Here is a 72089-nt window from a genome sequence, read left to right on the forward strand (position 1 = left end):
AACCTTCTCCTTATCACTGGCATCAGCTGTGCACAGAGACAGAGACAAATTAAATGTAAAAATACTTTGCATAGCTCTGAAATGTTTTCTAAAACATTAGAGCCTGTAATCCAACTAAAATGTTAGCTATACTGAATAAATTTCTTCCAGGGTATGTATGTTATCAGCCTCAGATCTGAACAGATTTGGGGGAGGGGGACAGAGATTTAGCCGTTGACTATTGCTAAATGAGCAACATCTAAAACAAGAAGAGGAAACTGCCAGTCTTTGGCCAGCCCTGGCCTACTAAGCTTTTCAATCCAGCTCGTAGTCACCTCCTCTGCCCTGCCAAAGTTTCCACTTCTGCTGGGACAATAATCACCTCTGTGCTCCAGAAGGCTATTTCCCAGTGGCAGAAGAGAGTTCTTGTGCAGAAACCTTTTGTGCTGCTCACTTGCCTTAGCTACTTTCCCTCTTTTCCTCCCTCCCTCCCTTTCGGATGCTCATTGGAGCAGCGTGTTGTGCGATGGAGTCTAGTAATTTCTAGGTAATGTAGTTCTCCCAAAGACTGATGCAACTGCAGCAGCTTTGTGGAAAACTGCACTTTATAGGAGGTACCAGGTTCCATTGACAAGCACATTATGTATTAGCAAACCAGAGCATCAGAGAAGTGAGGAGAGAAGAAAGCCCTTCTCTCTTTCTCTCCACTGCTTCTCTTTCCTTCTGTTCATTTTTCTTTCTTTGCAATGCCAGTGATTATTCCCCTGCCCTCTTTCCACCTGATCTCTTTCTCCCCAGCCCCCCTGCCTCTTTCTTTCTCAGCTCGCCTTGGCATGAAAAGCAAAGTCCCTGTTTCACCCATAAACTCTCTGAAGGCCATTGTTGGTGGCTTCTTCGTCTGCTTCTCATGCTTCATAGCTGCACTGACAGTGATTTGGGGTGATCTCTAGGTGAGATTTTAATTTGGGAGAGAATAAATTAACTGAAGTCAGAGGATCTAGGTGAGTAATGATTTTGGGCAAAGACCAAATTTGATTTGAGGTGATCTCTCGACAAGATATTAATCTGAGGGACTAAATTGACTGAAGAGCACCTGGATGGTACAGAGAAAGTGAGTTGCAGAAAGAGGGAAGGAGGATCTGCAGCCCCCAACAGATTACCCATGAAGGAATGACAATTTCAAAAGAAAAAAAAAGGTTGTCCACCCCCATCTAAAAGAACAAAGAACTCTTCTAGCCAAGCATTTCTACACATTGATTTAGCCACTAAACATTGATTTAGCATACATAGTATAATCCCTACAGATCACCTTCATCACACAAAAGCTGTTTGATGCAGAAGAACAGTGTAGTGAGCTATGTTACGATGGCAAAATCTGAAGAAGACACCATGTAATGTCAATGTTCATATAATGTGATGGACTAGAAAGAAACATCCAAGTTTTGTAAATGACAGACAAAAAAAGGAGTGGAAGAAATAGTCAGCCTAACAAATAAGTATTGAGGGTGATGCAGAGGACAGCCAAGTGGCAACCGAGGTATAAGCAAGGTGAGAGGTGGTTTAGAAAAGCTATTATTTCAGAAATTGATCTTGTGGAGAAGGGATTTGGAGGAGAACTTATTAGTAATATGAGAAATAGAAAGTGAATGGTTCCTTGGGGCATGTACAGCATCATGAAAAAGGCATGTAAATAGAAGTGGCTGATCACTCTGCAGAATTTGCACTTTTACAGGTGCCATCTAATATTCACACTGCATTTCTGAGGAGTCGAGCCTCTGGTGTGGCAGCACCTATGTTTTTATGTTGGAGAATTATCTGCCTATTGACATTAGACAGGTGCCCTCACTATATTGTTTTAAATGCCTGCAGAAAACTTTTTTATTTCAACAAGTCTACCCAGATACATAATATTTAAAACATTTTCCTTTTTAAAAGTTTTGGTGATTTTATCTGTATTATATTGATAATCATTTGATCATGCGCTCTGTTTAGTGATTTTTCTAATTAAATGGTCTATAACTTTTTCTAAATTAATAAATAACAACAGAATACATTGTGTGAAGTAGAGAGATCAGGGCTCTATTTCATAACCTGTTTTAAATGTTAGGTCTTAGCTGTGGAACATGTGAAGCAAAAAAAAAATTCCTTCATGACAAAGTAGCCTCAGGCATCACACAAAGAATTAATTTTAAATGGCATACATTCTGTCTAGGCCAGGCTCCACACAGGGAATTAATCTACAAATACATGTGCTGAGGCAAATTCTAGACTCCTTCACACATGTGTGGAAGTTGCTTCACCATGGTGCTATGTTACAAGGTGTCACATGGTGCTGTGTTAGTTGTATTATTATTATAATATGTGTACACACACACATCATTAATGTGATGTAGTGGGTACAGTGTTGGACTAGCTCACTGAATCACCTTGGGCCAGTTGTTGTATCCCAGCCTAACCTACCTCTCAGCGTTATTGTGAGGATACAATGGAGAGGAGGGAAAGCCATGTACCCCATCTTGAGCTCCTTGGAGGTAAAGTGGGATGTAAATGCAAAAATATATAAAAAATTGTTGACCCTTAGGCAATACTACCACTGGTTATTTTCCATCAAGTCTGAAAGCCTGGAGCAAGGAAGAGTTTTGTTATGTCTTTGCAGGCCGTCAAGGTTGCTGGTTCCTAGGCAACGGGAGATAAGGGCTGCTGGAGCCAGAGCAGACAGTTTCTCTGTGTATGTTTTTCTGTGGGGGTTTTGGTTCTTGAAGAAGAAGCAGCTTTCTGTGTGTTCTCTTGCTGTATGGGAAAATGAAACTTAAGCTTACATGCCTTAATGTCCTGAGTAAATGGACTCTTAAACTATCTCTTGCCTCTGGAGTTTCTTGACCAACTTATACTCTAATGTAACAGCGCTTACAACGCAAATACCGCACACAGATCAACAAAATTATGTTTATATCCTGCTCTACTGCTCCTAGCACTCAGAGGCACTTACTTCAATGAAAATAATAACATAATAATCACAAAACTACACATTAAATAATAGAGCCTAAGAAGAAAGAACAACAGAAAAGAGCAAGCAATATAAAAACATCACTAGAAAATGCTGAGAGGAAAAGTAAAAGTGAATACATAACACAGAGCCAGTTCATATTAACCTGTTGGGGATTTGGGAAGTAGAGTACATGAAATATATATTGGAAGAGAGTACATATTTTAACCTTGCATGAGGATGTTTTGATCTCTGACAGGTGTTTCAGAGAATGGTATCTCATCCTATGTATAAGATATCAGAAATCCTGGTTGGTGACTGCCAGCTCATTAAATGTTAATAACTCAAAAGACGGGATTGTATTCAAGGCAGTGCTAAGCAGATAGTTCTGACAGCACAGGAATTTCTCGATGTGTAACACAATGATCTCCCCCTCTCCTCCTCCCATGTGGCTCCTAAATCTGTTCCAGGGTTCCTCCAAGCCTCCAGAGCAGATGTGAGGATGCCATGAAGGGAGGAAAGGGGGGAAATCCATTGCACTAGCACTAACCATGGTGCTGGCTCAATGGCTAGTTGAAGACTTCCTATAGCTTTCATACAGGATGAGCCCTATATAATCAATTAACCAATTAACCACTGAGAAAAAAGAGTGAGGGGGGGGAGGAAAGATGGAGAGAGAAGATATGCCAGATCTTGAGTTTTAAACCTCAGCTTGGAAACTTGGAATGTATAGAGTGTGTGAGACAGATTTAAGAGATGTCAGCAAAACATGGTATCTGTGCATACACCAGTCATTTATTTTTCTCCTATAGATAGGGATTTATATACAAATAGTAAAAATATTTCTGTCACACGATGAAAAAATTAGATTATATGATATTGCCATACGAGTCTATTGCTGCCTGGTGATATGAATCTAGTTTTATTGCCATTACGATGTTCTTATGCTGCAGACACTAACCTTGCAGTAATTTAGACTCTGATAACAAATAGTGCTATGGTCAGCATTACAGCTCTTCAGACAGATAGATGTATTGTATTACACATAGATATTGTATGAAAGGGAAAAATATCTTTCAGTAATGTCATTTGTTCTTGTATATCTTCATATAGGTTTTATTAGGGAATTTTATTATTATATGACTAGTCTGCTGTCATTGCATAGTTAATTTAGATGCTTCAAGCATCAAAAAGCTAAGAAAGTGATGCCTTCTCCAGATTGCGCAAGAGATTTATATATAGTTACAAACAGGTATATAGAGTTGTATGCAACTATGTCCTACTCACAGTTGACCCACTGAAATTAATATACCTAAGTCAGCCACATCCATTAATTTCAATGGGTCTGCTCTGAGTAGAACTCAGTTGGATACAACCCATGAGTGTCGGGTATCAATTTATGTGAAGTATAACATATGCTTACCCATATGTATAGTAATGTTGAATGATGGGATTTAGCATTAATTTGTGCTAGAAGCTCGAGCTTAATGGCATGGTTATAGATGGCGGCCTCATGTGCACTATACATTTAGAGCAGCATTATACACTTAAACAGTATAGATTTCCCCCAATCCTGAAAATCGTAGTTTGTTAATGGTATTGAGACTTCTTAGAAGACCCCTATTCCACTCACAGAGCTACAATTCCCAGAAAAGAGAGATTGATTGTTAAACCACCTTGAGATTGCCAAGGGTTGAGCATACTAGGCCTCCAAGTTAAAAAAAGTGTCAGGATAGAATGTCTCACTGTAGCTCTCCACTGTTGCTGGATATCCCCTAACTGTTCACTGCAGGTGTGTGTATGTGTGAGGATGCATCTATGTGTGTGTGTGTGTGTGTATGTGTGTGTGTAGAAAAGCATGAATAGCAAGCTAGTGAACTAACAGCCTAATCATTCTGTATCTTCATTTAACAAATATTTTTTATAATTATATCTTCTTAAAATTTCTAAACTGCAATAAGCTCTATTTCCCTCACAAATCATATTTTATCTCACCAAAATATGTTAAGTTTTGAACATATGTATTCACAGCATTTAATCTCATAAACTACAGCTAGAAACAACTCTTCTGTGATAACCTGCAATCAGTTTGTTGCATCATATGGGAATTATATCAACTTCTTCCATACAGGTCAGATGCATTGTAGTTTGTTAATAACCTGAGGAACATATGTAATTAACTTTTTAATGAAATGACAGTAGTATTAAATTAATGGCTTAATATACCTCATAATGAAAAACTGAGCACTATTGCCAATATAAAATCCAAAGGAAAAATATTATCTAATTATTATCTTCATTGCATACCAAAATATTAAGATGGCTGTAAATGGTTATAGCTTGTTAGCTATACAAAGTTCACATCTAACATGTTGTCCAAATAAAAGGGAAATTTTTCATAGTGTATTCTATTTGCATTTGTAGCAGGTAGTTTATTTATTTATCTATTTATTTATTTGTCGCTTGATTCCTGAATTTACACAATGTTAAAACAAAACAAATAAAACAGACTATAAAAACATAACAATAAACAACAACAAAACAATAGCAATACCACCCCCACATAGCCACAGGAAGGTTTGGCAGCATCTTAAAAACAAAACATCATCTCAACCTATCAAATTCCTTGGGAAAAAAGATGTGTCTTTACCTAACACCAAAAAGATGTCAATGACAGCACCAAGCAGACGTCACTGGGGAGCCTATTCCACAGATGGGGAACCACAACTGAAAAGGCCCTCTCCCTTGTCACCACCCTCCAAGCTTCTCTCAAAGGTGGGACTTGGAAAAGGTCCTCAAATGAAGATCTAAGGGTCCGGGTAGGTTTTAGCAGAAGTGTTCCAGAAGATATTGGTTTCCTGAGCAGTAAAGAGCTTTATAGGTCAAAAACAGCATTCTGAATTGGATTTGGACGTGTATCAGCAGCCAATGCAATTGGAACAGGATAAGTGTTATATGCTCTGTCCGTTTTGAATCCGCCAACAGTTGGACAGCTGCATTCTGCACTAATTGAAGCTTCTGAACCATTTTCAAAGGCAGCCCCACATAAAGCGCATTGCAATAATCCAACTTTTAGGTTACCAGAGCACAGATAACTGTAGCCAGGTTATCCCTATCCAGATAGGGTCTCAGTTGGGCCACCAGCCTAAGCTGATGAAAGGCACTCTGCACCACTGAGGCCACCTGTGCCTTAAGAGACAGCAGTGGATCCAGGAGAACTCCCAAACTACAAACCGGCTCCAGAGGGAGTGCGACCCCATCTAGAGCAGACTGCACACCACTCAGATTGTCAGAGGAACCACCCACCCAACGGCATCTCAGTCTTGTTTGGATTAAGCTTAAATGTATTGGCCCTCTTCCAGTCCATTATTCTTCCAGTCCTAACTGAGCTGACGGAAGTGGTCTCGGAGGTATTGTTGAGATCCCCCAGACTATTAGTATTGGGGGATGTCAACATTCATGCCGAGGCTACTTTGTCCGGGGCGGCTCAGGACTTCATGGACGCCATGACAACCATGGGGCTGTCTCAATATGTTAGGGGCCCAACACATACATCAGGGCATACTCTCGACCTTATCTTTGCTACTGGACATGGGGATAGTAATCTGGATGTGGGGAGTTTTACATCTCTCCCTTTGTCATGGACAGATCACTGCTTGCTGAAGTTTAGACTTTCAGTGGCCTTTCCCCTCTGCAAGGGTGGGGGACCTATTAAATTGGTCCGACCCCGGAGACTAATGAATCCTGAAGGTTTTCAAAGGGCTCTGGGGGATTTTCTGGCTGAGAGGACTTGCGCTCCTGTCGAAGCCCTGGCTAATTTGTGGAATACGGAGATGACCCGGGCTGTGGACACGATCGCTCCTGCGCGCCCTCTCCTCTGTAGAGCTCATTCAGCTCCTTGGTATACTCCAGAGCTGACAGCGATGAAACAAGACAGGAGGCGGCTTGAGCGGAGATGGAGACAAACTCCTGATGAATGCAACTATGTGCTGGTTTGTGCTTCCACTAAGCTGTATGTAGGAGCAGTGAGGGCAGCGAAAAAACAACATTTCGCTGCCACTATTAAGTCATCTCTCTCCCGCCCAGCGGAGCTTTTTAGAGTTGTCCGAGGGCTACTCCATCTAGGCCTACAGGACACGGTAGATACATCGGTGGCCCGCTGTAATGAGTTCGCTGAGCACTTCCAGCATAAGATCTTATGCATTCGCCGGGACCTAGACTCCCATTTTACAGCACTTAATCCTAGCGAGGTGTCTGGAGCACAGTCTTGTCATGTTTTGTTCGATGAGTTTCAGTTGGTTCAGTTCGAGGACGTGGACAAGGTGCTTGGACAGGTACGTGCAATCACTTCGGTACTAGATCCTTGCCCCTCTTGGCTAATAAAAACTAGCAAGGAGGGAACAGTTGGCTGGGCCAAGGAAGTGATAAATGCCTCCTTGCGAGAGGGAGTGGTCCCCGGCTGTCTGAAAGAGGCAGCTGTGAGACCACTTCTGAAAAAACCTTCCTTGGACCCAGAAGATTTCAGCAGCTACAGACCAGTAGCGAACGTTCCATTCCTGGGCAAGATCCTGGAACGAGTGGTTGCCGACCAGCTCCAGACGCTATTGGATGAAACCGATTATCTAGATCCATTTCAATCTGGCTTCAGGCCTGGTTTTGGCACTGAGACGGCCTTGGTCGCCCTGTTTGATGACCTATGTCAGGAGAGAGACAGAGGGAGTGTAACTCTGTTGATTCTCCTTGATCTCTCAGCGGCTTTTGATACCATCGACCATGGTATCCTTCTGGAGAGGCTTGCGGAGTTGGGAGTTGGAGGCACTGCTTGGCAGTGGTTCCGCTCCTACTTGGCAGGTCGTCTCCAGAAGATAGTGCTTGGGGAACATTGCTCGACACCGTGGGTTCTCCAATGTGGGGTCCCGCAGGGTTCGGTTTTGTCTCCCATGCTCTTTAACATCTATATGAAGCCGCTGGGTGCGGTCATCAGGAGTTTTGGAGTGCGTTGTCATCAGTATGCTGATGACACGCAGCTCTACTTCTCCTTTTCATCTTCTTCAGGTGAGGCGGTCGATGTGCTGAACCGTTGCCTGGCCGCGACAATGGACTGGATGAGAACTAACAAGCTGAGACTCAATCCTGATAAGACTGAGATGCTGTTGGTGCATGGTTTCGCCGATCAGATGGTGGATATATAACCTGTCCTGGACGGGGTTACACTCCCCCTAAAGGAACAGGTGCGTAGTCTGGGAGTCGTTCTAGACTCTTCCCTCTCACTTGAGGCTCATGTAGCCTCGGTGGCATGGAATGCGTTCTACCAACTTCGGTTGGTAGCCCAGCTACGTCCCTATCTGAGTAAGGAGGACCTTACATCAGTAGTACATGCTCTGGTAACCTCGCGTTTGGACTACTGCAATGCGCTTTACGTAGAGCTACCTTTGAAGACGGTTCGGAAGCTACAGCTAGTGCAAAATGCGGCGGCCAGACTGCTAACAAGAACTAAGCGGTTTGAGCATATAACGCCTGTGCTGGCTCGCCTGCACTGGCTTCCAATATGCTTCCGGGCCAGATTCAAAGTGTTGGTCTTAACCTATAAAGCCTTATACGGCGTGGGACCACGATATCTGTCAGAACGCCTCTCCCGATACGAACCGGCTCGTACACTACGGTCTACTACGAAGGCCCTCCTCCGGGTCCTGACGCATAGGGAGGCCCGGAGGGTGGTGACGAGATCTAGGGCCTTCTCAGTGGCAGCCCCCGAATTGTGGAACAGTCTCCCCGAGGAGGTGCGCTTGGCGCCGACACTATCATCTTTTCGGCGCCAAGTTAAAACCTTTCTCTTCTCTGAGGCATTTTAATTTCTGTTATATGTTTGTAATTTGATTTTAGATTGTGTAGTTTTTTATATGCTTGTTGTATTAGATTCTGTAATTTTATTGTATTTTATGTTAACCGCCCAGAGAGCTATTGCTAGTCGGGCGGGATATAAGTTTAATAAATAATAAATAATAATTATTGCAATCAAGCACTAATTCAGCACTTGCACTGCCTCACATGCACACAATGAAAAGGAGAAACAGAGCTGTGTGTCATCAGCATATTGATGACAACACACTCTAAAACTCTGTATGACCCCATTCAGTGGTTCCATGTAAATGTTAACAACATGGGGGACAGAACCAACCTCTGTGGGAACCCATACTGGAGAGCCCATGGAACTGAGCAATGCTCCCCAAGAATCATCTTCAGGAGCGGTCCATCCAAGTAAGAAAGGAGCCACCGCAATGTGGTGCTTCCAATACCTAACTCAGACAGTTGCCCTAGAAGGATACCATAATCAATAGTATCAAAAGCTGCTGAAACATCAAGGAGAATCAACAGAGTCACACTCCCATCTCTCTCCCAACACACGTTGTTGTACAGGGCGACCAAGGCAGTTTCCATACCAAACCCTGGCCTGAATCCCAATTGAAATGGATCTAGAAAATCTGTCTCCTCCAAGAGTACCCTCTTGAGAATATTGCCCAGAACAGGGAAATTTGCTACTGGTCTATAATGATTAGGATCTTCTGGGTCCAGGGAAGGCTTCTTCAGGAGTGGTCATCTAGTACACAACTTATATATTAAAGTTCTGTAATAGGGAAGATTCAGGAAACTGAGGTGCAGACAAAATTATTTAAAATGTTTTAGTGGAGGAGACAAGCACTGGCTTCTGTCTTTTCATCTCTCCTTCCTTTGTTTTTCTTTTTTTGGCATGGAGGAGTTGGAAATGCAGCAGCATTCCCCCACCCACCCATCCACACCTGGAATGACACTGTGAAGTGTCACAACATCTTTTTAGGAACATTCAAGAGTGGCTAAATGGCAGCCTCCAGCTGGTGGCTGCCCAAAATAGCTCCCTTCCTCCATGTGCCACAACTGTCACCAACCCCAGGGCAAAAAAAGTGAAACAGACGCCATTGTTTGTACTTGCAACTACAGTGAGCATGCCCCCACCACCAAATTATTTCAGATAATTCCCCCCCTTTCCAGAAATCAGCCACATGGTTTCAACACCTGCCAATGAGGTGGAAAAGGTAAGAGAGCAATTTCTGTTCAGCTGTAATATATATATATCCTTAACATGTATATATCCTGAGGCTATGCAGTATTAAAACATTGTCACGCTGGGATTGTACAGGCTTTGTTCAATGCTTAAATGAACTTACACACTAAGACCATGTGTAGAAAATTAAATGTTGGATTAAACTTCACTTCCTTAGTTTTCAAACGTTGCCCCACAAAGACAAATGACTACTATAGCTGGCTCCAGTTTACAGTAATAAGCAAAAGAAACTTCTGAGAACATCCAGGCAAAACAAATGTTCAGAGAGTTCCAAGGGAAGGAAGAAAACCTCAAAACAACTGTTGTATGACAGTGTCTAGACAATCTATTACTAAGCACCCAAACCTATGACACATGCCAAGCAGTAGCCAAGCACAGCAGTAGTTAATGAGGAGCACAAACACACTTTGCCCCAGCTCCTCAAAAAGCGGTTGATCTGTAGTCATATGATCACTGGGACACACCACCCCCTTTAAAATGTTAAATCTGCTCCCTCAGATAGTTTTTTTAGGGGCACAGAGAGGAGACTTGCTTAGAAATCTAGGAAGCTACCTGGTACTATGGAGGCTGGAGAATTGAAGACCACATAGCAGAGGAGCAGGGGCTGAACATCACAAACTGGTTTGAATTAACTAGCCATATCTTTGGCTGATGGCCTCTAATCTATCTGGGTTTTATACTCCATTTGTAAATCTACAATGAATTAAAGTAATAGTGGAGCCATTTAAATACATAATTTAGCACTATGGGTGGGGGACCACAAGAATAATGTAAGCCTCTCTAATTTTGGGGGTGGTAAATCTTTCCATTCTGAAAATGACATCTTGACAAGATGATTCTACCAATCATTTGCCACTCTGAGAGCCTTTGTACAGATGAATGCTTCAATAATAACAATACATGTATTAGGTAGAACAACTATTGTATTTTGTAAAGCAATAACAGTTTTCCACTCATACCTATATTCAAGCCTGCACAGTTTTACCTTGTATTTCAATTCCTTCTTGGTAAAATTGGGCACCATTATGAGCTTCTGTGTAATTTCTCTAACTCGGCACTCTATCTCAATACGATCCAGTGCCAAAGGTTTTGTTGCAATCCCCTTCAGGACAAAGACATGATCTGTGCCATCTGCTTCATTTTGTAAAATAAGCTTCCCCTATGATAACAAAAGAAGTGACGATTAATTGGTGGGATGCAAACTTTTTCACAGAACTTAAGAGCCCACTTGGAAGTGCTAAATGTGCTACTGAGAAGAGGAGTTCATGCTCTCACTTATGCATTCTAACTTCCTCTCCTTACTGATATGCTCACTGCCACCTATATTATTAGCATTACTTAACCACTGAAAGAGGATCTAGTACTGTGTCTTAGGGTACCCTGGCTCAAATTAAGGAGAAAAGTAATGAGCAATGTGAAGAAAACGTGCCCAGGTCTTATAGTAGTAAACATGGAATTTTTTTTGCAAACACCCCTTTGCCACCCGTTTTCACCTTCACTCCTTTTTCTTCTTTCCTTCTCTCTTCTTTTCTCAACTTCCCCTTGCACACAGATCCCCCCTATTTCCATGCCTCCTTCTCCCTCCTATTCCTCACCTCCCTTTTGTACACATACCTCCCTTTGGAGTGGTCAGGCTTGGCCTCAGTTATTATTGCACTAGTTACTTCCAGAATACTGTTAAGCACTTTACATGGTGTGGCCTTTGAAGTCTATTCAGAAATTTCAACCAACCCAGAATGCAGTTCCCCTGACGTTTGGTAAAGGGCAGAAAATCAGAACATGTAATACCACTGTTGCACTGGCTACAAGTGCCATTCCAGTGCTGGTGTTGATAAAGACCTTAACAGCTTGGGACCAAATTATCTAAAGGGCCAACTTTACCTATATGACCCAGCCTGATCATTAAGATCAACTTTGGATGTCCTGCTCATGTGCCCACTAGTAAAATAAAACCAGTTAGTATGGTGAGCACAGGGCCTTCTTGGTGATGACCCCACCCTTATGAAACTCCTGCATGAATGATGCTTAGCTCCTTCAGTGTAGGCCTTCAAGCAGGCTGTAAATGTCTCTCTCTTCCAGGCTGTCTTTCCTTAATCTGTCTTTCCTCAATGGGCTTTCAGCTATATGATCCTAAGTAATTTTGCTAAAAAAAAAACACATTTGAAATATTGAGGTTACACAATACCTACAAATCTAATGTGTCTAACTTCCTATGTAACATATCTATCAAGTACTTCCTTTTGTGCGGGCATGACCCTGCATGAACAGCCTATAAATTGGTTAAACAAACAAATGAACACATGATGTACACCACCTTGAGTGAGTTTGGGAAAGAACAGCATTAAGATTTAATAAGTAAATATAAAACAAACAAACAGAAGTAGTAGGGCATCTGAGCAAAATGTACTCTCTTCATTATTTATACGGCCATTTCATAATTACTAACACTGCATAGAACAAACCATACACTATCATCTAATGCAATAACCTGATTGCTTATTCTAAATATATCAGCCACACAGAACCCAAACTATTTTTTTTAAAACAAAGCACTTCATTAGTCTGGCATAAATTATAACAGTTACAAATAGCCTGGCTGTGACTGACTAGAGATATAAGTGAGATGCATTATGTATGTTAAGTTGCAGCAACAATTAAAATCACTAGAGGGCATTACTTAGAGCTTTTAATTTTCATTTTATTCCACCTTATTACTTTTTTTAGTTTATTTTTGCTTATGGGCAGATTCCCACATTACTTTGGGATGTTTTGAAGTCACCATGGTTACAATGCCAGTTCTACATGGTATTATGTTTACAGATACTCTTGAATTATAAGAGCTTATAAATGCCAAAGCAACCACCAGTTCTGATTAGATATGTAGCAAAGTGAATCAGACAAGAAAAGTATGCTTTGTTCTCCTACCGTAGTTACACATTCGGCGGTTGGCTTGAACATGAGTGTGTAGGGAGTTGTTTCCCCTGGAGCTACATAAATAAGTGGAGGACCATAAAAACAGCATCCCTTTAGATGAGCTTTCAGTTTCCAATCTTGCTGACTCATGTTAGTCTGAAAGAAAAGGGCATTCAAATGACCCATCTAAAGGTACAACAAATCTAAGCAATACTAAAGGCCTGTTCAGTGTAACGGAGAGAATGTCATATTTATGTTATGCAACACTGAAGTATTTGTGCTTGTGAGGGAGATGGAGCAGCTGCAGAGATGGGTATGCAGGAAGGGGCCGAGGGTTAGGCTAGGAGGACATTTTGACGCAAACAGCCAGTATAAAAGGGGAGAAAGGCAGCTGGATGGGTGTGAACAGCTTCTGACTCTGCATGGCACCTGGTGTGGATGAGCAACCTAGCAGTCAAAGGGAGAGAGGGGAAACTGCAGAGATAAGACTGCTACAATAAAGGTAAGGAATCTGGGAGGTGAAGCTTGGGTCAAAGTCTCTGCGAGAAAGGGGTTAAAAGCTTAGTGGAGTTGTATCTGGAGAAAAGTGCCAGAGGGATAATGAAGAAAGTAATGGAAGCACCATAAGTTTCACCAGCAAAAATAAATTCCTGGTGTGAAGGAACTTACAGCCCAAATTCAACAAACAAATGGAGGGAGAGATGAGTGTATCAAGGCATGTGAGTAAATGTTGTTGCATGTAGGAATGGGAAAAATGTGGTTTGGTTCACATTTTAATGCAAAACTACCTAATTGGCACCTAACTGGCCCAAAACAAAAGCAAACCAAAATACACATCAATCTTTTAAAATGTACATGTGTCCAAATTTAGTGATGCCATTTTCCACCAAACAGCATGAACAAAAATGTGTATATTAAGAGAAAGTTTGCATAAAAATGCACATACTGTATTAGGGAAAACAACATATAAAATGCATCATATTAGGCAAAATTGCTTGCAAAAATGCATATATCAGAAAAGTATACTAAAATGCGGATTAATTCTTTTTTAAAAAAGCAAACTGAAATATGGAGAACTAAATCTAAGATGGGAAACATGAGTAACAGATACAAACCAAAATGGACTGATTTGTCCATCCCTAGTTGCATGTACTTTAAACTTGGCTAGCATTGGGAATAATGTGGGCTTTTAATATGTGCATGATCTATATATTACATATTATTGTTAGACTACAGTTTGCAATCTATAATGTAGCCCTGTTTCTATATGTCAAATCCTACAGACAATGGCTTGAATTCTACAATATGTTACCTTGTGGGAGAACGCAGAAGAAAGCTTTTCTCTCCTTCTATAGCCATCTATGTCCCCTGAAAAGTCTATCTAGGGGTTTGGATCCCCTCCTAAACAATGTGGGATATTGGAGGCTGCTGGACAAGGGGAAATTTACCAAAAATCAGGCAGATATTTGGCCAGTTTTTGGGCAAATTCTTCCCTCACTCAGCAGTTCCACACTTCCCATTTTTCAGAACTCTCCCAACTTTCCAGAAAGGCTTTTCAGGGTGCGTGGGGTGGCAGAGGGAAGGGAAACTTCCCTTCCATGAATCTTAACTTATTTTAAGATAAGCCAATATATTTTTCTACAATTTTTAGTATAATACATTTGTGGCTAAGTGTTATAGAAGGTATTCTGCATAAACATTAACTAAATACAAGAGCTCTCATTCCTGTTTTCCACCTACTCTCATACTATATTTGCCTAAGAATGTCATCACATGGAGGGGCAGGCCTCATCTCCATGGAAACATGGAGAGGGAGGATCAAAAAGGGGATGTGGCCTCCAAACTATGTCTATGTATATTCTAACAGTGCTGAGATCCTCTCCTGCCCTGGCAAAGAAGTGAGGACAGAGGGATAGTGAGAGGGGGAAAGTGGCAGTTTAAAACAACAAGAGAGGTCTGAATAGATTGGGAAGCAAGGAACACTTGGGAGTGGGGTTGTTGTTTTTTAGTTTTAACAAGGAGAAATAGTGGGGATGGTACAACACAGAAGCTAACACCAAAAAGCTAACATGGTTACCATATAGCCTTTCCCAACTCCCTTCTTGCTGTTTTCAAACCTCTCCTGTTGTTTAAAACCAACACTTTTTTCCTCTCATGTTTCTCTATCCCTGTTATACTCATACTTCTCCCATTGTTTCAAATGGCATGGGCGAGAAAAGGAGGCTGTATAATAGGAGGGGAGGAGGCATGGAGATGGGGGTAGTTTGTGTGCAATAGAGAATTGAGAAAAGGAGGAAAGAAAAAGGGGTGATGGTAAAAATGGGGTATGTGTACAAAAGGGAGGTGAGGAATAGGAGGGAGAAGGAGGCATGGAAATAGGGGGGATCTGTGTGCAAGGGGAAGTTGAGAAAAGAAGAGAGAAGGAAAGAAGAAAAAGGAGTGAAGGTGAAAACAGGTGGCAAAGGGGTGTTTGCAAAAAAAAGGAAGGAGTAGGAGGCATGGGAATGCAGGTGAAGATGAAAACAGGAAACAAAAGGGGCTGAAGAATAGTGGTGGCTTCACAATTGGGCAGAAGATGAAAATGGTGCTTGGTAGTTGCAATGTGTGGGAGGAGGAAGGTGCAGGAGGTTACCAAATGGGTGGTCTGTGTGCAAGGAGGTTTGCAGAAAAAGAGGAAGAGGAGGGGGCAGCCACATGAGGTGAAAGTGAAACAGAGGTGCAAAGCGGGAATAGGAGAAGTGGCTTTATATATAAGGGGTCAGGAAGGCAAAAAGAGAGCTTAGTAGTTGCACAGGGTGGAAAAGGGAAGCTCCAGGTTGTTACTGTAGTAGAGGTTGGTGAGCGGAGCAAGCAGGGGCACAGCCTGTAGTATACACATATTTATGGGTTTGCTTGGTCAGCATTTTTAACCCAGTAGTGACCAGTCTTATTTAAACTTTGAGGAAGCAAAATCAACATACTATTGGGATGTCTTGAGTCACTGCTTGATATGCTGGAGTTACAAACTCTAGCTCAGCCTCAGCAGTATCTGTATTCACCACACATTCTATCTGAAAGAGTCGAACATCATACTTTGACTGAAGAAAAATCCGGCAGGGATATCGGCCAGGATATTGAGGCATAAATTTTATAGAAAGCTCAACTGCAGCATCTTCTGTGTGGGGAAAAATAAGTATTATTAGTATAAGTATTATAGGAAATTCAACTACAGCATCTTCTGTGGAAAGGGAGATAGAAGCCAAGATGATGAAATTTTTATTATCATACTTTGGACACAATGAGAAGACATGATTCACTAGAAAAGACCATAATGCTGGGAAAAACAGAAGGGAGCAGAAAAAGAGGAAGGCCAAACAAGAGATGGATTGATTCCCTAAAGGAAGCCACAGACCTGAACTTACAAAGTCTGAACAGGGTGGTTCAAGACAGATGCTCTTGGAGGTCACTGATTCATAGGGTTGCCATAAGTTGTAGTCGACTTGGAGGCACATAACAACAACAGAAATGTGTACTCAATAATGTGTAGACCTTCTACTGTGGAACTCCATTCTTTTTGCTGATTTATCCTCAATTCTGAGATAAGTCTCTGGTGGGAGTTTCCTCTTTGAATCTGCTTGTTACACTGCTGTTGGAAACGGTGCAAGCCTAGGTGAGTGCAGTTGCCGACATATAAGGACTCTGAACAGCTTTAGGCTTACGGGAAAACATGAAGAACCCTCAATTCTGTATGTGGGCAAGTAAGAGGTTGTTCAAACTATTTCACCAGTTACAAAAAGCACAAAACGCTTCACCTGTTGCTTCCCTGCCAAGCAGATATGATTAATCATGGAAGCAGCCAGAGAGCCATCAATGGAGAGAACAGCCACAGAGAACCAGAATTGTAACATACCAGTGAGCATTTAATGACATACTGTATGAATTTAATATCTAATGGAAGAGGGGAATTGGGGGAGAGATGCTCGCTGGATTTAATTAGGAACAAAAAAAAATGTGTACCTTACTGGTAACTTGCTTGATGAACTCCTTCTACCTCTGAGCAGCTCCCTGGCTGTTAAAGGAAAAAGGAGGTCATCAAGGAGCTCACTGATCAAGGATGGCAAGGGAAAGATAAGCAAACTGTATGTATAGTGTGCGTGCATGCGCGTGTGTGTGTGTGTGTGTGAGAGAGAGAGAGAGAGAGAGAGAGAAAGAGAGAGAGAGAGAGAGAGTTCTGTCTGTTGAATTGAGACAAATGGTGGTGACACGTGCCAAAGTTCTAGGTTTTATAGAAAAAATAAAAACTGAGGCCAGATAGCATCCATCCGAGTGTTATTAAATAACTCAAATGTACAATTGCCAATCTTCTAAGAAAAATATGTAGCTTGCCCCTAAAATCAGGCTCCATATTTGAGGACTGGAAAGTGGCCTATGTAACACCAATTTTTAAAAAGGAATACAGGCAGGATTCTAGAACTTAGAGGCCCATTAGCTTAACATCTGTTCTAGGAAAACTGATGGGAAGTATTGTTAAAGACAAAATTACTCAGCATATAGAAGAACAAGTCTTCTTGAAGCAGAACCAGCATGGCTTCTGCAAGCATAAGTCCTATTAGAGTTCTCTGAGAGTGTCAACAAGCATATTGATAGAGGTAATCCAGCTGATATTGTGTACTTAGACTTTTTAAAAGCTTTTGACAAAGTACCTCACCAAAGAGTAACCTTAGCAGTTATGGAATAGGGGGAAAGTAATATTGTGGATTAGTAAAGAAACAGGAAGCAGAAAGTAGGAATAAATAGACTGTTCTCCCAATGGAGGAATATAGAAATTGGAGTCCTCCAAGAATTGATATTGGGACCTATGCTTTTTAATAATTTAATAAATGATCTAGAAATGGGGTGAACAAGTTTGCTAATGATACCAAATTGTTCCAGGTGGTTAAAACAAAAAGGGATTGCAAAGAGCTCCAAAAGGACCTCTCCAAACTGAATGTGCAGTGATAAAATGGCAAATGAAATTCAGTGTAAACAAGAATACAATGTAAACAGATACACATCAGAGCAAAAAACCTTAATTTCACATGTACTCTCATAGAGTCTGAACTGGCAGTGACCTTGGAGTTGTAGTGGATAGTTCAATAAAGATGTTGACCCAGTGTGTGGCAGATGTAAACAAAAGGCAAATTCCATGCTAGGAAAGGAACTGCAAACCAAACTGCCAATATCATAACACCATTATACAAATCCATAGTGTGACCATGCATAAGAACATAAAGAGAGTCTGCTGGATCAGGTCAATAGCCCATCTAGTCCATCATCCTGTTTTCACAGTGGCCAACCAGATGTCTATAGGAAGCCCGCAAGCAGAACCTGAGCACAAGAGCACTCCTCCACCCCTGCAGTTTCCAGAAATTGGTATTCAGAAGCAATAATGCCTCTGATTGTGCAGGCATTTGGACTACTGTGTATAGTTCTGGTTACCTCACCTCAAAAAGGTTACTATAGAGCTGGAAAAGATTCAGAAAAGGGCAACCAAAATGATCAATGTGGTGGAAAAACTCTGCTATGAGTAAAGGTTACAGTATTTGGTGCTTTTCAGTTAAGAGAAAAGGCAAGAGGAAACATGACAGATGTAGAAAATTATGCATGGAATGGATAGAGTGTACAGAGAAAGGTTTTTCTCAATCTTTCATAACACTAAAACTTGGGGACATTCAATGAAGCTGAATGTTGGAAGATTCAGGACAGACAAATTCTTCACACAGTGCATAGTTAATTATGGAATTTGCTTCCACAGAAGGCAGTGATGGCTTCTAATTTGGACTGTTTTAAAAGGGGTTTAGACAGATTCATGGAGGATAAGGCTATCAATGCCTACTAGCCATTGCTAGGATTCATAGGACCTGCTTTTGGGCTTCCCATAGACTTTGGTTGGCCAGTGGTGGTCTACACAAACCATTGGTCTGTGCCAGCAGGCTCTTCTTATGTTAGTTTGTGTGTGCACACGCATGCAGCACAAATGAAATGCACACATGCTGACATACAGCCTTTGGAGGGGTGCCAATGCAGCCTTCAGACCAAAAAAGATTAGCCGCCTATGATTCAGTCTGAGAAGAAAAACACACAGGTGCTATTCAAATTCCTTTTTTTTTTCTCCCCCAGAGCAAGAAGCAGCTTTGTGTCATACACCACAGCCCCAATACGATTTGGTTTTCTTTGGGCTCATCCAGACGACTGCAAAATGTGTGACACGCCCGCTATGTGTGTTCATTATTTTTCGGTCGTCCAAATGATGTCTTGCGCTGTTACACATTGCAATACCGGCAAAAATGCGATTTGCTGTTTAAAATCAGGAATCATCCGCTGTGCCTTCAGGAGTTAGGATGCAATACCGTGGACTTTACAGCTGATGGGCGGTTCTTGGGTATTTCCACTTGCCCCTTCTCCTCATTCCAGCCAATCACGTATCTGCACTTTTGCGCATGTGCGAGAATAAGCCAGGGAAAATTGAACCAATCATCGCAATGGTGGGGTGTTGGGGGGGGGTCTGCAACTACTGCGCAGATGCGTTTTATTTTTTGCCAGCCTGCAAACTGGGCGGTCGCTCTGGGTGAGATCTGCAATGCACAGCAAGCGAGAAAGGGGGGATGGTCGGTTTCAGCCTGCCTCCAAAAGCTTTGTCAATTTCATTCTACTTGCTGGGGTTTTTGCTTCAAATTAGAAAAGCATACATTTGTTTAAGTGTAATATCGAAAATACAAACAAGAAAAGGGCTTCTGGTCAGTTTCAAGCCTTCCGGAAAGCTTTGTCAATTTCATTCTCCATGGGAAGGAAAGGGAGAAGGAGGGGGTGACACATTTCTTGCTTTTTTGGAGAAATAAGTGCAATTGCCAGCATGTGTATCTCCTTAAATATCAATAAAGGCAGAAAAGCATACATTCGTTTAAGTGTAATATCGCAAATACAAACACGAAAAGGGCTTCTGATCAGTTTCAAGCCTGCTCCGGAAAGCATTTCATTCTCCCTGGAAAGGAAAGGGAGAAGGAGGAGGGGGTGACACATTTCTTGCTTTTTTGGAGAAATAAGTGCAATTGCCAGCGTGTGCATCTCCTTAAATATCAATAAAGGCAGAAAAGCATACATTCATTTAAGCATAATATCGCAAATACAAACAAGGCAGGCGTGAAACTGACCAGCAGCCTTTCCTTCCCAGGCGAGAACTCCTTTACAGCCATATTGTGCTTCGTTGCAAAGGGGGGGAGGAGCATACATATTTTTTTTGCTGACCAATTGGTTGATAGGGGGAGGTTTTAGAGGTGGAGCTTGGAAAAAATGAAAAGAATGTAGGGGTCTTACCACTGCGGGTGCAAAAAAGCTTTTTTTTAAATTGGGAAAGAGTGAACTAAAAGGCAAAGTGAGGACTATAAGATGACAAACCGAATATGGAAACCGTGGATTATCCTGCTCTGTTTGGATAAACCCTTTGCAGCTGCTTTTTAAAAAAGTGTGAGATCCTCACAATGAATCTCCTGAAGCCCAACTGTTGAGCCATGGCAGGGCAGTGTCACCATGAAGGTTTAGAAAACCAGAGGACACGTCTCACTTTTTTACAAGGCAACATGACTAACTGTACTTTTCTTTTGAGTTTTGAGTCAATGTGATAGACTGTTCCTTCTTGACTGTCTACTACTTTGTTGGAAAGTATAGTTGCTAATTCCTGATTATAATCATTACTGGTAGTAGCAAAGAATCCCAAAAGAAGCAGGCAAAGTAAAACTCAGAGCCTCTTCCAGCTGGATTGTTCTACCACCAACAGCACCCCCAGGGTTATCTACTACCAGCTGCCTTGTGGGAAGGATCCCGGGAGAGCAAGGAAGACAGGCATCAGACCTCTGGCCCAGCTGCCACTGGACCACCCCCTCCCCACCAGAGCTATCTACCACCAACTGCCCTGTGGCAACAATTCCAGGAGAGAAGGAAGCAGGCAAAGAAGACATCAGGAGCCTTCTCCTGTTCCAGCTAGACTCTGCCAACTGGGAAGGAGCCTGATAACTTGTATGTTGATATTGTTTATTGGTTTTTTTAATTGTTACTTATAAGTTGCCTTAGAGGATTTGTATCCTGAAAGGCAGGATATAAATAACTGTAATAAATAAATAGTGCTTTCATTGGCAATTTAGTTTTCCTGTGACAAAATGGTGTTCAGTGGCAATTCAAGCCTTTCATGAATGGTAGCTAGAAACAAATGGATATCACCATTTCCAACCTTGCTTGAACTCTTGTTATTCTTTATAAAAGCTGAAGTTCACGAAAGGAGTAATACAGTATTATATTATGTGCCTCCAACATTACCAGTCTATCGAACAGATTATAACACCTCAGGTTCAAACTTCTCTGAAATACATTAGCTTGTTCTCTCATAAAGACAAGATTAATGACCTGCTAATTTACGAATTATTACCTCTTTTCTGTTTTGTCACCAAGTTATTATCCCCGTTGGCTATCTTCCACAAAAATGCCCTATGTTTGTCAGTTATACAAGTAATAAAACTTGCTTACTTATCCCTAGCTCCTAAATATATTTCCTTCAAATTCGATTGCATCCAGCTCATAACATTCATGCAATACATGGGAGCACAGAAAAGATCCACATTAGATCATTTTTCAATCTTTTGATGTACAGTTTAAGAACTAGAAGACAAAACTCGCCCTTTTTTAATATAAAAATATTAGCAATTCTTGTCAGCCTTAATACACTAAAGTAAAAAAGAACTAGAGGAATAGGAATAATTTTTAGATAACATGCTTTTATTATCAGAATAGGTTTAATTTTCCTAACTACCTATGATCTGTTCTTTCTCCCAATTGTTACACAGGATATACATTTTGCAGAATTTATTGCACACCAGATAACATCTTTGCCCACATTAAGGACTGCTTATTGTGGTATGGTTGCATTCTGGTTTGTATACCAAAGTACAAAACACTTCTTTCCTATCAGTTATTAAGGATGACCATATGCAAAGCTCACAAGTTCCTCTTCAAAATACCAAGCAAGGATCTCATCTTGGATTGATTCACTGCTTCCAAGTATTTTGAAGAGGAAACAATGGATTAAACACCTAAGTGTCTTTCATAGCTAATGTGAGATGCAATTTTTATGTATTGTAACTTAAGTACAAAATGTATCATAAGGTTTGGATGTGTTGGGCAAAGATTTTAGCCCCATGTGTGGCACCATTGCTGCCATTTTTTGGATCACCCAGACCTCCAGCAGGATAAGTAACATCAATTTGCTGGGTGGGAGTCCAAAGGGGTCTGCGTGTATATATATATATATAGCTTCTTACCCATCCAAAACAGAACAGAATAGAGGCTTAGGGACATACTTGAAAGGAAGCAAACAATATCAGAATAGGGGAGTTATTGCAAGGGATTAGGGTCACATGATATGATAATGTCAAATAAAGTTATTTGCAGGGAAATTAATAGGAAGAGGGAGGACTTTGCAATTTAACAGTTTATTAGCATATCGGTATAGAACAGAGTGGGGAGAGGAAGGTACTTGTGTCCAGAATGAATGGCATACTATTCACAGAAATGAATGGAGATTCTAAGAATAATATGAGAAACTGATTTAAGTTTTGGAAGATGAATGGGAAAGTATGTGCTGTACATGCATATTTGGAGGGAATGCCCTGATGTAAAAGAGTTCCAAAGAAAGATTTTTCAGTGTTATCTCAGATTTAACTAAACAGGTGTTAATTAAACAGACTTAACTAAATGATGTTAATCTCGAATCCCAGGTTGACATTACTTTCACTACAAGAGGGTGCCTGTAATCTCTATAAGGAGTTGGTGATGCATCTCCTAGTGGTGGCACATATGGAAGTAGTGAGGTACTAGAAGACAGGAGGAGGATTCACCTTTCAGCGTTTGTTTTTACACATATGGCAGATGGCATTACCAGAATGACTGCCACAATAAATTAGGATTTCCAGATGTATTGGCAACAAGGATAATTTTGTGAATATCTAGGTCCCTTTTTTTCTTGTACATCAATGGTGTGGGAATGCATCTACCAATCACACAGAGCTCATTCTGGAGGGATTTGTTGACATAGTTTGATATGGTATAAGTTTGATTCCTAACAGAAGTTGGATATATTATTCATTGAACTGAAGTTGATGTTTGTTGTTATTTTGTTACAATTTTTTTGACATTTTTTTTTTAAAGAAGCAGCAATTCAAAGAAGAGGTTAGCTTGTGTTTTCTCTTGGTAAATTAGAACTGCCCAAACTATAGTTAACACTCAGAACGGCAGCCAAGATGTGGAATTTAATGAGTACAACGTAATTCCTGCCTCATCATAGGAAGGGGGGAGGCAGTAAATGGTTCATTAGTATCCTGCATCCAATGCATGCAAGGGGAAGAAGCAGTGGTACAGTTCTGAAATAGGACTTCTGTAAAGATGGTTTTCACAATCCAGTAAGAGAAACACGCACACATAAGTGAACTTTCATATGTATTTCTATTGTTGATAGACATATGAGTGCACATCCCTATCTGCACAATACTCATTTACCCTACTGAACTAGTTGTATGTGTCTTTGATGCAAATCTGAGATGCACATCTGTTTCTAAGGCCACCAGTTCTGGCGCATGACTTGCTGTCCATAACTACAATTTGAACACTGATATGTATCTCATAATGTTTAGAAGCCAGAACACAAGAATCATATCTAAGTATATTAATAAAGGAACACGGATAACCTTGTGCGAGAACCTTGCCTGTTTTCATACTTTGTATGTAAAACAAAATAGGCCACCCACAGAATACAAGCAGAAGAGAAACAGGATCATTGATAATCTGTATTGAGGAGCAGGTTTAAACCTCCAGGAAATTACTTTGGATTAAAAGATTGCTCTGATTACACCTGACAGTGAACAAGTATCTGAGGCAGAATTCATAAGGCATAAAAAGAAAAAAACTGATAACTGGTTCTTGAATATAATATGAAGGGATATTTTAACATATACATATAGAAAAGTATGCAGGAAATTATGCTTTCTAGATAGTGTTATTAAATATGTAAATATTTATCTCATCTAAATCGAGTAGTGGAAATATTGTGAGGTCTAGCAAGCAAAGATGTTAACATATAGTAAATGATTTGCTAGCCTAAGTAATATGATTTGTCATGATATTCAATCATTTTAAAGTACTTTAAACTGAGAAGCTTAGTGGGGGATAATTGGCTCTGTTATTTTATTTGCTATAAATTTTAGTAATGTGACTATCAACAGTTTATCACATTTATAAAAAGTTTTTAGCCTATTAATGTTGTCATATTTTGATAGTCTTTATAATGTAATCCCAGGTGCACTTCATATATGCAGCCATCCATTTTGCATGAAGTAACTGCATGAGCCACAAGCTGAGAAACCACTTATGCATTTCTAGAAAATTGTAAACACATCACTTTGTACCAGAGTTGTGCTGGCATGGTTAAAATCTGTGGGTACTGCATGATTGCTCACATACATAAATAGATAGATAGCAATGACTAACTATTTGAAATAAGCAGACAGCTATGTAAAAATATTTCACTCAGATACATGATGAAAATTATGTTGATGTCAAGATGAATGTGGCTTGTGTACTGCAAACAAAAAGCTATGGGCTGTTTTGAGAATAGGCATGCATGAAAGTTTGTCAAAAACCTGGTCAGCAATTCTTACAAATTTTATTTTTATGTTACTTTATATTAGCATATTCAAAATACTTCCTAAACACACTGACAATATTTCTAATAATCATATTGATCATTAAAATGTTTGTTATCTTTTCGGCGCCAGGTAAAGACCTACCTCTTTGCCCAGGCATTTTAATTTTAATCTTAATTTTAATTGTAATCTTATTTTAATCTTTGTCTTCACCTTGCTTTTAAAATGTTTTTATTGTTGTATTGTACCCTCAGTCACCTGTATTTTAATGTGGTTTTATTCTGTTGTACACCGCCCTGAGAGCTTGTTGCTAAAGGGCGGTCTAAAAGTACAATAAATAAATAAAAAAATAAATAATGAAACTGGTCACTGCCTTGTTGTATGATCATTCACTATACACATCCTGTAACCTCAATTGTCCCACATGATCAATTTATTTCAGTGGGAGTCTTACTAGCACAAACTTTTACTTCTGAAGCCCCAATCCTTAAACTCCTAACTTTAAAGCCTTTTTTTTTCAGGCACAAATATTTTTTTGAGGGATCTGAAAAGCTATCAAGACAGACTAGTGAAAATCATTTCTTTCTTTCTTTCTTTCTTTAAATTTATATGCCGCTTGATTGTAAAAAAAACCTCTAAGCAGTTTACAAAATGCATTAAAATTATCAATAAAACAGTTAAAACAAGTAATTAAAACATTTTTAAAACAAATTAAAAACAGCAACAGAAAAAACAAACACATTATCATCTATATATCTAGATAGGCATGCCTAAACAAAAAAGTTTTAAGCAGGCACCAGAAATAATATAGTGAAGGTGCCTGGCCTGATGTCAATAGGCAGGGAGTTCCAAAGAGCTGGTGCTGCCACACTAAAATAACGATTTCTTACAAGTGCAGAACAGATATTAAGTGGGACCTGTAACAGTGCCTGTCCCACAGATCTGAGTGCGTGCGTGGGCATATAGGGGTAAAGCGATCCCGCAAGTAAGCTGCTACCAAGCTTTTAAGGGCTTTATATACCAATTGTAAAGCTTTGAACTTGGCCTGGTAGCAAATCGGCAAACAGTGCATATCCCTGAACAGAGGTGATATATGCTGACAGGGACTCAGCATTCTGCGCTAACTGCAGTTCCTGGATCAAATGAAAGGAAAGCCCCATATAGAGTGCACTGCAGTAATCCAGTCTTAAAGTCACCAGTGCTTGAACTATGGTGGTCAGCCTGGTGAAATTCTAGGAAAGGCTACAATCCTGTAACAATTTAAAAGCACAGGTTGCATTATTTGCATAGGCTATGATGTGTGTTTAATTGTTTCAAGATTGTAGCCGGATATTGTCCTTGCCAAGAACTATGGATCAATCCAAATCAAATTCTACAGAACACATGACTGGCAAGAGAAAAAAGGGGATTCTCTCCTTCAGATGAGAGAAAAGCAGGGGCTCCGTAACCACAAAGGCTGGTCTAGAACACCCAGTTTAGTCTTAGTAATCCTTCATATGCACAAGATGGGCACTGGATGTGAGAGTCTTTATACTCCTAATTTTATTTATTTATTGTTAAATTTACATCCTGCCCTTCCTTCCAGAGGGAGCCCAGGACAGCAAACAAGAAGTGATAGAACACTAAAAACATATTTAAAAATACCTTTAAAACAGTAACAATACAGATGCATACTGGGATAAGATATCTACTTAAAAGGCTCATTGAGAGAGGAAGGTCTTCAGGTGTGCAATCAAGGAATAATTCATGCACAGCAACTTATTTTGACAAAATGTTCACCTGTCATTGGATTACCTACCGTATATTCCGGCGTATAAGACGATTGGGCATATAAGACGACCCCCCAACTTTTCCAGTTAAAATATAGAGTTTGGGATATACTCGCCGTATAAGACTACCCCTGCTTATGACATGCAAGCGATGTACCTTACTGGCGATTGGCTGGTTGTTGTATACAAAGCCTATCGTGCGAAGGCAAGAATGTCTTTGAAGTCAAGACTAGGGGCGTCAAGCCCCTCCCACTCTCCAGTTCATTCTTGCCTTCGTACGAACAAGATTGAGATCCTATAGCGTAGCTTAGCTAAGTTTTCTGTGTTTTTTGTTGCTGTATTTGTTTGACAGAGTGTGGAGGTTTTGTGACTGTGTGTTTACCAAGTGTTCCCTTCCCTCTGTCTTGTATCTAACATCGTGTTTTCCATTCCTGGGGAGTTCCCTTGGGGGGGGTTCCCTGCTGCCCGGGCCATTGATTTTCCCAGCCTTTCATCCAACGGCCATCAGAGGGACCGCGGCTGCAGTTCTCTCTATTCCCAGCGGGAGCTTGCGGCTGCAGCTCCCGTCGTTATTTCCCTCCCGTTCCTGGCCGTTTGAGTCTCCCCCGTCCCGGGAATATTTCATTGAGAGTCTGCGGCTGCGGCTCTCTCCCTTTGCGGCTTTTATCTCGGACTGCCTTGAGCCTCGCTGCCTGACAGTTTCGCGCCGCAACGGTCCCTGCATACAGCGGCTGCGGCTGCCTCCTCCTGCTTCCTTAGCGGCGGCAGCTTTTTTGCCTTTTTTACCTAGCCGTTCCTTTATTGATTTTCTGCGCCGCGACCTTGCTTATCGGCCCCGCGACTGCAGCACAAGCGGCTCTACCCCCGCCCGCCATTGCCGCTTCGTTATTGTCCGCCATTTTTTGACTTAATTTTCCCGCTCTTTTTCAGCACCCGGCGTATAAGACGACCCCCGACTTTTGAGAAGATTTTCCTGGGTTAAAAAGTCATCTTATACGCCGGAATATACGGTATATCTCCATGTGCTTTGGTTCCAATTTTCCTTACATGTATAAATGTAACAGTTTATTTTTTTTAAAAAACTGTGATATCATGGGTTAAAATGGATATATCCTCACAAACTTGATAAAAATCATTATCTAAAACTATTCCACTTCTTCTTTTTAGTAAAAGTGTGACAGGAGAGGAAGTAAAAGGGACTTCAGGGTGTCTCCATCAACTGTGCTGAAAGACTAGTTCCATCAGCACTTTCAGTTACTCTCCTTTTTGAAATTTTACCATTCCAACTGGTAAATATAAGAACTCTTTAACTAAGAAATATTGCCTGAGATTTCTTTTTCATCCAATCACTTTCCATTTTGTGTCATGTTTTTAGACTGTAAGCCTGAAGGCAGTGCCTGTCTTATCACTTTGAGAGCTATTTTTTTGGCTGAAGTGTGGGATAAAAATGGATGAAACAGATTATCCTGACCCATTCAAATCTGGGTTCAAGGCCTCGTTATAGGACTGAATCGGCCTTGGTCGCCCTGTTGGATGACCTTTATTGGGAGGACAGAGGGGGTGCTACCCTGTTACTTTTACTTGATCTCTCAGCGGCTTTTGATACTATTGACCATAGTATCCTTCTGAGACGACTTAAGGAGATGGGTATCAGAGGCACTGTTTTACAATGATTCTGATCCTGTCTCCAGGGTTGTTTGTAGAGAATAGCACTGGGTGATTGTCTTTCGGGTTCTGGCAGTTGTGCTGTGGGGTGCTGCAGGGTACCATCTTATCCCCAGTGCTGTTGTATATGAAGCCCTTGGGAGCAGTCATCAAGAGATCTGGGGTGAGGTGTCAGCAGTAAGCTAACGATGCCCAGCTCCATTTCTCTTTAACATCTGAATTGGGAGAGGCCATGCAAACCCTGCACTGGTGCCTGGACTTGATGGTGGGGGCTGGATGAGGGCCAATAAATTGAGGCTGACTCCTATTCCAAATGGAGGCACTATGGGTTGGTGGTTCCCAAGTTCGGATAATTGTCTGCTTTGGATAGTGTTGTACTCCCTCTGAAAGAGCAAGTTCATAGTCTGGAGTGCTTCTGGATCCATCTTTGTCACTAGAGGCCCAGGTGACCTCAGTGGCTAGGAGTGCCTTTTACCAGCTTTGGCTGGTAAGACAGCTGCAGCTGTTTCTCGATCGGGATAGCCTGACCACTGTTGTCCATGCACTGGTAACCTATGGGCTGGATGACTGTAATGTGGTCTATGTGGGGCTGCCCTTGAGGTTGGACTGGAAGCTGCAGCTGGTTCAAAATGTAGTGATGCGATGCTCACTGGGGCAGAGTATCACCATGTCACCCTCCTGCTGAAAGAATTGCACTGGCTGCCAATTAGCTACCAGGCCAAGTTCAAGGTCCTGGTTTTGGTATACAAAGCCCTCTACAGCCTGAAAGATGGTCTTACCCCTTATATACCCAGTCAATCACTGTGCTCGGCAGGTAAGGGTCTCCTGCAGATACCATCTTCTCAGGAGCTTCATTCCAGACAACATAGGAAGAGGACCTTTCGTGTTGTGGCACTTACCCATTGGAATTTCCTCCCCTTAAATATTAGACAAGAGGAAGACCAAACAAGAGATGGATTGATTCCATAAAGGAAGTCACAGACCTGAACTTACAAGATCTGAACAGGGTGGTTCATGATAGATGCTATTGGAGGTCACTGATTCATAGGGTCACCATGAGTCATCGATTTGAAAGCACATAACAACAACCCCTTTCCGTATTGTCAGGGGTCTGTTGACATCAACTCCAGGAAATGGAGTCTTGGACCCTTCGGAGGCCCACTGTGAATGATTTGCAAGGCACTTTGAGGGTAAAGTTGCTCGCCTCCGTAGCAGTCTTGATGCCCCATCCACATCTACTTAGTCCCCACTGAGGTGTCCAGTGCAACATCTGCTGCAACTTCTCGGGAACAGTTTCAGTTGATGCGGCCTGGTGACATAGACAAGATGCTTGTGATGATGCAGACAGCAATGTGTCCTCTCAAACCCTGCCCTTCTTGGCTTATTAAAGATTGCCGAGGGGGTTTGACCGAGTGGATCCAGGGTGTGGTCAATGCATCATTGCAGGAGGGAGTGGTTCCAGCTGCCCTGAAAGAGGCAGTGATCCAACCGCTCCTGAAAAAGCCCACCCTGGACCCATTGGTCTGCAACAACTACAGACCAGTTGCAAATACCCCTTTCTTAGGGAAGGTGATTGAGAGGGCTGTGGTGCAGCGATTGCAAGTACTCTTGGATAAAACAGATTATCTTGACCCATTCCTGTCTGGGTTCAGGCCTGGTTATGGGACTAAATCGGCCTTGGTCGCCCTGATGGATGACCTTATTGGGAAAAGGACAGGTGGAGTGCAACCCTGTACTCTTTCCTCAGTGGCTTTTGATACCATTGACCATGGTATCTTTCTGGGCCGACTTGGTGAGATGGGTATGGGAGGCAGTTTTACAATGGTTCTGATCCTATCTCCAGGGTCGTTTTCAGAGAATAGCATTGGGTTGCTGCAGCTGGTGCAAACTGTGGCAGTGAGACTACTCACTGGGGCAGGGTATCGCTAACATGTCACCCCGCTGGTAAAAGAATTGCACTGGCTGTCCATTTGCTACCGGGCCAAGTTCAAGGTTCTAGTTTTGGTGTACAAAGCCCTATACAGCTTGGGACCAGGATACCTGAAAGATCGTCTTATCCCTTCTATACCCAGTTGATCACTGGGCTCTGCAAGTGAGAGCCTCCTGCAGATACCATCTTATCAGGAGGTCTGTTCTCCACAACATACCCTGTGGAACTCCCTACCCTTAAATATTAGACAGGTGCCATCTCTGTTACCTTTTCGCAACCTAATGAAGACCTTCTTTCAACAAGCCTTTTAAGTTGAGATCTTATCCCAATCTGCTTCTGTGTTGGAATTACTTTTTAATATGATTTTAAACCTTTTTTTAGGATGTCTTCAAAGCTTTTTAAAAAAATGTTTTCAAAGTTGTTTTGTTTTAATGTATTTTAAAATCTGTTTTTATGATGTTTTAAAGTGTTTTTAATGCTGTTTGCCGCCCTGGCAGACTTATGCCAGTCTGCATCTGTGTTGGAATTACTATTTTAGATGTTTTTAAAGCTTTTTTAAAAAAAGATATTTTTAAAGATGTTTAATGTTTTAAAAGATGCTTTGTTTTAATATGTTTTAAAGTGTTTTTACTGTTTTTCTTTGCCGCTCTTGGTACCTTCCTGGGAGGAAATGTTGGATATAAATTAAATAAATAAATATGCTATAAATAACTAAAATTAGTAACAATATTAACAACACACAAGAAGCATGAACTTCAAATTCCGGTGAAGACCACATCAATGCTAAGAAGAATGAACATACTGTTTTCTGAAAAATAATTTTAAAATATTCAACAAGCAAATCTGTGCTGAACAGCTTTTTATGACCACTTCTGTTTAAATTTATTATTATCATTAAAGTAAGATCCACATTATGACATTTGAGACATATAAAATAATCCAAAACAACAACATGGTATTTCTATCAACATCTCTTCCACTTGGCTTTTCCGGATTGACTCTCTTTCCCATTTATATGTATTTCCTTCCCTCACTACGCCTTTAGACTGTAAACCTATGAGCAGTGCCTGTATTATTTTCAATTTTTGAACACAACCTAGCAAATTTAGGTGTTTTGTTAAGGCTGTATGCTTCTGAATACCAGTTGCTGGAAACCACAGGAGGGGAGAGTGCACAGGTCCCGCTTACAGGTTTCCCACAGGCATGTAATTGGCCACTGTGAGAAAAGGCTAATGGACTAGATGGGCCATTGGCCTGATCCAGCAGGCTCTTCTTATGTTCTTAGAGTTGAATATTATTACTTTTCTTTTACTTCTTTTCTCCCTGAGGTGTTACCACACTGATATTGGTACCTTCTGAAAGGCCAAGAGCAGCTTTCCTATAGGATTGCCCCCTGATGCCTGGTCATAGAGAAAACCAGCTAAGTGCCAATATACGACACATCGAGTTGGACAAAGGAAAATGGGGGGAAAGAAACTGCTCCTATAACTTGCAGCAGTTGTAAACTGCTTCAGACCATTTCTTATCTCCCCAACACCAAGAATCTTCTACTCAGTGGGTGCCCCTTCCAAGTAAACATCTGAAGTAGATGAGATGGTATCTTTGGCCAGGTGATGTATGAAATATTTCAGAATAATTATTATCAAGATGATGATGATGATGATAGTTTACTAATCAGATGCTTGTTACCTCTTTCTTCTGAAGACCAAATATCTCGTTTTTCGCGGTGTGTAGAATTAACTCTGCTTGATGCCAACACAGGTATATATATTTTTTCAGGGATTTCAAAATATTCAGGCATGCTCACTTCAACACTGTACTCAATATATTTTTTAGAGTATTTAGGAAGGTTCTGCAGAACATCTTTCTGTAAATAAAAGAATAGGGTTTTTTTGTTTTGTTTTTAACAACGTTTTCATGTTAGTCACAAGTTAAAGAGGGACCATGTGCAAGGTTCTACGTGTTCATCTAGATTTTGGTTTCCTTGTTTTCACAGAGTTACCCTCTTAGAAGCTGTCCTCCTCAATTCTCAAACTCCTCTTCAAATTCTCCTACATTTAAAAAACAGTTGGGGGAATTTGGTTTTGCAAAAGTAGTTTAAAAAGAAATTTCTGCCTATACTGTATCTCCCTTGCCCCCACAACTCTTACCAAATTATGTTGGTTGGAACAATAAAGTAGTAGGGGTAATAGCAGTAGTAACATTTATTACCTGCCTTTCAGCCAAAGGTCCTAGGGCGGATTACAACAATTTTAAAATATAGCATGAAATACAATTTAAAATGACCTAAAATCACAAAATAGGGTGGGTCCTAAATGAAGTTGCCAGACACATCTTGATGGGGAGGGACTTCCACAACTTAGGGGCCGCCACAGAGAAGGCCCTCACCTGGACAGCCACACCCTGGACACCTGAGGGCAGTGGAACTACTCAAAGGTCTGCTGCTGATTTCAACAACCGAAAGGGTCTGTAGGGAAGGAGGTGGTCTTTCACATATTTAGAACCTAAATCGTTTAGGGCTTTAAACATTTACATGAGCACCTTATATTGGGCCCAGAAACCAACTGGCAATCAATGCAGCTTTTTTAAAACAGGGGTTGTATCAGATTTGAAGGGAACCCCAGCCAGTAATCTGGTGCTGCATTTTGGACCAGTTGATAGATTTATAGACCAATTGATTTTGAATCAGGATAGGGTGCTAGGCACAGAGATGTCAAAACAAACTTGATTCATTGTTCCCTGAAGAAATGGGGGCTTGGCTATGACACCTAGAACAATGGCATAGCTATTAATAACATGTGTTTTTCATGGTCATATTGTAAGCTTAAGAAAGATCACATCAGGGCTTGTAACCTTCCAGTTACATAGGGCCTTTATAGATATTCTGCCGCAGGAGCAAAAATGTATTTTCTGTTGCAGCCAAATTAAAGAAATAATAATTATTTTGCCATTATATTGAGATCCTGGGAGGGAGGTAATGCTTGTTACATATTCCTTCTTACTATTTGGACAAAACGTCACAAGATGTGATTCAACTATTAATGTATAATTGGTTTTAAATTACTTAAAGGTGACACTATTTGCCATAGCAGCTAAGAAACTACCTGCACATTTAACAATTTATTTTACAGACTGAAACGAAGTTATTCACATGGCTAGCAATTGTGGCTGATAGGGATTTTTAATTATAACATTTTAACTTTTATTATGAATGGGTTTATTAATATAAATAATGTTGTTAATTCCTTTATTTTACATGTAGAGTGAGAGGTTGCAAAGGCCTTTGACTATTGCAATAAAGTCACTGTGCTGAACTCTAAATCCAAATGTAATGTACAAGTTAAGAATTTGCCTTTTTTGTAATGTGGGGGGAGGGGCTTTTTAGATATTGATCCAAAATTTAGTCAAGCTTCATGCTTTACTTGTAAAGTGTAAATTGTACTGAAAATATCTTCAGTAAAATGTGCTCTAATCCTACACGAGGGAGTGATTTTTATGTCATTCACAAACATGCATTTGTGAGACTTTATTACAGTTGCTTTTGGAATTTAAGCTTTACAATGGTTTACACATAGAGAAGACATACTGGGTGACATCAGATGTTAGTCATGCTTAAAATCCATTAATTTCAATGGATCTACTCAGAGTATGATGTAGTGGGATATCAAGTGTGAAAGCAAGCTTTTTATTCTTGAATTAATACTTGACACACTTGTAAACCTATTAATCTTGATTTAAAGATGCATTCCATTGCTATTAGTTCTATTATTTGTATGTTCTTGAAATATATTCCAACTACTGAGATATCAAGCTTTAATAATCCGATAGCTAAATAGTTAATTCTCCAGTCTCTGAAGACTTCAATTCAAATTCAAATTTTCACTTCATTTCATTATGAGTGGTGTGCAAAAAATGGAATTTTTTATTCTCAGATTCATCTCAGTGGGTCAGAGCATAAGAATCTATAGAGGTTTGGGTGACCTCTATGAAACAGGCCTTAAGTTGACCTCAAACCACAATAGGATCAGAAAAGGAGCTGTTGACCTCAGGAAGATATGTACCAACAGAGTTAACAAGTAATACAGAAGGTTCCAAATTCCAGGATTGCTCAGGAATAATCCATTTAACTAAACAATGGTGTGTGCCCAGGGTAAAGCTTGGATTAACAAAAGATAAGGAATAAATTTAATTTACACTTATACAATTTCTCTAGAGGCTACAGGTAAAGGTTTAACTTCAGACAGGTGGAACAATCAAGACACAGGATATTCTTTCATGTACCAAATCACTCACTAATACACCCCTCCCAATTTACATTCAGTTCAATGAAGATTCAAAGTATATTTAAACCTAGTATTTCAGGGAGTCGTCAACACCTCTGGGGCTCTGACAACTTTCTCACTCTATGGAACGCACCCTAGGAACAACATTGTGGCTCCACGAGAACTAAGGAAGGGTGAGAGCTTTTGTGTCTAGTCAAGGTTACAATAAGGGCGGAGCTTTGGCTCATGGGCTAGTTGTGGAAGTCCCATTCCAAACTAGAGTCTCACTACATTTTCAGGAAAGGGATATTCACCCCTAACTCTTCAGTTTCTTTCTCTCTTTTTCTCTCTGTATGACTTGGTGCAACTTTGAACATAATTAGGTTTGGGATCTGTCTTATACTATCTATAATGTTAGGGAATAAGTGATTGGGTTAAGTTAGACGCTGCTCATATTAATTGTAAATGAAAATGCTATATTTTTTCTGTTTCCTCTTTCAATAAACCAACCTTTACTTTACTCTTTGTGTGCTTTATTGGAGTTGAGGGCAAGCTTATATACATGTAAAAGTGATGTGCGGGTTTAATTCTAGCAAAAGGTTCCACTACACTCTCAGGGGTGGCATTTGAATTCCCAGTGGGATTCACACATACATGTGTAATAGCTGTTATTAAACTTATTTTCTATTTTGAATCAAGAGTAAGTTCAAGTACAAATCCCATGTATACAGAACATATGGAATACTGATTAAGTGATAAAAATGCAGCCAGTCGTGTCATCACTGATATCAGCACATAGTAAATTTCTCTGGAACTATACTGTGTGTGTTTTTTTAAAAAAATGTATTGAGGTTCAAAACTAGGCAATGGCAAAAAAAAAACAACCCCCCAAAAATATAGCTATAAAATGTGTCTGTGTATAAGGAAAGAAAACATCTTCCAGAATAATTTAATCAATTGGTTTATAGCATGTGATTCTGGCTGTTAGTGTAGTGATTTGAATCCAATGTATAAAGAGTAGGATTGTTTCATTTTAAATGTGAAACAAAACATTTACTAAATTAACCTGAAAATTTCAGAAGGTAAGAAAAAGGACTTTTGTTTTGTGGCAGAAGGAGAGTAAATATGTGCTATAACAAGTGGGAACCCACAACAAAATGTTGCAGTTCAGAAGAGATGCATCCAGTGGGGCACAGCCACAATGCTAACTTCCTGGTAGATGTGTGGCTTCTGCTTACCGGGAAAGGGAGGGACAAGGCAGCAAGGAGGGAAGCACAGTGCAGGCACACCAGCAGGAGCACCAATTTGGCTCCCGAGGTGTGCATGCACCACAACCACCTGCCTGCCATCTCACCCTCACCCTCCTGATTAGCGGCAGTGACATACCTGCCAAGAAGGTAACACTGAGACTCCATCCCACTGTGAGAGCTACTTCTGTTGCAGTATATCCCTGGTGTGCATGTGTAATCTGAACCTATGGCTGAGCAGATTAGAAAAACAAAAGGTGGCATGAAAGACAAGATTCTCTGCTCTGCTTTGAATTTTATTTCATGTGCAGACTAAAGAATTTTTTTAGTTTTTTTAACATGTAAAAGTGCAGTGAGTCTGCATTTAAGTCAACAGAGCATGCAACTGATTGCTACATTTGGCCCGGGAGGAGGTCTGAGGGGGCAATTTAAGTGAATCCTCAAAACCTCAGAAATATCTGGGATTTTTTATTAGAATTCTATACCAGTCCCAACTGCTGACCTGTAATATTAACAGTGAACTATGCAGGGCAGTTATAATCTACTCATTCTCCCTCAGCACAGCCACCCAACCTACAATAGGTGTATAACAGTAAACTACATTTAGAGGGTTTCTACACTACTCTCTCAACCCAACCTACATCTTGGGGATAAAGGCAAACACTTTTTTGTTGTAAACCAATCATTGCCAGACCTGCAGTATTTTTGTTGTACATAAAATCATTTTCTTTGACTGTATGTTGATACTGGAGTGGAGAAAATTACACTACAAAAATTGGTAATAAATTGACATGAAGTGCCTTTTCAGACTGAAGTATGCAAAAAAAATTGCCTCATTGTCAGCTTCAAAATGTCATGAACAAAGCAAAATTATTAAATTTTTAATCAATAGTGTTTTTACCTCAACTTGCGACAGACCTAAAGCTGCAACTGCAACTCGAACACTGCTGCTCTCAAGTGTCTCTGTGACCTTTCTTCGCTCATACTCCAAAGCAGACATCTGCTGTTGTGCTGCAATAGCCAGAGCCTTTTCCCTAGCTTCATTGATTAACGGGATCTTCAGCTTTTCTTGAAGCATATCAGCAGCACAACATTTCAGACAAAGCACTGGCTGTATTTCACTCTCACCTGTAATAAACAAGAGTAAGAGGTAACACCAACAATGGCAAACTAAAAAATTCGCTTCTACAGCACACCTGCACCATGCAGATGCTAAGCTTGGTACAATAGCTCCAACAGGAAACAAGAGTTCTACATAAATTTTGAAAGCCATGAAAATTCCAAAACAAGCTTTTTCTACAGCTTAAATATATTATAAGAGAAGGAGCATGAGGACATGACTGATGAAGAGTGCATGATGGAAACAGACCTAATTGACAGTGTAGCCACAAATGCATAGGCAAAAGCTCATTGCTAACATTACAGCTCAAATTGCTGCTTTCATCCAGAAGCACAACACTGAACAGATCATGAATATGTAAAAAATGAATACAATTAAATACAGATGGGTTAAGAGGCTTTACATGTCCTATTGCCAAAGCTGTATATTTATGGCCCAATGGTGCTAGAGAACTGTAGCTATATTTCTCTTTGATACTATTGTGTCAGTATGAGCTGTTTTGGAGATGCCTAGGGGTACATTGCCTCCATGAGCATCAATCCCTTGCTGACAGGGCTGTTTGGACCTCATTAAATGGACATGCAGGAGTACATCTGAATCACAACCCATGAAAGAAAGGTCACTTGTGCAGTAACTGTAGCTCTTTCAAGGTAATTTGCTGTTTGGATCCATGCAAAGTGAATGAAAACTATACAAGCCATTATCTTCAAGAATTACAATTATGGATTAGAAACCTTTTCTTCTCCTTTGACTATTGCCTATATGGATTGCCAGCTTGTTGTCATTATCAGCCAGTAATAAATTCTGATAGCAGCATGGCTGGAGGATACTAATTGAACAAAGACCACAAATTTGATCTTTGCAAGCCAAATTAAGTCAGACATGTAGCATAAATATAAAAAGGACCATTAAAAGAGCTAAACAGGTTCCCAGGGCAGAAATACTTTCAAGAATTACATTTTGAAGCTTTTTTTTCATACCTTCAAGGGTACTTCATGTGGCTTTAATAAATAGTCAGGACAGAACTACATCAAATTTGTATGCTTTTGAGTCCAGGAACATTCACCTGGCACTGTGCTCATATAAGTAGAGTCATGACCTTATGCTGCAAATATACAATGCTGAGACAACTGGGAAAGAAGCTATAAATAATAATGATATATGTAGAGTACTCAAAATAATCCTATATTATTTGTACCAGCAGAGAGCAGGCATGTGGCAGGAAAAGAAATATATGTAGGCAATAAGTAATTTGTAATCCGAATAAAAATGTTTTGACTACCATTTGAGGAACCAGTAACTCTTACACATTTCATGGCACCTTTCTTATGCCTCCGTACTGTAAAATATTTCACTTCTTTTGAAATGTATTGCATCTGAAAGTTTAATGCATTGGAAAAACTATTTTACACCCTCATCCCACCCCATTCTTCCATTCTACCTTCTAACATGCTGCTAACGCACAGAACATTTGGGCTATCCATTGGAAGAAAGCCTGAAGGCAATGGCAAGCCACATGTTCCTTCCACCAGGTACACAAATTCCCCAATCTGAAACACAAGAACATATGCCTTTCAGTTCTGAATGCAATCCATGCAGAACACATTAGAAGCCTCTCAGACAATAAACAAAGAAAAAAACATTATAGTAACACTGAAGTTTGACTTACAAGAATATTTCATGCATTTGAAAGCCTTCATTTCAAAGCCTCTTAAATAAATCAAAATGGAAATACTATAAGGTATAATAAAATAACGTTAGAAATTCATCTTGTGGGAGTGGAAAACTATGCCCAGTAGGATTTTTCAGGATTTTTTCTCTTAACTCTGGTGCTCTACCAGTGACAGGGAAGCTACTTTTCCCATCAATTGCATGTAAGAAGTTGTGTGACTGGATCTACCCATGTGGAGTGGGCCTTTAAATGTGTATCAGCCTTCAGCAGAGTACTTCAAGGACAGCCATGTTAGTCTATTAGATTAAATGTTTGCACCCATGGCACTTTCTTTACTTACTGGAGTCAAAAAAGGAGAACTCGGTATTATTCCGAGGTTTTACACATAACCAAACATTAAGAATATCATCTGCAGTGGCATCCCATTCTGTAGCTCTAATCATTGTATAGCTAAAGCAATATTTCTGTCTTTACGAGGACTATCTGGTCCCACTCATTAACTGTGAAATGAAGGTACCATTTAACAGACCCCCAGAATTTATAGTTCTACCTGCAGGCCATCTTGACACCTGCAATTGGAGGTCAAACTAAGCAGAGACAGGAGTGTTATTTTCTCTTCCACAGCACACTTGTTCTTGCCGTAAAAACAAGGTTGAAAAAGCTTGAACTCTTCCATTTAGATGTTTATGAAACCGCAACTTTTTAATGACCATATGCTTCAAAACTAACTGCTTAATATGGAAACTGATCCTTTAAAAAAAAATCTAGGGTTTTTTTAGTGTAAAAATCCTCCATGCACACGGTGATGCAGCCAAGATTGCTAGCAGCAACACATGGGCAGCGATCCTTTGAATACTGGAATTGCTCAGGGATGGAGGCTTTAACAACAGCACCCCCCAGAGATCACCAATCTATCATTTATTAAATTTATCTCTTAGCCCTTCCTCCCAAAGAGCCCAGGGTGGCAAACAAGCAGCAACAAAACAATAAAAACATCTTTAAAATAATTCCAATAAATTGCTAATTGCTGTGATATTTTCCCCATGATAGCTCATCAGCTGGATAGTTAGGGAAAGTGAGTGGGGTTCTCAGGGGTGTAGTGTGGTGCACAGAGAGTGATGGAGGGCCATAAGCACCGCATGGACTGTGGGCTGCCTGCATATGCCCTAGTGACATTGATATCTGATACTGCCTTGCAGCATACTTCCAGGAGGAAGTGCTATTTCCCCGGTTCACCTGGAATCCCATAAGAATAGCAGGAGCTACAGGAATATCAGAGAGTGGGCACAGGTTTTAACATTATTTCCCCACCATCTCTAAGAACACAAGAAGAGCCTGGTGGATCATGCCAGTGACCCATCTAGTCCAGCACCCTGTTCTCACAGTGGTCAACAAGATGCCTATGGGAAAACCACAAGCAGGAACTTTCTGCAATAGGTCCAGTCTGTCTTGAGTTTCCCCATCACCAATACTTCATTTCTTTTTATTATATTGTTATAATCTGCTATATGATGCTCAAGATCATTTGACTGAAAAGCAGGAGATAATTTCTTACAAGTGAATGAATGAATATCTATTTTTTTGCTTTGAAATGCTTTGTGGTGGTTAAAGATGTAAGGGCACAGAGGTATGCAAACAGAACATTGTCTTCTATACCTGCATCAGGAATGCTTAACATTAACCTATGAGTCCAGCAACCCATGAAAGACTGGGGAAGATGGAAGGACTATGAAAGAACACCTTAGAGATATGAGAAGGATTTTATATGTTATATAGGTGTATATTTTACATTTTCCACAAACTGTTAACAAATAGTTTTTATCATGTCATTCACAAGGGCAATGTCTGACAAATATAAATATATATATATTTACCTGTTCATTGACCAAAATTATGGCACAATAACGTTTTCCCAGCATAAAAGGAAGATAGTGAAGACTGAGGGTTGAAGAACTTTCTCCCATCAGGAAAACTATATCCATTGGACTGAAGAACTCTTGTAAATATGATTCATTAGCTGTCAGAATATCATTTAGAGGCTTATGTACAGTATCAAAGCTATAAAGTTATGTATTATAGTACACATTTTATTTATCTGATTAAACAAAAATGAATAGACATGAACTCAAGACAGAGCAAAGAGCTGTAATTTTTTTTTACTTCAATCACTAGAAGTAACTACAATCCTTCCTTCATACATATAAAAGCAGGCAGAGCAATCCTAACCAGAGAAAAGTAGAGTGGTAGATCCACAACTGCATTTCCAAGCCCTGTTGGTCTGCACCACTCAGAACAGAAAGCAGGGGTGGAGGAGTTCTTTGTCAAGCATCAGCATTAGGTGCAAGGGTAGGACTGCACTTTAAAACCACATGTGTGTCTTTCCTTTTTAAAATGAAGTCTTAAGTCAAATAGAAAAACAGATGAGATTTTTCCTCTTTCAAAGGCTGCCAAGGAGCTAGTGATAATCTATTAAGATATTTAAGTCACTGTTCTGTCAGGAGCTCACTGAGAAATAGGGTAATGATAATGGGGCCATAACCTGATAGAGACAGAGGAAGTTCCTCAGAATTATTTCTAAACTGAATCTTTCGGTGCTCAGCTGAAACCTGAACAATGGGACACACAAAGAAAAACCTCCATCAGAAATCTGAGACCTGGCAGATAGCAGACTTAACAGAATCAGAGGCAGTACCTGCAGAACTTTTAAGCCTACCTCTCTTTTCTTTTTCCTTCCTTTCTCCCCTCTGCTCTCCTCAGCTTCAAGCTAGAAGTGCCTTAGGGTGCAATCCCACTTACCTGAGATAAATCTCAATGAATTCAATAAGGCTTAATTCTGAGTAGACATGTATAGGATTGCACTGTTACTCTTTTTCTGAGGTAATATACATTACATTATAAACCAAGAAATATCAATTAATGGACTGAGCAGTAAAAAATAAAATAATCATTACAAAAAAGATGTTACATGTAGTATAACAAAGTAAACTGTGAGACCAGAAAGAAACATGATTGGCAATAGAGCTTACCAGCATTTGAGTTGTCCTCATGACTGTAAAATCCTTCTACATGCACCACATTGTGTGTATTCTTCAGAATATCAGCTTCAGACCTAAAAGAATAAGAAATCTTCTGCAATTTTAATGCAATTTTCTTAAGCTGCAGTGGTATCCAGAACACTTGATTAAGAGCCATCTTGAGATTTTACCTAAATTCAGAGCTACACATGAAAAATTGAGGTTGTTTTATCTCCCCCGCCCCCCCCCAAGTCTTCAATGCAAGCTCTCTATGATGATTCTTATAAATACTGGTTACATTAACCATATTGCATGAAGAAACATATCAACAGATAGCTGTAAATGGACCATGTTAAACACATGGGAAACAGTATATATGTTGAATTGTATCCTGATCTCCTCCCTCCTCTTGCCTCTAAAGCCTCCTGTGTCCCCTGCAATGTGGTGGATGGACCTCCTGAGCTGCATGGGCTGTGTTAGTAGCGGCTTCTGAAGGAGGGAGAGAGAACTGCCTAAAATCAGAGATGGTGGGTTACAACAGAGAAAAGACATTTGGTCTTACCATGAAATTGGTCTTCTCTGTGCATGTCAAAAGATGATATCAGGTGGGGTAGCTAGCTCCACCTAGTGGTTGAAGGCAAAAGAGCACTGTTGAAGTTTTTGCCGGTCCTTCCTAGACTGTGCCTGTTCTTGCATCAGTTCTCAATGACAAGCCAATAAACAAGGAAGACAGGATAGAAAACACACTTATAGAAACAAGACAACAGTACTCATACTCTCTGCGAAAGGCCTATTCGTGATTATAATGGCAGCCCAGCCCTCCTAGGGAGTGGCCCTGATAACATCTTTTGACACACACAGAGAAGACTGATTTCATGGTAAAACCAAATGTCTCTTCTCCTGTGCATGTAAAAGATATCAGGTGGGACATACCAAAGCTGGCCCATGTAGAGTGGGAATATTGCTGGGCTACCAATACTAGTTGTCTGAGAGGACGTGCTATAGTACTCTCCTCCCAAAGGCTGCCTCAGCCACTCATAGGCATCTATCTTACAATGTTTAATTAAAGTATTGGAAGTGGTCCATGTCACTGCCCTACAAATCTCTATCAGAGGGGCATTACAAGAAAAAGCCGCTGATGTGGCCGCCGCTCTCATGGAGTGAGCCACTATTCTGGCTGGCTGGCCCAGTCTTATAGAGGCATATGCAAAGGAAATGCATGCCTTGATCCACCTAGCTAGTGTAGAAGTGGAAACCTTATTCCCCAGGTATGCTGGGTGAAAGGATACAAACAAATTATCTGTTTTCTAAGTTGACTTTGTCTTAGAAATAGACACTTTAAGGGCTCTCCTCACATCAAGAGAGTGCCAAGCCTTCTCTGTGGGGTGAACAGGATTAGGACAGAAGGATGGCAGTACCAGTTCTTGTTGGCAATGGAAGGTAGACAACTTTGGGACCAAAGGAAGGGACCCTATCCTTATGAAACACACAAAAATTCTTATGCACAGATAGGGCATTCAGCTCAGACACTCTATGGGCTGAAGTAATGGTCACAAGAAACAAGACCTTAAAGGACAGCAGATGGAGAGAAATTTGACTTAAAGGTTCAAACAGAGGCTTTTGAAGGGCCATTAGCACTTTGTGCAGGTCCCAGGTCAGGTAGCAATGAACCATAGGTGGTGCTGATATAGTTGCCCCCCTGAGAAAGCGTTTGATGAAAGGATGAGATCCAGGTGGGTTGCCCGGAGATCGAGAGAGTATCAATGATAATGCCAAAGCCTGGCGCCTCAGGGTGTTTGGCCTGAGGCCCAGTGATAAGCCATCTTACAGAAAATAAAGTATCTCATTGATACCCGCTTTCCAAAGAAGAATTCCTTTTTTCAGTGACCAGTCTGAGAAGGACTTCCATGTGCTCTCGTATATTCTGACTGTAGATGGGCATCTAGAAGCCATCATGGTTTCCAGCATTTGGGGGGGGGATGCCTCTCTTTAAGAGTCGCTTCCACTCAAACTCCATACATGAAGCATCAGCCACCCCGGGTCTGGATGAAGAAGCTGTCCTTGAGAAAGTAGGTCCTCCCTTAAGGGAATTTGCCATGGGGGTTCCACCGACAGTTCGAGGAGATCCAGGAACCAAGGTCTCCTCGGCCACCAGGGGGCTACTAGTAGAATTATTGCCCTCTCAGCTCGAATCTTTTGGATTATGTGATGTTCCTATATATTAGTGTATATATGGTAAGTGCTGGTTGTTTAGAGTATACATGGTAAGTAGTGAAAGAGGAGGGGGAGTGAATGGGTAATAGAATGCTTGATGATTGGCTGAATGTTTAAAATGGCTGACAGTATAAATGAAAGGATGACAGGTAAATCTGGGTGAATGTGAGGTGGTGAATTGTGGAATCTGGGGGGAGAAGAGAAAGAGTGGATAGCTTGGTGGGGTTTAGAGAGTTGTTTACTAGGAGGGAGGTGGAGTTCGGATTAGTATTGAGTAAAACCATATGCTTATGTGCCTTAAGAAGAAATGTTGTTAATCTTGTTAGCTTTGTTATCTTTAATAAATACTTAATTTGGTTTACCAAAGGCCTGATCCTTGGCTGGGGTTTCACAGACCAGAAGGGAGGGTAAGGTAATGACCAAGGCTGAAGGGGAACTGTAACAAATGGTGGCAGCGGTGAAGAGAATAACAATACCAGTATTCAGAGTCTCTGGGAATACTAGTATTGGGACGTTACTGGTGGTTGCCTAGCAGGGGGATCTGTTGAGATCTGTGCTAGAGCGGATAGGTAAACCATAAGAGAGTGTGGTCCGGACTGGTGGAGTCCCTGGTGGTGCCTAGAGACAGGCAGTAACCACGAGCAGGTAGGAACCTGACAGGGAGAGCCAGGGAAGGACGCATCACAGATTACCCTCGGAATAATTGACGTGGTGGGAAGGCGTACAATTGGCCTTGAGGCCACTGGGATGTCAAGGCATCTATCCCTTACCTGCCGGTTGTGACTGGTGGCAAATAGGTCCACTTGTACACTGATGAAATGTGACACTATCTGTTGAAAGGCCCATGGGTGAAGCTTCCATTCTACCTGATTCAGTTTCTCTCAGATGAGCCAGTCTTCTTGGATGTTGTCCTCCCCCTTGAGGTATTCTGCCAATATTGAGCCCACATTCTTCTCCACCCACTGGAAGAGGAGAAAGGCTTCCTTCTGGAGGAGGTGGGATCGTATAGCCCTGTGATGGTTTAAATTAGATTTGGCTGCCACATTGTCCGTTCTGAGAACCACTGCCCCCAACTGTCTGAACTCCAAAAAGTGCCTGAGGGCCAGACAGATTGTTCGCAGTTCCAGCAGATTGATCAGCAGTATGGATTTCTGTGGCATCCAAGTGCCCTGTACCATCTGACCATCGCAGATGGCCCCCCATCCTGATAGGCTGGCATCTGACATGATCAAGGTCCAAGGGGGATCCTGGAATGGTACACCTCTTAACAGGTTGGGTTCATGAGCCCACCATAACAGCAACTGCTGGACCCGTGGCGACAGAGTCACTCTGCAGTGGCGTCTGGATGCTATGTCACTTTGGAAGGGCAGAAGCGCCCACTGAAGTATGCAGGAATGACGATGTGCCCAAGGCGTAGTTTGGAACATGGAAACCATCAACCCCAGAAGTGCCACCAATTGCATCAGATCTGCTGAGTTGGAAGACAGAACATTTGACACTGCCCTGAATATCTTGTTTACTCTTTCTTGTAACAAACTTAAGATTCCCTTCTGTGAGTCTATGGTGGCTTCCAGATATATTATGCAGCAAGATGGAAATAGCTGACTTTTGGTTTCATTGATCAGGAAGCTGTGGTCTTTCAGGCAGGCCAAGGTGACATGGAGGTCCTCCCAGGCCTTGTGTAGCAATGGGGAGCGAATCAGGAAGTTGTCCAAGTAGGGGAAGACATGAACCCCGTGTCCTGAGATGTGCCACCAAGGCAACCATGATTTTCGTGAACGCCCTGGGGGCAGACGACAGGCCAAATGGCATACCCCTATATTGAAAGTGGTCTTCCCCAACGCGAACCTGAGGTAGAGCCTGTGTAGTGAAAAAATAGGAACGTGGAGGTAGGCCTCCTTCAGGTCAATTGAAGAGAGAAAGTCTTCCTTCCATAGGGCCTGCTTGATTGAAAGCAACGTGTCCAAGTGAAACTTGCGGTACTTTATCCGTTCAGGCTCTTTAGGTCTAGTACCACCCTGAATGATATGTCTTTTTTCACGGTGGTGAAGAATATTGAGTAATTTCCCAAAAGTTTCTGCCCTGCCAGGACTGTTTCTATAGCCACATTCTGTATGAGATAGGAAATCGCCTGCAAAACTCTTTCTTTCTTGTGCGGAGAAACTGAAAGGGGAGATGGAATAAATCTCGCTGGAGGAATGGAAGTGAACTCCAACTTTAGGCCGCACCAAAGGGTGTGAAATACCCATTGATCTGATGATGTGTCCTTCCACCGGTGTGCAAAGCATTGGAGATGGGCCCCCACTGGCGGGATGCTGGAGTCAGAACTGATGCTTATTTCCCCACAGCTGGAACCCGAATCTCGAGCGGTTGGGCAAGTGTTGTTGTGTTTTAGGCTGGATACATTGTCTGTTCCAGAAGGGATGGCTGGAACGGGTGTCCTTTGCTCTTCCATAAGTCCTGGAGCCTTGAAAGGACTGTGATGACAGATATGGGTGAAATGGACGACAAAAGGACCTTCTGTCATCCCTTTTCCTGAGGACAGCATTAACTTTCTTTTCCTTAGACTCCAGGACATTTGCTAAGGCGTCATCCCCAAACAACTTGCCTTCCACGTATGGCTCCGAGGCGAGATTTGAACAGGCTGTAGGGTCTGCCTCCCAATGGTGCAGCCAAAGAGTTCTTCACGTAAAGACACCTGCCACCAGGGATCTTGCTGCAAACTGCATAGCATCCATGGACACATCTGCCATGAAAGTGACAGCCCAAGAGACCTTCAGCAGAGACTTGCGTACTTGGGCCACGTCCTGCTGCGGGCCGTGTAGCAGATCCTCCAACCAAGGAGGGAGGCTTGAGCAAACACTGAGGAGGCTACCACTGCCCGAATTGAGAGTCCACTAGCCTCCTGAGCCCCTGATCTATCTTGTGCTCTGTGGCATCCTTGAGATGAGCATCCAAGTCCTTCGGATTCAAAGATGGATTCAGTAAATTCACAATGGGAGCATTTATCAGCGAGACTTTCAGCTGGTCCATGATCTGTTGTTCCAGTGTATAGTATTTGTTGGCTATCAAGACTGACTTCTTGAACTGCAATGGGATGTCAAACTCAGACTTGAGCACTTTGGGGAGAAGAGAAGGGAGCTTCAATACTCTGAACTTCGGTTTCGGATCAGGACACACCGCTGAAACCTTCGAAGTTGAGGGGGCAGGAGGATCCTCTGTAGAAGTTAGAGTAAGGGCTTCCATCGCCTTGCATAGTAGGGGGAGGAAGTGCAGTTCCTGAAATATCCTAGTGGTTGAAATCTCTTCAGATTCAGAATCCCCACTCCATTCCTCTTCGTCCAGGATCTGTCTGGATCAAGAAGTGTCTCTTCCGGAGGCTCAAGGTGCCTGCCCTGGGCCGTGGCATATGGATCCGTAAATGTGTGGTTCAGCGGTGGATGCATGTTCATAGCTGAGTGGCCTGTAGGTGGCCCTTGCATCAGCTGCACTCTAGAGGGTGCCTGAGAGGGTGAGAGTGCTGACACATCCTGTGGTAGCACTCACGCAGGGACAGATGATACAGATAGATCTCTGGCTAGATCCATTAGGAGAGAATCCCTAAGTTGTTCCTTCAACTGTTGTAGCAAATGACCTGGAAGTTGCAACTGAATAGGCTGAGGAGAGTAAGATGACTAGAGCCTCCCCCCCCGCCTCTTGGATCTGTTGAATAAGGATTGGATCCTCAAAGAAACCTGTGAAGTCCTCGGGAGAGGAGGAGGTAGAAAAAATGGAGTCCAAAGAAGGGTGAGGTTGATAGCCTTCTTCATCAGAGAGGGATTCTTGGTCCCTCTGCATCCTGCATATGACACTGTGGGAGGCATTCCCCATGGTTCCTGCCTGTTGAGCAGGGCCTTGCCTGTCTCTACCAGTCATTTTGCTGGTAACAGGTGCCATGCCTTCCAGTGCTGCCCTGCCTGCCATAACCTGTGCCTCAGCCACCTCATGCCTGATGATAGAGGGGTGGACTATCGCTGCCCCTGACTGTGCCCCCAAATTATGCGAAGGCCCTGGGACTTGACTGGGTAATGGCGCTGATGCTGCATCTGATGAGGGGGGGGAACGGCTTCATCCTCTTTGATGGGTTATCCGACTTGTGGGTTGCTTTCCCCATGGGAGCAATGCGCTGCAGGGCTTAGGGAGCAAAAGGGCCTCGGAGGATGACACTGGAGGAGACTGCATGAGGGCAGAGGCCACCCCCACAGGTGGCAAAGTTCACAGCGGCCCTCCAAGAAGGATGTTAGGAGCTGGCTTGGTGGGAGAGGCCAAATGCAGTCCCCACGGCTGGCAGCTGCCCTCCTCGGCACTGGGTTGCTGGCTGGGGGGTAGGCTAAAGGCTGCTGTAGTGATGGCGACTGCCACCACGTCCCTCTCCAATGGGAGCACGGGAAAGCGGCTGGCCACAGGAGGAAGGCCAGTTAAGCCACAGCGTGTCCAGGTAACACCGTCGCCTGCGGGGAAATCACTGTGAATGTTAAGGCGGCTGCCTCTAAGGCTTCCTAAGTTGAGGAAGGTTGCAAGGCTGGGGGGGCTGGAAGAAGCCACAAGGCTGCCTGCACCAAGGTGGTGGTGGGGTACCCCTTGCTGGCAGCTCTGTGCCGCAAAAAAACTTCAAAGCGAGGGAAAAACAAAAAATACAAAGCTCTTCTTTAAGTACATGAAACATTAAACAGTAAACTAGAAACACTAAAAAGGGGACTATCATAAAATAACAATAACACAATACAGGCCTGAACCAATGGAGGCAGAGAGGATCCAACCATGCTTGGTAAAGGCAAAACAGAACTGAGGCAAGAACAGGCACAGACCAGGGAGGACCTGCAAAAAGTTCAACAGTGCTCTTTTGCCTTCAACCACTAGGTGGAGCTAGCTACCCCGCCTGATATCATCACAGGAGAAAGCCCTCTCCCTTACACCTGCCCCCCCATACCTCATTGTCTGGGTAGGTTGATTTAGAAGAGGCCATTCTTTCCGAGACATTCAAGCAGTCAGAGTGCTAGACTAGGACCTGGGAGACTAGAGTTCAAATCCCCACTCCACCAGGAAGCTTGCTGGGTGACCTTGGACCAGTCACAGCCTCTCAGCCTAACCTACCTCACAGTGTTGTTGTGAGGATAAAATGGAAAGGGAGGAGAACCATATGCGCCACCTTAAGCTCCTTGGAGGAAAGGTGGGATATAAATGTAATAATAAATAAATAAATATGTTATCAACTCCTTGAATTGGGCTGAATATCGACAACCAGTGCAACTCCTTCAGAACAGCTCTAATATGGGCCCATCAAAGGGTTCCACTAAACATCCTGGCCCCATATACCCATCTTTAAGGGCAGCCCCACATAGAGGCCCATGCAGATTACAATAATCAAATCTGGAAGTTATCACCGCACAGGTAACTGTGGATAGACTAATTCTGTCTAGGAACAGCTGTAGCTGGTGCACCATCTGGAGCTAATGGAAGGCACTCATCACTACAAAGGCCATTTGGGCTTCCAATGACAAAAATGGATTCAGGAGTACCCCTAAGCTACGAACCTGTTTTTCAGATAGTGTATTTCCACCCAAAGCAGGTCATCTACCCAATTCCCCCTGGAAAAATCCCCCAACTTCTTTTATGGTCTTTTTGTATTTTTTCACTATGTTTACCTAGGAAGCTATCTTATACTAAGTCAGACCATTGGCCCATCTAACAGCAGGTGTCCAGGTTTTCAGAAAGGGGTCTCTCCCAGCCCTACCCAGAGATGCTGGGAATTGAACCTTTGATCCTCTGCATATGAAGCAGATGCTTTATCACTGAGCTACAGCCCTTTACGTCATTATCTCTTGAAGTAACTAAGATATTTAAATTCCATCTGAAAGAGCATGCCACAAGCTTCAATTTGATAGACCACACTACCATTCCAGAGGGATACCACAGTTGATCAAAAGCCATCAACAAGTCAAGGGGAATCAACTTATATGCACTCTCCTTTTCTTTACCAACATCATCAGGGCAACCGAGATAGTTTTGATGCCATAGCTGGGCCTGAAGCTTCACTGAAATGGGTCTATATAATCCATTTTCTCCAAGCATGCCTTTAGCTGAGCAGCTACCACCTTCTTGAGCACCTTTCCCAAAAATGAGATAGTAGCAACTGGACAATAGTTGTCCATCACTTCTGGATCAAGGGAGGGCCTCTTGAGCAGGGGGTGAATTACCACCTCTTTAAGGGCAGATGACCCTTCTCCTGTATGTAATGATGAGACATATACCACTCCCTAGATCCACCCAGTCAATCCCCTCCAGCTTGTTTTTACCAGCTATGAAGGGCAATGGTTGAGCCTACATATAGTGGGCTAAACCCCCTTCAAGTAGCTTGTCCCCATCCTTAGGCACAGTAATGGAAAATGATCCCAAATAACCTCGTCAGGCAGAGCTCTGATGACTCTTCTGGAATTGTCTTAATAGTGGAGTCAAGGTCAATGCAAATACAAGCAACATTACCCTCAAAGTGCCTAGCAAACAGCAGGTATCCAGTGGTTCAAGAACCTCCCACTTCTGGTGAGGTATCAAAACACCATTCACCAACAAAATAGCCCTGCTGAATGGCTACTTGAGGATGCAGCGGTGATAGCAAAATACTCCTTTGTCAACACCATCACAGCCATGTTGTAGCCTCAATAATGAGCTCTCACTCATTTTTGGTCATGTTTACTATGAAATTTGTTCTCTAGCCATCACCTGAACTGCTTCATTGCCCAAAGATCCCCTGAATACCAGGTTGGAGAGACTACCTGTGCAAGCTCAGACTGGGAAGCTGTCATGCAGCAAGGTGGATGGTAAACAAGCAGCATTCCTATTCTGTCTCTCTGGCCCAATGTAAGGGACAGACCCTTAAACCTAGTTCCAGAGCAGATTAGCATCTTGGTGAGTGCAATGGAATTTTTATGAGCAACAACAACCCACCCACCTCAGCCCTCTGGTTTATGTTGGTATTATACTGAATACCTAGGTGGGAAAAGCTGGGTGTCCCCAGGTCTTGGCAATATATGCCAGGTGATACATGTTCAAATAGTATCTGACTTATTCTGGGCTGAGCTGGCATTTAATATCAATACCACCTGGGCAGATGGCAGGCTAGCATGATCAACCAAAATCTATTAGAAGGGAAGTGGTCTAGAAGAGACAACATTTGCATTTGTCGCCTCTTCCCCTTGTATGGCCTGATTGCCTCATGCTAAATTCCTTCACAGACTTCATTTTATCCAGCATTTTTATGCTACTGCCATGTTACATTCAGTAAATATGTGCTACCAAAAGTCCACATGGTTCATTAAGACTCTTTAATCCCACCCCTTCTGGTTCCCTCACTATTCTGGTATAGTTTCCTAAATAGTTACAATTCTTGCAAAGAATATAGCATCACATGTGCATAACACATGTGAAGTAATTTATCTTGATATTTGATCTTTAATTCCTCCACTAAATTGTCTTAATCGTGGTAATTTGCCTAAATATCTAAATTAGGGCACAAAATCTAAGAATTTCTATTCATTAACTATTATAATTGAGTAACCTTGAATTTGAAACTGTTTCCTCATCTGCAATTCCTAAATCTATTTGGAGTCTCATAGGAATCCCCTAAGCCAACATTCTATTCAGTCACTCTAAGCTCTTTCAATTACAGTTCCACATAGTTAACTTGATTATTTTAATTTGTAATTGTAAATTCAAATTGTTCCCATGAGATTATGACTTACTACCTCATGGCTAACCAAGTGTCATTGAACTATCCTACTTTGCTCAACACTAAGCACAACTGAAAATATCTGATTGATCAGTAAGTGGCTTAAGACTGAAGCCTCAAGGCAGTTTTATTTTACTTCATGGCAGCTATTTCTCTTATACTTATTTTTATTTCCAACATACTTTCTAAGTTTAATGGCTAATTTGCCTCCTAATATCCAGTTAAACAAAATAATATATCACAAATGTCAGAGTGAACCCCATGACAGCCCTGTGCTTAATAGCCTGTATTCTGTATCATGTTCATGGCCAGTTGTGGCTTATATTTGTTATGCTGTGTATTCTGATCTTTTGATAACTAACTAAAATTCCCTAGGAATTTTATTTGGTATGAAAATCCCATTATTCTGCACTGAACTCAAGAGTATGATCATATCATTGAAATCTAAAGCATTGGTCATCAATTGGGTGGGTCATAATCAACTACCAGGTTACAGTCTAACCTAAGGTGAGTTGCAACAGGAGTATTGCCACTATATAAATATGTAGTAAAAATTATGAAGTGGATCTCCAAATGCATGTTTGGGCTACAGATGAGTCCCTGATCTGAAAAAGATGAAGATGACTGACTTTCTGGCCTACCACAGGTTGAGTAGTGGTACAAAAGTAACAGTATTAGATTTATTTTTCTATATCATACCTAATCAACCATGTATAAAAGTAAAAAAAAAACACCTATGGATAATGGCTGCTGTAAAAAAAACAAGTGTAAAGACCCACTGACTTCACAGAACTAATTTATTGACACTTTGGCTCCTGGCCATGGTTGATCGCAATAGGATTAAGAGACAAATATTCAAATTTCACTGTCTAAATCATTCAATCTAGAAGCCATCACGATTAATAAGGCAATCGCACAAAACTTAACTGGATACAACCCTTATGTATGCATATAATTAAAATAACTTAAGTACCCATATAATTAAAATCTCATTGAACTGTGAGTGAATAAGTTTAAAAACTTACCTTTTTATTTTTCCTTGTTTAATATGGCGGACTTGATCTAAATTCTCAGGCTCAGTGATGCAGCTGGTTGATTCAACTAAAATGATACTAAAAATATTGCCAACTTAGCAAAAAAGCCTTCAATTTTTTTAATGTAATAAAACAAACTATTTGCAAAAACAGAAACACAGTAATACTTATTTAGATTTAAGAACTTTGACCTGTCAATCACCTGGTGTCTCAAAATTTCTGTACTGGTAACAATAGACCAGGGTTCGCATCCCCACTCAGCCATGAAACTCATTGGGTGACCTTGGGACATTCACTGTCCCTCAGCCTAACCTACCTCACAAGGTTGCTGTGAGGATAAAATGGGAAGGGAAGAGCCATGTACACCATTTTGAGCTCCTTAGAGGAAAAGTGGGGTATAAATGTAATAAATAAATGAATAAATAAAATACTTTAATAATCAAACCAATGTCACTGTTTTCATGTAGTTTGTATGTATTATTCAAAATGCAACCCAGAGGACCTGCATTTATGGGTCATTTGTATGAAAAATCAGTAAACTATTACAGTAGCAGTATTATAAATCACTCTAAACTATTGAATCTCAGAATTCCTTTTCCAGTGTGAGTATAACCGCCAATCAATCTTTTAAAGACAACTAAAAAGACAATATTCTGTAGCCAGAAAAGTTGAATGCCTAAGCATAACTTTGGAAAGAAAAAATCAAAGAAAATGTTTTATCAAATTACTACATATTTGGAATATAAACTCCTTCGGGACAACAGCAAACTTTAATATAGATAAATAGAAGCATACATGCCTGGAAAACCATTTCTTTACAATTCAGGGCATTTTCTGTATGTTCTGGTAAATGCTGACATTTGTTGCTTAATGTTCAAAATAGGAACAGAAGATTATGAAAATGAATACAAATGTACACCTAATAGAACCAAACCATTTTTATCTAATTGTATACCTGAATGGCCCATCAGTTTTGAAAGGACTAGTAACTTCCAGGTTTAATTTCTTTAGCTCATAACATGGAGATTTGCATTTTAATATACCCTGTAAGTAAATGAAAAAAGGTATTAGTCTGCAAACTCACAATTCATAGTTAACTATATTTTCCAAGAATCTGATCCTTTTTGTGTCAAATTGTATATATAGTTTTAAATATACAACTGTTAATAGCTACTCTGTAGAACTACTCAACACTTCTGTTGAACCTGTGATGAAAAGATCCATAGTTCGATAATACAATGAACACTTGGAAAAGTGCAAAGTTCTATCAATAAATATAAATGTGTAAAAAGAGAAAGTGGAGAAAAGTACTAATCAGGGCAGTATTTTGAAAATCAGTGCCCAACTTAGGACAAGTGTCTTCTCTGCTGTGCATGGTACATGAACCATTCCATTCCACATGGTTGCTACGGAGTTCACTATAAAGATAAGTGAGCAATCTTGGCTTGTCCCAGAAACACTTGACCCAAAAACAGATTGGGTCCATTGAATATTCCTTTCAAACCCTTTCAGACCCTTAAAAGAGTCTGTGTGAACATTCAAAACTACACTTATGAGCGTGTGCTTGTTCAAAATTACTCTCAAAGGACCCATTTCCCTCTGCTGCTTGATATTCTGTTTCTATCTCTCCCTAGGGTAAGGAACTGCATCTGGCCAGTAGGCCAGATCCTTATTTTCCCTTCCCCTGAGGACTGTTGGAACTTAAAAAGTACAGTGTGGGGCTGCTTGAAAACACTACTACAAACAGTCCTGCACTGCTCTTTGAACCTCAGAAAATCAGAGGTTGAAAGAGTAGTGTGGGGCTGTTTGTGAAAGGGCTTTTAAACAGCTTTGCACAGCAAACCCTGACCCATGCCTGGGATTGAAACTACCCCCAACCCATTAGCTGAAAACGTATCCTATTGGAGTGATGTCAGTTGAGTGTAGTTCTTTTAAAAAATGCCCCCCCTAGTGAGCCAAGATTGGCTTGCAGGCTGAAGGTTCCCTACCCCTGCCTCAGGGGAAAGTAAACATTTCTGTGTATATGCAATGAGATTCTTCCTTTTATGTCTGAACAGCAGCTATCTGGGTGGAGTGTGTGTTTCCAGATGCATGCATGTGCATATTACTCTGTCTATAAAGAGGGGGAAAGATCTGCTGAACTCACATGATTCCAGTAACATCAATTACCTAATGTAATCAAAACATTGTCTTACTGTTCTTCATATGCTTTAACAATATTCATCATATGATGCTTTCTTACATGAGAAACTAATATTTTAAAACAGGTGTGTTTTGGTGGTGGTGGTGGTGGTGTGTGTGTGTGTGTGTATGTGTGTGTGTGTGTGAGAGAGAGAGAGAGTGTGAGAGTGAGTGAGTGAGTGAGTGAGAGAGAGAGAGAAAGACAGAGAGAGAGAGACAGAGAGAGAGAGAGAGAGAGAGAGAGAGAGAGAGAGAGAATCGTGATAATCAACGAAAGCCGCTATTGTGTAAGCCAGCACTAGTTTCAACACAAGCAGTTTATACCCTGCCACAATTAACTCTAGAATCCAGTGTCATGCCTAACCTAAGCAACATCTATAAATTCAGTCATTCATTTCCCCTTATGAATGGTTCTCATCCAGCAATCATATCCTACCTTAATTTAATCAATCAACCTTTTTGCATTTCCTGAGGGGTCTAAACCAACCCTTTTTTCCGTGAGGGCAAGAACACCTTGCTGAAAGTAGAATGTAGGGAAACAGATGTCCTAATGGCTGGGCTCTGTCCTGTAGCATGACACTTAATTGGCACGACACAGGCTGTCCTCAAACACTCTTTATCTGCATCTTTTGTTATGTAATAACAATTGTATTCAGCCTTTGTGAAAAGCGCTGTCCAGATTCAGAGTGAGGATTATGATACTTTTTTCTATAACTGGGTGAACACCACATCCCCAGTTTGTTCAGCTTTTTCGGAATATACCAGACTGGCAGTGGGATTTGAACCTTCTCTTCTCTTTTACATTTAGCTTGACACCTGCATTACTTCTACTTTTCCTCATTCCCTTGCCTCTGGAATGTGTTCATTATTTTCTTCTGCACTAGTCAGGAACTATCTGCAGGAAGGCACCTGTGACTGTTGTTTTAAAGGAAAACTCGTGCATTCATAGCCCAAACGATTCTGTTTATGCACAGTTGCCTCCAGTAAAGATCCCAAGAAGTACTGCTAATTCCCCAAATCAGAACTTTCAGTGTAAAATACATGTTCACAGATGTGTGTACAGATACATGAGAAGAACTTGTTACAATGGGGAACCTTTTTCAGGCCAGGGGCCATATTCTCTAGTGGTCAACATTCTAGGGGCTGCAAGCCAGTGATGGGCAGGACCAAAGCAGGCAGGGCCTGAACTGGTGCACATACACACACATTCACTCCCCACCCGCAGCAATGAAACAAACATGTTAGTTTTTGTTGTGGGAAGAAGTAGTTTTAGCAGGGCACCACAGTGCACAGGGAGGGTTAAGTCCTTCCCTCCCCAGCTCTGACCCCCCCAAAAAAGATATTTGCTACATGGAACAACCAAACAATGTATTTATTTATTTATTTATTTATTTATTTATTTTATTTAATTTATATACCGCCCTAAGCCCGAAGGCTCTCTGGGCGGTGTACAAAAAGATAAAAAACAAGCAATATATAAATACAATAAATACAATAAATCAAGAAAACAAAACAAACAAACAATAAAAGAACCAAACAACATCCAAAAATACAAATAATGATGAAAATACCATTAAAACACACATTAAAATGCCTGGGAGTATAAAAAGGTTTTCACCTGGCGCCGAAAAGATAGTAGCATCGGCGCCAGGCGCACCTCATCGGGAAGGCTGTTCCACAGTTCGGGGGCCACCACAGAAAAGGCCCTGGTTCTAGTCACCACCCTCCGAGCTTCTCGATGGGATGGCACTCGGAGGAGGGCCTTAGATGTTGAACGCAGTGTCCGGGTAGGTTCATATTGGGAGAGGCGGTCCACCAGGTATTGCGGTCCCATGCCGTGTAGGGCTTTATAGGTCAAAACCAGCACTTTGAATCTAGCCCGGAAACAAACAGGAAGCCAGTGCAGACGGGCCAGAACAGGTGTTATATGAGCAGACCTTCTGGTCTGCGTCAGCAATCTGGCCGCTGCATTCTGGACTAGTTGTAGTTTCCGAACAGTCTTCAAGGGCAGCCCAACATAGAGCGCATTGCAGTAGTCCAGTCTAGAAGTTACCAGAGCATGAACAACTGAGGCGAGGTCGTCACTGTCCAGATAGGGACGTAGCTGGGCTACCAGGCGAAGATGGTAGAAAGCATTCCGTGCCACCGAGGCCACCTGGGCCTCAAGTGACAAGGAAGGATCAAAAAGAACCCCCAAGCTACGCACCTGTTCCTTCAAGGGGAGTGTAACCCCATCAAGAACAGGATGAACATCCTCCATCTGGGCAGAGAAGGCACTCACCAACAGCGTCTCGGTCTTGTCTGGATTGAGCTTCAGTCTGTTAGCTCCCATCCAGTCCATTAGCATGTTAACAGCCTCACCTGAAGAGGATGAAAAGGAGAAATAGAACTGCGTGTCATCAGCGTACTGATGGCAACTCACCCCAAAACTCCTGATGACCGCACCCAGCGGCTTCATGTAGATGTTGAAAAGCATGGGGGACAGTACCGATCCCTGCGGGACTCCACAATGGAGAGTCCAGGGCATCGAGCAGTGTTCCCCAAGCACTACCTTCTGGTGACAACCCACCAAGTAGGAGAGGAGCCACTGCCAAGCAGTACCCCCAACTCCCAACTCCGTGAGTCTTCCCAGAAGGATACCATGGTCGATGGTATCAAAAGCAGCTGAGAGATCAAGGAGAATCAACAGAGTCACACTCCCCCTGTCCCTCTCCCGACAAAGGTCATCATACAGGGCGACCAAGGCTGTTTCGGTGCCAAAACCGGGCCTGAAACCGGATTGAAATGGATCAAGATAATCAGTGTCATCCAAGAGCCCCTGGAGCTGGCCGGCAACCACCCGTTCTAGCACCTTGCCCAGGAACGGAACATTCGCCACAGGTCTATAATTGTTCAGGTTATCTGGGTTCAAAGAGGGTTTCTTCAGGAGCGGTCTCACAACCGCCTCTTTTAGGCAGTCAGGGACCACTCCCTCTCTCAGAGAGGCGTTTATTATCTCCTTGGCCCAGCCAGCGGTTCCGGTCCTGCCAGCTTTCACCAGCCAAGAGGGGCAAGGGTCCAGCACAGATGTGGTCGCCCGCACCAGTCCAAGGATCTTGTCAACATCCTCAAGCTGTACAGACTGAAACTCATCCAATAAACAAGGACAAGACAGTGTTCTGGATGCTTCATTAGATCCCACTGCCATAACATTGGAGTCTAAGTCCCGGTGAATGCATGCAATCTTATCCTGGAAGTGCCTCGCGAACTCATCACAGCGGGCTACAGATGTAACTTGTTCTGTTATGAACATGGAACTTGACTGTAACAGAATATAGATTTTACGAAGTGTATGAAGTTTCCCCGTTAAATGTGTTGTACTTACAGCAGGTTTAACATGACTGGTCTTTGTCATCAAGGAGAAAGCCATTGTAGCCCCAACTACTCCAGTTAAAGCCCTTGAGACAAGTAACAGCACAGCCTCAGCAGGATGAAGGAAGCGACTAGTAAATTCCACATTTATACTTGTTTGGCTCCTAAATCGGGAAATACAATAAAATATTTTGTAATGACATTACTGCAATGGGAAAACTACTGTGGCTCTACATTTTTGATACTGCTTATTTTCCCAGAATAAAATGTATTAAAAAATGTATAAATAAGGCCCATATTTCTATAAATTTGTCTTCTTGAGAGTTGCATATAGCTCTTTTTGAATAAGTTAATTTAGTTAGCAATGAAACCTCTCATATTTTCCACAGCCATTCAATTACTTCTGGAGGATCTTTGTTGTTCCAATATTGTGCAAAAAAGTAAACTAATAACCAACTGAAAATCTACTTTTCTTAGTTCTGTTCGAATTACACCAAGGACAGTCATTTTAGGATTTCTTGCTATATTGTATCCTGTATTTCCTGTACAAGAAGCAGTGAGTAGTTTCAAGACTGGAACATATCTGAACTGACACCAAACCTATTTAAAGGTGTAGAGTAGAAAGCGTGCGTGTGAAAATAAAAAATCTGGAAAGAGATGGGGAAGAATGGAAGAGGCAGGTTATTAGGATCTGATGCTTTATCTAGCTATTATTCTGCTGCCAAACCAACTTGGTAAAAAGAGGATCACACCTCTTAACTTCCCTGTTGAATTGCAGGCAAAGAAGTGGATTGTGAAATAAATTATTGTAACATAAAAATAAAATAAAATGATATCTATGTTATTAAAGGCAACAGAAGTTGAATTCCAGGAATCTGAACAAGGTTTCAAACTTTTTATTCATTGCTAATTAACTCTGTATGGTCACTTTGTGTTGGAGCAATGCTGAGCAGTGTAAGGAGAGGTTGGGGAGGCTTCTTCTCCAACATGCTGAGGTGAGCCAGTGGGACTGCAGGGGGACCGCACTAAGGATGCAATGCTTCTCAGACTGGCACAGGATACAAGCAAGATAAAAGCAAGGTGAGAGATACACTGGGTGTGGGTCCCAGCCACCGAGAAAGGGACAGGAGGAGGGGAATGGAAGCAAACATGAAATGGAGGAGGAGTAAGACGGCAACGTCCAGACAGAGAGTCAGATAGTAAACAGGAAAAAAAACACAAGGGAAAGTAACAAGACATGAGTGTGAGATACTGATTGAAGTAGGAGCAAGGGGAAAGAGCCTGTGGTGATTTAAGAGAGGAGATATTACAGATTAATAAAAGGGGATGGGCAATCATTACCAAGCTGGGGGGGAGGAAACCGATAAGTGAGGAAGGAGGTTTGTAACAGTGAGAGCACCATACCCCAGTGATGGGCCAAGGGGCATGAGTATAAATAAGAGTATCTATGAGTGTGCTTGGGGATGAGAAGAACTGAACCTAGAAAGTGGGAGGGGCTTCCCAGGTGGGTCTGAACATAAGAGATGCATTGGGGCTCTGAAGGCACTTGAGACCCACAAGGAAGCCAGATAGGAATCTTCACAATCAGTTTGATTTCTGTTACTAAGTCTATTGATATGAATTTCAAGACTTAACATATAAATAAAATAAAGGTATCTATGTTATTAAAGGCAACAGAAGTTGAATTCCAGGAATCTGAAGAAGGTTTAAACTTTTTTTTCATTGCACATTAACTCTGTATGGTCACTTTGTGTTGGAGCAATGCTGATTAATACAAAGTACAGCATGAGATGATTTTGAGACTTGCTGATCTTGTGTTGCCCCACCTGTTGAACAATTTGTGAAGGAAGCAACAGTTTGTGGAGGAAGAACCCTCATTTGAATCCATTTAGAGATCAGGTACTGAGGAAAAGCTTTTACATAATATTTGCTGCTATACCCTAGTTTGAACAACAATAATCTGCCAACAAAAGCACATATATAACATTCAGACATAACACATCATGGGCTCTCACATTTCATCCTACCCACTCCAATTCTTACACATGAGAGGGGAAGACAGAGATGGAAGTACACAATCTCATAACATGTTTCTAAACTACACTGTGATTTGAAAACTGGAAACATATTCTCATTCAGATTTCTGCTGTTTTGCAAAATATCCTACAAGAGAGAAAAGACAGAGTAGAGACATTCTCATTCAGTAAAACAAAACTGAAAGATACTTACTTCGGGGGAATGGTGACTATATTTCCTTTAGGTAATGAAAAATCAGCTAATTCTCTTCCTAAAATTGTAGCAGTATAAACCAAAGGCTTGATACTTGGGTTTTTTAATTGAATCTGTTGGGGGAAAAAACATTTTATTTCAACCCCACCTTTACAGCAAGCCCTCACAAGACAGCTTATACTAGAACATTTTTAAACACCATATCACAACTGAACAAGTAGTTCAGTAATGTAATAAAAACAGCACTGGTGTGTGCGGGGGGGATAGAGAGTGCTAACAATAAAAACAATTTTAAAAGCTTGAGATAATAAAAAATGTATTTAGGTTCTGCTTAAAGCCCACAAATGAGACCCAGGCCTGTTCCTGGTACACAGGGCCAACGAGAGTGGGCAGCCAGGTTGAGTCCTTGCTGAGGGCCCCTGCAGCCCTAAGGGGCCCCTCCTTAGGGTGGTAGGTTGGGGCTCCTGCTCTGCAATCCATGGCAACATTGGATTATATGACCAGACACTGCTGCAGATGGCAGAGTGGGAGCTCCTAAGCACCCTCCCGATATTGGCAGTGAGAGCTTAAATAAGCCTGCCTGACTCACATACCTATCACGATAGCATGTCAGTGTGAATGCCCCACATGCTGTGCACACATGCCTGCCATCACCCACGATGGTGGTGGGGCATCCCTTAAGGGCTGATGCTCCCGTTGCCGTCTTGGGAGATGGCAAGCATGTGCACACTGACACAGGAGGTAGGTGGGGCGGGCAGACCCATACAAGCCCTGTGCCACCTGTATCAGGGAAGGGTGTTGGGGCAAATGGCACTGCTCATGCCAAGGGCCTAGCCGAGCCTGGCACCAGTTCTGTGGTACATACTGACCTTAGTGTCAGGCCAGACAGCAGGGTTTCTGAGACTGATCTTAAAGCCCAGGAAGTTCACACAGAACACTGAAATATATTATTGTATTTTGCACAATTTTCTGTTGTCATTACTATATAGCATAAGCATTGGGGATTATTGTGATTGTTGTCATCATTGGCATCATGAGCACTAATAGGTGGCTGTGACGTTTGAGCTACCATGTTCCAGAAACAGTGATTGCCCTGCTTACTGTCATGACACCTGAATCTAGCAGGCATCCAGACACAGGGTCAGAGGCTGCAGGGCCACCTGAGGGGGAGCCACGTCGGGTTCAGGGCTCAGAGCTGACTGCTGGAGACAGGGAGAGCATTGCATCTGAGGCTGTTGGACAGGAGCCCCCAGAGGAACCTCCCAGACCACCTGGGCCTGTAGGGCCAGAGTCCAGACCCCCATGGGCACATTCCCCTGAGCCAGAGGAACCAGATGTCTCCCACTGCACAGTCCAGTCCAGGGTACAGAGAGGTTGGCCCTTTAATAAATAAATAAAGGCTCTGAAGTTCTCTATGGGTAGAGGCAGTCTGGACACAGATACTTAAAAGACCTCAGTCTGCTCCCAAACTTTGTTAGAGCAACTTTCTTCACTTGGAGCTATCCATGGTCCAGCAGCCTTCAACCAGTCTCACCCCACCTCCAACCACTTTGCCCATCAACCATAGTTAATGGCTTACCACAATCACACCTTTCTGGTTTATTTCACTCCTCTCTCTGCTCACACACAGAGGAAACAACCAATAATAATTGCCTCCTACAAACCACGATCAGCAAGCCAAGAACTAACCTTGGCTACAGATTATGGCTTGTTGGGGGCAAAACAAACCACAATCTCTGGTTTGAACATATTACTAAACCAGGGATAAATTTTTCATTTCCTTCCAGTACAAGGAACCTGCATTGTAATTCCATTTTCATAAGAAGTCACGTAAACAAGAAATACCACTACCTTTCTAACAACAGTAGCATGAAGTGGACCGGCAAATTCAAGGGATTTCTTGGGTAAATACTGGGGAAGCCGCTCATATAAATAGACACAAAACATAAGCATCATGAGTGGATTTGGATCACAAATGTCTGTAGCCTAGTTTAAGACCAAAAGAAGATGGAGAGTAAGTTCATGCTGTGGACAATTTTTCTCCAATAAGTTATAAATGAAGGAGTTGTAACATAAAGTTATCACTTTGACTATGGGTTTTTCATACATAAAAGCACTACACAGGCAGTGGGTAAATCCTAGACACTAGAATTAAAGTTTTCAAATGACAAGACATACAAAGTATATTTAACTGAAGAACAAAGAATAAATTTCACTTTCATTCTGTTGTAGTAATTACATGACACACAAAAACCTAAGAATTGTAGAACTACCTTAACTAATACAGATTACATTTCCACCAAGTTTTAACATATAAACATTTCCATTGTCACAAAGATTTGCCACTAACATTTTAATAAATTATTGAAAACAGCAAAATACACTGCAAAATAAGCATTCTGAAACTCAGTGGATATATTCACAGATACTGATTTAAGACTTAATATATCCACCCTTCCATTACTGTACCCCACATAATTTACGAATTCAAATAATTAGTTCACTAATAATCCCATAAAATATGGCATTATTCATGGCAGTAAAACACAATGCAGCTTTTTGCATTAGAGTGAGGTACACAAATATCACATTTATTTACACCAAATACACTCTTTAATCCAACTGATTTTAAGATGTAATTCAGATTTAAAGTCCACGTATATGAGCAAATCTTGAAAGCACTGGTCTGTGCATTGAAGCCCATTTGTTTAACGTTCAGATTTCATATGAAAGTAACGTTTCTTTTCATGATTTTCTTATGCCATAAACTCAAAATGCAGATTATACTTTCAATGAAGATTACATTTCTAGCCTTTTATTCAACTGTCTATATATGCATATCGTTTGAGCTACAATTCAGTGATAATCTTTCTGATATTTGTTATTGCACATGACTTTCAATAATATGTATGTGTGAAAACTATTCACAATCTTCATACAAAGGAATCTGGTATATATTACTAAGAAAGTGCTATATAAATGCTGAGAATTATTTGTCTACAGGTAAACAGGTCTACAGGTAAAATTTGCACTATAAAACTATGAGATTCATAAAATTACATATTATTCCAAGTTCTGGTATAGACAAACAGTTCACATGAAAAAACTGTCTCTGTACTTTATCACTCCATGTACATAGAAAACTTGGCATCAAGGTTTACTCCTGTTTCCTGACATGTTAGGTTTTTATGGGTGCATTCACACATCATATCATGGTTCACCATGGTTAACGGTTCACCATGAATGTGCAGATTATCCCCATTTCACTCCTCCCTGGGGGCAACAAACCATGATTCTTGGCTTAGTTTAATGTCCAAGCCAGGGACAGCGGCTTGTTTTGCTCCAACCAACAACAATCTAAAGGCAAGGCTTGTTTTTGGCTCACCAGTCATGATTTGTCTGGAGCAAAACAAACCAAGATGCCTGGTATGGACCTCATGCTAAGCCAAGAATTGTGGGTTTGTTTCCCAACTTACTAATGGGGAAGAGTGAAATAGGACTGAGCAATGCATTCATGTTAAGCCATTAACCATCACTTACCATGACATGCTAATACAGTCTGTATGCACATGCAGCTGCCCCGGGTTCTGGCAGGTGGAAGGGTGGGGGTATAAGAACAATATCTAAATAAATAAATAAGAAGCCCAGCAACAAAATGTTGCTTGTCTTTGTGGAAAGGGAGTGTTGAGCCCCAGCTCTCTCGCAAGGTTCAGGGAGGGGAAAGGCATGAGTTTCAGGTTCCCCAGCTGTCAGAAGGCATGGAGAAACCAGTTGTTGTTGAGTCTTCTCAAGATCTTGGGGAAGGGAGCAGAGCTTGGAAGATTACTTTTAAGAAGTAATAAATTACAGTTACAATTACATGGCCAAAAAAGGTAGTAATTACCGTTACAATTACAATTGCTCTGAAAGTAACTAATTACTTTACTTTTCCTCAAAAGTAATCACTACAGTTACATTTCAGTTACTTTTTAAAAAACAATGCCTACAAGGTGCTGGCCTTGGCTGCTGCACATCTAAGTAGCTTAAAACAACATTAAAAATAAAAACACACATACAGAGGTAGTAGAATAATTCTTTTTATCCATACGATAGCAATGGTGGTCTCTCCGCTGGTAAGGGTGGTGGGGAGGAAGGCTGAGGCCACTACTCAGATCTTTGCACGTCAAACCAAGTGCAACCCCCCCCACTCATCCAGCCAGCATGATCTCTCTCACTTAACTACCTCCCAGATCCTACCCTGCCACCAACTAAGGGACACTCGCTCAAGCAAACATTTTCCCCTGAGATGCAAAAAAGTTAAAATACTGCAAATGCCACACAGTAGCCAGAGAGGGTGGGGGAGGCCACTTTGTGTGCCAAGTGCAAACACAGTCTTCTCTCTCTCTCTCTCTCTCTCTCTCTCTCTCTCACACACACACACACACACACACACACACACACACACTCACACTCACACGTTGTCATCTTTCATCTCCACAGTTCTTTATCTCCATTCTGTTACTGCCTCCTTCTCCTCCTTTATCCATGTTCTTGCCCTCTGGCTGCTTTTCCCCTCCACTCCATTTTTTTAAACAATTGTTTTCTCCACTCCACCCCATCTCATTCTGCACCTCCTCCCTTGTCGCCTCCTACCCACCCACAGACCATGATGATAATTAAAGTTAAAGAGTAAAGCACAAAAGCAGGACTACAGCTGAACGTCAAGAAGACTAAAATAATGACAACAGAAGATTTATGTAACTTTAAAGTTGACAATGAGGACATTGAACTTGTCAAGGATTATTATCAATACCTCGGCACAGTCATTAACCAAACTGGATATAATAGTCAAGAAATCAGAAGAAGGCTAGGAGGGCAGCTATGAGAGAACTAGAAAATATCCTCAAACGCAAAGATGCATCACTGAACACAAAAGTCAGGATCATTCAGACCATGGTATTCCCAATCTCTAGGTATGGATGTGAAAGTTGGACAGTGAAAAAAGAGGGTAAGAGAAACATCATCTCATTTGAAATGCGGTGTTGGAGGAGAGCTTTGCACATACCATGGAGTGTGAAAAAGACAAATAATTGGGTGTTAGAACAAATTAAACCAGAACTGTCACTAGAAACTAAAATGATGAAACTGAGGTTATCATACCTTGGACACATCATGATTCACTAGAAAAGACCATAATGCTGGGAAAAACAGAAGGGAGTGGGAAAAGAGGAAGACCAAACAAGAGATGGATTGATTCCATAAAGGAAGCCACAGACTTGAACTTACAAGATCTGAACAGGGTAGTTCATGACAGATGCTCTTGCAGGTCACTGATTCATAGGGTGGCCATAAGTTGTAATCGACTTCAAGGCGCATAACAACAAACAAAACCAGCAAATTCATGTTGCATAATTATAATTGATTGGGAGGTCTGGCGCAACAAACACGCCCCCCATCCAAAAAAATCAGAAATTTTGAGGAAAGTTATGGGGAAATGCACTTGAAAATGTTTGGGAAAACATTTGCTTTGACAGAACATTATCCAACTCTCCTGCAAATAAACGGGAATGAACATTGTCTAATTTCCCTGCAAACAAATCAGGATGAATTCTCAATAAACAAGTTGTCTGGAAGTGCTCCTGATTCTGATAATCTAGAGATGTACATCTCTGAAGTGTTGATAACTGAGAATTTACTGTATTTCTAAGAAGCATTCCATGCCAACCTTGGAAAACCAAGCAGGAGGTATAAAATGTAGACAAAAATACTTTTGACAAAATGCTGTTTATCCTTTATATCTATAATTAACAATACAGCTGAATGATGTATATAAAGTATTTTTTCTCTTTCCCTTTTCTTTTTTATTAGTATTTTAGAATGAATGCTGATTATTTGTTATCATTTTGGGCTGATTACCTTCAGCTATTATCTCATCAAAGCTGCATACACATGATAGATTTAAAGCACATTTCCACCCCCCCAAAGAAGAATCCTGGGAACTGTAGTTTGTTGAGGGTGCTGGGAATTGTAGCTCTGTGAGGCGTAAACTACAGTTACCAAGATTCTTCGGGAAAAGCCATGTGCTTACATGTATGGTGTCTACAGGGAGACTCTTACGGACTGATCCTATACTCCCAGAAGTAAATCTTATTGACTCCTGTGGGAATTACTCCCAAGTAAGTACGCTTGGAATTGCAGCTTTTAGGTCATGCTTAACAGCCACCTTGTATCAAATTGAACAGATAGTCTCCAATCAGATTTAAACACTTTAGCCACTTAAACTGGTCAGAGTGTCATTCCCTCTATTTCTGAAGCTCAGGCTAGAAGTGTTGTCGCTTATGTAGCCATAGTATCACCATCCATACCACACATAATGAGTATTAGTGGGCAAGAGGGAATACAAAAAAAAGTGTGAGAAAAAACAGAAACGGGATGACTCCCAAAACAGCCCAAAGTACTGAGCATACTCTGTTATGGAATGCTGAGTCTCCCTCCCTCCCTCTCTCTCTCTCTCTCTCTCTCTCTGTGTGTGTGTGAGTGAGTGAGTGAGTGAGTGAGTGAGTGAGTGAATGAGTGAGTGAGAGATTTTTATTTAAGCCACTCTGAGAGACTGGCTGAAGGGGAGAACATGTTTTTTTTCTTGAAATTAAAAGATCGCGTAGGTTCACCATGGGGGGGGGGAGCTTTCTACATATCTCAGCCTATGTAGCTTAGTAACTGGGTAGATGTTGTCTAGGGAAAGGTGAAACAGGAAAATCAATCTGCTACAGATGGCACTATGAAGAGGGATAGGTGAAGGCAGAAATTGATGTTAGAGACTTTAAAGACATTTTGAAATTTAATTTGGTCTAATTAAGCAGCCTTTGTGAGGATTTGCCTTCAGATGAGAAGGAACCAGAGATCTAAATGCAAATGAACACTTAGGAATTTGGTTTTAAAACAGAGCTTGGAAAAGTTACTTTTTAAAAAACTTTTTGAACTACAACTCCCATCAGCCAAATCCAGTGGCCATGCTGGCTGGAGCTGATGGGAGTTGTAGTTTTAAAAAGTAACTTTTCCAAGCTCTGGTTTTAAAGAGCCAGCAAGAGAGAAAAAGCATGTAAGCACAAGCAGTGGTGTACCTAATGTATTTGACACCCAGAGCGGATCATTTTTTAACACTCCCCTCCTCTATACGACAAGAACTTCCTCCAAGTTCCTGCAGAAAAAAGCACAACCATTTATTCAATAGTATCGACTTGAAGGCAGTGCTTTCTCTCATTATTCAACAGTCTGAACTTTGATCCTTTGGTTACAGTCTGATATAATGATATTTTATGTAAATAATTGTCCAGTAACTAATAAGTGAATTTTAATAAAACCGAAACATCTGCAAAAGGTACAATTTAGGCAACTACTAAATCATACCACTGATGCAATGTTTTATTTTCTTGATTTGTTCTTTAGTTTTTAAAAAAACAATTAACAATTAAAAAAGAAGAATAAATTTAAGTTTTAAAGATATTATCCAAATTCAGTAAAGTATTTCATATATGAACTAAACTGTGCATTTACCAAACAAAAATATTACACTGCCCAGTTCGCACTGTTTCATTGTCTTAAAAATTAAACACAAAAAAACCTCTAAGTGGTCATATAGAATGACAGAATTGAAGTAACTCAAGTTCTGTTTCTTTGTCTTTACAATCACTGTGCTATCATTTATTTCGAATCTACTGTTTAAACGCAAGAATATGTAGTACCAACTACCACTTAAAGGCATGAGAGAGAGAGATAGGGAAAGCTTGCCATCAATCAAGAGCTCTGAGTGATTCATCATACAACAGATACACATTGCTATGTTTAGTCACTATATAAATGGTTTCTCCCCACCACCCTAACAGGAAGAGGGGCTCTAAACAGTGGACCGTTATGAGAGAAGGAATATATTTTTTCCAAAGGAATTTGCAGCAAGGGAAATGACAAGGGATGGTGATTTGTGATTAAAGTTCCTCACCAAGGGCTAGAGGGAGAGAATCAAAGAGAGCAGAGGCCCCTTTGACCCCCTGCCTTAACACTGCCTCTGAAGGCAGCACTTTGCGGGAAGTAAGACCCACTGGACTCAACGTGACTTACTTCTGAGTTGACAAGTACAGGATTGCACCGTAACACAGATATTATTGTGATTTCATTGTGACGATGTTTTGGAAGCTATTTTAGGGCTATAAAGCAAGGTAGAGTTTATTCTGAAAAACCTTGAAATCATTATTGCCAAAGTTGCAGGAGATACCTGCAGGAATACTGTATGTGTTCAAGCTACAAAGGTTTGTTGGAGTGGGGAGCGGTGAAAATAACTGGAGACCATTGCTGAAGAGAAGGAATGGTGAAAATAAAAGGCAACTCAGTAGTAAGAAAAACTGTCCCTTGATATTGCATCCAAGACCAAGTCCTTGAGCATTCAAGGTCTTGCCACTGAATGTAAAAAAGGTAGATATTTTTTATTAAAACTAGGGAAGGCTTTAGATGTGGCTTTTAATAAATAATAATAATAAATTTAATTTCTTCGTCGCCTATCTGGCCAATGGCCACTCTAGGCGACTTACAAAATTGTTAAAATACAATTGATAAAATACAGTAATACAACATAAAAAACAACACATCTGCAGCAACAATATTAAAACTGGGCAGGAGGCATTTCAGTTATAACAATTAACCCTCCCCGGATACCCCGAAGGCGTGCTGAAAGAGCCAGGTCTTTAAGGCTTTCCGAAACACATTTAGGGAAGAGGCGTGCCGGAGATCTTGTGGGAGGGAGTTCCAAAGAGTGGGGGCCACCACTGAGAACGCCCTCTCTCTTGTACCCGCCAATCTGGCTGTTTTTGTTGGCGGGATTGAGAGAAGGCCCTGTGTGGCCGATCTTGTCGGGCGGCATAATTGGTGGCGTTGAAGGCGCTCCGTAAGATAAACTGGGCCGGAACCGTGTAGGGATTTAAAGGTCAATACCAACACCTTGAATTGGGCTCGGAAAACAACTGGTAGCCAGTGTAGGTCGAACAACACTGGTGTGATGTGATCTCGGCGGCGACTATTCGTAAGTACTCGAGCCGCCGCATTTTGTATCAGTTGTAATTTCCGGACCGTTTTCAAGGGTAACCCCACGTAGAGCGCATTACAGTAGTCCAAACGAGAGGTGACCAGGGTGTGTACCACTAGTGGGAGCTGATGAACAGGAAGGTAGGGTTGCAGCCTTCGTATGAGGTGTAGTTGGTACCAGGCTGCCCGGCTCACTGCCGAAATCTGAGCCTCCATGGACAGCCTGGAATCAAGCACAACCCCAAGGCTGCGGACCTGGTCCTTTAGGGGTAAACTCACCCCACTGAACTTCAGGTCAATGTCGCCCAACCTTCTCTTGTCCTCCACAAGTAGTACCTCGGTCTTATCAGGGTTCAACTTCAGCTTGTTCCTTCCCATCCATCCACTCACGGATTCCAGGCACTTGGACAAGGTCTCCACAGCCAACTCTGGTGAAGATTTAAACGAGAGATAGAGCTGAGTGTCATCCGCATATTGATGACACTGCAGCCCAAATCTCCTGATGATTGCCCCCAGCGGCTTCATATAGATGTTAAATAGCATGGGAGAGAGGATAGAGCCCTGTGGCACACCACAATTGAGAGGCCAAGGGTCTGATACCTCCTCCCCCAACGCTACCTGTTGGTACCTATCGGAGAGAAAGGAATGGAACCACTGTAATACAGTGCCTCCAATTCCCAATCCCTCCAGGCGAAGCAGAAGGATACTGTGGTCGACAGTATCAAAAGCCGCTGAGAGATCGAGGAGGACAAGAAAGGTGGATTCTCCCCTATCGAATGCCCTCCTCAAATCATCTACCAGAGCGACCAAGGCTGTTTCAGTTCCGTGACCAGTCCTGAAACCCGATTGGTATGGATCCAAATAATCCGTTTCATCCAAGTGTGCTGACAACTGGTTGGCCACCACTCGCTCAATGACCTTGCCCAGAAATGGCAGATTCGAAATTGGGCGGAAGTTATCGAATACTTGGGGATCCAAGGAGGGCTTCTTTAAGATGGGCTTTACAATTGCCTCCTTGAAGGCTGATGGCATCACACCCTCTTTCAAGGATGCATTTACCACCGCTTTGATCCCCTCGCCCAATTTCTCTCTGCAGCTCACAAGGAGCCATGAAGGGCAAGGATCAGTAAGACAAGTGGTTGGCTTCACAGATGAAAGCACCTTGTCCACTTCCTCAGAAGGGAGAAGCCGAAACCGATCCCAATTTACCGGCATGCAACTGGCCAACTCTGGTTCATCCACTGTGTCCACAGCGCACGGGATCGAGCTCCGTAAGTGTTCAATTTTATCGGTGAAGTGTTTTGCTAATAAGTCATAGGAGGCCTTTGACTGTTCCAAGGGTTCCTGAGCAACTGGACCGACCAGGCTTCGGACCACCTGGAACAGCCTCCTGGGACAGCACTCCGCAGACGCAATAGAGGCAGCAAAGAAAGCCTTCTTTCCTACCCTTATTGCCACTTGGTAGGCAGCTACTGCTACTCTAACCTGTGTCCGGACATCTTCGGAGCGGGATTTCTGCCACCGGCGCTCTAGTCGTCTCACCTCCTGTCTCAGACTACGCAACTGTGGTGTGTACCATGGTGCTAGCTGAGTTCTATTCAGGGGGAGAGGACGTTTCGGAGCCACCCGGTCTAATGCCCTGGTGATCCCCACGTTCCACTCCTTCACCAGGGTTTCGACCGGGCGACCTTCAGCAGGTTCCAATTCCCCAAGCGCAGTCAGGAATCCATCCGGATCCATCAGGCGTCTGGGGCGGACCATTTTAATAGGTCCTTCACCCCTGCGGAGGGGGCATGGCAACGAGAAGTCCATATTTACCAGGTAGTGGTCTGACCATGACACAGGAGTGGCAAGAATCACTCCCAACTTCAGACCACTTCTCTCCTCTCCCAGGACAAATACTAGGTCGAGAGCATGACCAGCTACATGGGTGGGCCCAGTATTACTTAGGTACAGTTCCCAGGAAGCCATGGTTTCCAGGAAATCCCGAGGAGCTCCTATGAGAGCGGCCTCAGCATGCACGTTAAAGTCACCCAGAACTAACAGCTCTGGGGACAATGCCCGTATAGCCAAGACCACCTCCAGCACCTCGGCCAGGGAATCTGCCGTGCAGCGGGGTGGGCGGTACACCAGCAAGATCCCTAAACTGCCCTTCGGGCCCAACCTCCAGTACATACAATCAACAAATTGAGTCCTATGGAGGGGAGGTCTGGCAAAAACCAAGGACTCTCGATAGATGACTGCCACACCGCCTCCCCACCTTCCCACCCTCGGCAGATGTGCGTAACGGAAACCTGGCGGACACATGGCCTCAAGAATTGGAGCAGAGGCTTCGTCCAGCCAAGTTTCCGTAATACCTACCAGGTCTGCGCGCCCATCCAAGATCATATCATGGATGAGCGAGGTTTTCTGAACCACAGACCTGGCATTACATAACAGCAGTCGAAGGTGGGTAGGAACCTTGCGTCCCCCAGTTTTCGTCTGGTTCTGAGCAGACCCGGAACATTGGACTGAGTGAAGGCACGAAGCCAGCTCAGGAGTCCAAACTTAACTGGAAACTTTTCCTCAGAATCCTAAGTAGGTGAAAACTTAGTTACCGTTACCGAGAGGTAATCTGCACATGCTCAAAGATACTCCCTTAACATTGTTTATTAACTGTAATACTATGCTGCCCCATAAATTAGAGTTTATCTGGATAGTGTATACAAAAATTGTTCATAAACAAAATTAGCAATAAAAATTAATTACAGTATGAAAAACAGTGCAGCCAAGATGAAGCAATTAAATTAAACTCAAAAATGATCTTTTACAGCTTTTCTATTTTTTTAAGAAAGCCCAGACCTTAAAATTCACATGCTCCAATGCGGGCACAAAAACCAAAAATTTTAAACCTAAGCTCTGGTTCA

At 41.7% G+C, this 72089-nt stretch overlaps 1 protein-coding gene and 1 long non-coding RNA gene across 2 annotated transcripts; both read right to left on the minus strand.

The window, feature by feature from the left end:
• Positions 1-16021: 16021 nt before the first annotated feature.
• On the minus strand, positions 16022-36518 carry LOC133385089 (uncharacterized). The gene is made up of 3 exons (XR_009762773.1): positions 36454-36518; positions 31733-31910; positions 16022-16131 (listed from the first exon to the last, which is right to left on the minus strand). It is a non-coding gene; the product is annotated as an uncharacterized LOC133385089 (long non-coding RNA).
• Positions 36519-36532: 14 nt separating this feature from the next.
• On the minus strand, positions 36533-57961 carry LOC133386075 (cilia and flagella-associated protein 47-like). The gene is made up of 8 exons (XM_061629699.1): positions 57917-57961; positions 53327-53415; positions 52363-52449; positions 41371-41453; positions 40219-40361; positions 38114-38222; positions 36605-36680; positions 36533-36563 (listed from the first exon to the last, which is right to left on the minus strand). The coding sequence occupies exons 1-8, from the start codon at positions 57959-57961 to the stop codon at positions 36533-36535; spliced, it is 663 nt and encodes a 220-aa protein (XP_061485683.1).
• Positions 57962-72089: the final 14128 nt, after the last annotated feature.

This window comes from Rhineura floridana, chromosome 5, assembly GCF_030035675.1.
Source record: "Rhineura floridana isolate rRhiFlo1 chromosome 5, rRhiFlo1.hap2, whole genome shotgun sequence".
NCBI classification, from domain to species: Eukaryota; Metazoa; Chordata; class Lepidosauria; order Squamata; family Rhineuridae; genus Rhineura; species Rhineura floridana.

Coding starts and splice junctions, on each gene's coding strand:
- LOC133386075 (XM_061629699.1), bottom strand. CDS start 57,961: ATGGCTTTCTCCTTGATGACAAAGACCAGTCATGTTAAACCTGCT. Junction 53,416..57,916: donor CCAGTCATGTTAAACCTGCT/GTAAGTACAACA, acceptor ATTTACTTACAG/GGTATATTAAAATGCAAATC. Junction 40,362..41,370: donor TGAGGACAACTCAAATGCTG/GTAAGCTCTATT, acceptor ATATTCTGACAG/CTAATGAATCATATTTACAA.